Here is a 72,089-nt window from a genome sequence, read left to right on the forward strand (position 1 = left end):
CTTACAATATTATCCCAATTAATATATGTAGAAGGAATGTTGACAATAGAAAATCAGCATTTAGCAACAGAAATAATTATTTCAGGCAGAGATAATTAATGAGTGCTAAAGTGAGTGGGTAAAAGTATGATGAAAAGCAGAATATTTACATAAAATATCCTCTCTTAGATGCTATTGAATTTCAAAGGGAAGAACTGTAACTTGACAGCAGTGAAACCTGGCAGATGCCATCTTAACTAAGTGATCAAGGTTAGCATCACCAGTGATGGAACACATCAACTATATTCCTCCTGATAGAATGTACTGAGCAGGGCACGATGTCACTTCTGTGACATTCTTTCTTGCCAAAAATTCATAACCTGAATATAATCATGAGGAAACATCAGACAAACCTAAATTAGCAACATTTTACAAAATAACTGGCCAATACCCTTCAAAGAGTCAAAGAAAGGCAAAGAAAAACTACTGTTTCATTGTCATGAAAGACAAAAACTGAGGACCGGCCCAGATTAAAGACTAACAAAGCATGAAAACTAAATGCAGTCTAAGATCTGGGATTGAATCCTGAGCAAAAATAAGTAGTAGGACATGACAAAATTTGAATAAGGTCTGCAGATTACTTAGTAGTACTCTGTCAAGTTAATTTCCTGTTTTGAAAATGGTACTGTGGTTACACAAGATGTTAACATTTGTAGAAGCTGGGTGAAGAGTATATGTGAATTCTTCCATTTTTTTGAACTTTCTCATAAGTATGAAAGTATTTCAAAATGAATAGTTGAAAAAATTAAAAATAAATTCTAAAAAACATGGTTGAGAAAAATTCACTTATAATATTTGTTTGTGGACAGAGTAAAAAATACATATTAATTAAAAGAAATATCTTCACTCTTGAATTTAAGACTAGACAAGCAAGCTTTTTCTTTGATTAGTCATGTGTAGAATTATTCAGGCATTTCTTAAAATCACACTCTAAACTCTCAGCATATACTTTATTACCAAAAGTTGAAGTTCAGTATAGCAACTGTACATAAAAGTACTTAGATAATCTTGGTCTGTCCTTGTCAGACCTCTGCTGGGAACTGTTTCATTATGACAGCCGAGCACTAAATTCACTAATCTTCAGGTCAGCAATTCCTGGGTGTATTGAAGAGGAAAGTTTTCCATTTGGCAGATGAAAAATCAAGACCCCCAAATCCCTCTCCTTAGGAAGTAGAGCTTAGGAAAAGAGCCTAGTACTTTTTTGCTGTTTGCTCTGAAATATAGCACTTTAAATGCACTGAGTTCATTTCCAGTGGGGTTAGGGGTGACCCTATATAACTCAGAAGCAACCTGTAGGGGAAAAAAAAAAAAAAAGGCAAGTGCAGTCATGGGAAGCAGAAGATTTTACATGTCACATAGGAATATAAAATGTTATATTTAGTAGTTTCTTATATATACAAAAAAATTGAATAACTATGGGGGGGTAGACCCACAATTACCGCAGCCTCCACCAGATTATTTAGATAATTACCTAAAAGTTAACATATCTACTCCGTAAGATTTACTGGCCTTTTGTTCCTTTCATTTCAGAGAAATCAGCATTACTGGACCAGTTCTTGAGCACAAGTGCTGTCTGAAAATTTTCTGAGACCAATATAATGTGAACAAAAAATTAATCAATAGTTGATCTAAAAAAGAAATGGAAAATTTTATTCGAGCCAAACTGAGGATTATAACCAAGGAGACAGTCTTTCAGAAAGCTCTGAAGACTGTTCTGCCCATTAGAGATCAAAACACAGTTATATAAGTTTTTGAGACAAAGGGTTATATGTCAAATGACTATTGACAATTTACATAATCCAGATCTACACATACAAAGCAAGTAGTGGGTCATGCTCTTTTTTTGTTTTTTGTCTTTTTTAAAATTTATTTTTGGCTGCATTAGGTCTTTGTTGCTGCGCACAGGCTTTCTCTAGTTGTGGTGAGCAGGGGGCTACTCTTTGTTGTGGTACGTGGGCTTCTTATTGTGGTGGCTTCTCTTGTTGCGGGGCACAGGCTCTAGGCGCACAGGCTTCAGTAGTTGTGGCACGTGGGCTCAGTAGTTGTGGCTCATGGGCTCTAGTGCGCAGGCTCAGTACTTGTGGCGTGTGGGCTTAGTTGCTCTGCGGCACGTGGATCTTCCCAGACCAGGGCTTGAACCCATGTCCCCTTCATTGGCAGGCAGGTTCTTAACCACTTCGCCACCAGGGAAGTCCCATGCTCATTACAAGATTAAGAAGGAATGTTATTTCCTAAGGAGGGCTGGTTAATGCAGATCCACGATACACACTAAAGGGAAGGTAGGAGGCCCAAACGGCAAAGAAAAATTTTTATGTTTAAATTTTTCTTGTCTTGACATAAAATATGAATTTTATTTAATCAACAAGAAGAAAAAATGTTAGGATTTTTCTCCAATCTGCATGTGAGGTCCAGGTCTAGATGCCCTGGTTTTCTTGGCCCTCCTGACTTCAGGTTCCATGAATTCTGGGCCAATTGAACTTCTGTTCTCACCCTTGCCATCCCTCTCCTCTCTTCCCATCTTCATAGATGTTGCGTTTGGACAGAAAACAAGCTCTAGATATATTAATAACCTATGAGGTTTAGCTTTCTTTCCTTGTCCAAAAGGTTTTAATGTGGGGGATTTTTTGCTTTGTCAAACCCTGTATTTTCTCTCAAATTGCTGGGTTGGAGGTAGGTTGAGAAGGTGGATCCTTACACGTCTCTGTTCTCAGATAAGACTACTATTACACAGGAAACCAAGCACAATGACTGAAAGCTAGAGTCTCTCGTCTTGCACAAGGAAGTGCTTCCTCCATCCAACCTAGGGAAGCTTATTAAACCGGCTTCTTCTAATTTCATAGAGGGCTATAATAGAGACCATGGATATAATGAAGACTTAACATAATTTTGTCCATCTTGTAAGTATATTTCTCTCCATTTATGAAAGCTGCAGAGGATAAGGACTATGTCATTGTCATCATTCGTTATTTACTCCATTGACACCCATTCACACTAAGCCAGGCACTGGACTAGATATTGAGAACAGCAGAATAAGACGTAGTACCTGCCCTTAAAAGGTTCACAGTCTGGTAGAAAGAAAAACAACAAATTATACTATTTGTTTTTTAACTTGTATTATATATATATATATATATAATTTATAGAATTATTTTACATATAATATATTAAAACTATATTAAATTATATATATTATAGCATTGATTGTATGAAATGTTGCAGAAACCCAGAAAAAGGAACAGCTAATTCTACTGAAGAAAGAATTCAGGGAAGGTTTCACTGTGGAAGTGTTAGGTTTCCTGACCCTTGAAGGATCTGCTAAGTGAGAAAGGGAAGAAAAAAATAGGAAACGTGGGTATGAAAAGGCACTTGGCAGAATGGGGGAATAGGAGAAGTGTGGTCTCACAGTATGAAAGATGAAGCAGGAAAGTAGTGACCCAGGTGATTCTAAGGAAGAAGATGATGGTTGGATATGGTCAGCTGGCACATGGCAAAGGATAGAAAGCTAAAGTCTTCATTCCTCAGACTCCCTTGCAGCTAGAGTCTGGTTCTAATTCAATGCACTGGTTGTATATCAGAAGGACAAAAGTGATGAGGAAGCCACCTTTCTGCTGCTGGCTGGCTTTCACTTTGCTGGCAAGCAAGGTCATGGAGACACAGGGTTCTTCTACAGCTCCAGTGTTCAGCCTTGATTGTGGGAGTTAAGAGGCAGCTGCATCAGTGCTGGCAACAACTTCTGATGCTGGCTTCCCGACAGGTTGATCACAGCTATCTGGTAATTTTTTTTTTTTTTTTTTTTTGCGGTATGCGGGCCTCTCACTGTTGTGGCCTCCCCCGTTGCGGAGCACAGGCTCCGGACGCGCAGGCTCCGGACACGCAGGCTCAGCGGCCATGGCTCACGGGCCCAGCCGCTCCGCGGCATATGGGATCCTCCCAGACCGGGGCACGAACCCGTATCCCCTGCATCGGCAGGCGGACTCTCAACCACTTGCGCCACCAGGGAGGCCCTGGTAATTTCTTGAACTCAGCGTGGCTATCGTGGACTCCTCACTCCTCCAAAGTAGAAATTCCCCTGAGTGGTTAGTTCTGCAGGGTCTGACAGGCCCAGACTTGATCCTGCTCTTGCAAACTTTCAATGATTTGGGAAGCATCTAATTCCCCTAATTAGGTCTTTACAAACAGCAACATTAGTAGTACAATCTTCATTCACATACACTGTACTCATGATTTCCTTATCTTTGCTCTATTAGTTAGGGTTCAGTGCAAAAAAAGAGAAACTAATCTCTGTATTTTAACAAGGACTTAATTAGGGGAATGACAAAACAATTACCATTTCAGTTAAAAAGTCAAAGTGACTTTTAAAAATGTTCTTAGGGCTTCCCTGGTGGCGCAGTGGTTGAGAGTCCGCCTGCCCATGCAGGGGACACGGGTTCGTGCCCCGGTCTGGGAAGATCCCACATGCCGCGGAGCGGCTGGGCCTGTGAGCCATGGCTGCTGAGCTGGCGCGTCTGGAGCCTGTGCTCCACAACGGGAGGGGCCACAACAGTGAGCGGCCCGCGTACCGCAAAAAAATAAAAAAATTTAAAAAATAAAAATGTTCTTAGTCTAATATTAACGTACTAAAAATTCATGTATTGTGCTTTTTTCAAAACAAAATATTAACGCTCATTTTTCAATAATACATATTCGTTGTCTTATTTATGCTGTTTCCTGAGTGGAAGTCTAAAGAATCAACTCAATTTAAAACATTGACTGAAATTTTAAGTAAAATTAGGTTTACTGTATTTTATTTTATATTAAACATATCTATATTAAATTTTGTTTCTTTGTGATAACAGCATTAAGTCACTGACATTGTCAATTAACATATTTTAAAGTGCTTTTATAAAAATAATGCCCCAAAAGGCCTGGGCATTATTTGCTATACTTCCTTACAATTTTTTTCTTTTCAATTTAGTCACACATATATATTTAACATACAAGATGGACCCAGAGAAAGTGTTATTTAAAACAAAAACCTAAATGTATCAGTTTCCAGTTTGGTTAAGTCTGATCAATGGGAATACATTTCTATATACTATTCCATTCCACTTACTGGGATGGTAGATCCCAGGAAACTGACTTTTTCAAGTCCCCACCTAATCATCAGTCCTCAAGAGAGGGGAACCTGATCAGAGAACCCTTTGTTTAGCAGAACATGGTAATGAGTTTTTATATATTTATGCATCCCAAGGAATCCAGTAAAGAGTAAAGACCTAAAATTCTCTATATAGCAAGAAAAATTCTGAGTTTCAGCCCCAGGGAGAAGAATTGACAGAGTCCAGGGATAAACAGAAGTTTTGCGTTGGCAAAAGAAAGGGAGAGGGGTAATGTGCCTCATTTGGGTGAGAAATAAAAGTCAAGTGACAGGAATGAGATTGCAAATTCATAGGGAAATCAGAGCAAGAAGTGGCCAGGAGAAACTGCCCACTACCACCATCAAAGATATAAATGGGGTGATGAGAAGAGTGCTTGAGCTATTTTTATATAAATATTAAATGGAGGGAGGACCCAGAAACATGACATTTGGGTTACATGTGCAAACATTAGCCATCCTTAATGTTGCTGTACACTCTGGGGAGCAATGGTGCCTGGCGGGTGGTTAACAAGGGAGTGGAAGATGGTCTGGAGTGTAGAGAGGGTAGAGTTGGGGCAGAACGATTAGCAGGCTTTTGCAACAACGTTTCAGGTAGGAAGTGATAAAGACCTAATCAAAGCAATGGCAATAGGAATGATGAGGAAGGGAAGAATTCCAAACATCTCAGTTGCAGAGTCAACAGGATTGCTTACTGATTGGCATGGTTGAGATACCTCCAAGGTTTCTAGCATGAGTCATTAAGTGAACAGTGATGCAGTTAACAGAGTTTAAAAATACAGTAAAAGAGACAGGTTTTGTGGGGGTGGGAATGGTGATTTCTAGTTGGACATTCAGTGGAGATATCCAGAAGACAACTAGAAATAAACATTAATGCAGTATTTTGGAATGAAGCTGTAAACATGAATAAGAATCCCCAGAATGCATGGAGAAAAGGGAACATGAGAATGGAAACATGGTGGCCAGGAACATTGAAGAGCTAGGTAGAGAGGAGCCAAAGAGAAATCAGAAGGAACAACCTGATATCATGAATGCCAAAGGAGGAGAACAAATTAAGTTCATGGTCAATATTGTCAAATCCTTAATAAGATGCTACAATTTGACATGAATTATTAATGGATGGTGGAGGTAGAAACCAAATTGTTGTAGTCTAAGGAGTGAATGTCAGTGAGACGTGGGAGAGTAAATTAAAGCTTTTCTGAAGAAAAAGGTGGTAGGGCAGTAGCTAGAGAGGTAGTTATTTTCCACGAAGGGCTTTCATTCCCCATCATAGTCCTAACCTAGCATTTTGCATCTAGTAGGCACTCAACATCTATTAAATACAATAATATTTTCATTTATAAAGTAACTTTCCTATGAAGAGAATCCAGTGTTCTCCAAATAAAACAGTACAAAACAGATCTACCCTCATTTTGGACGGGGAGGACTGAAGGAAACAAACACATTTCATATGCTGTGTTATGTTTTGGTTTAATTGGTAAGAATCATCATTTTTTCTCACCCATCTCTGACTACACACACCCTGATTGTAGATTGTAGAAGGAAAAGGAACCAAATGACTTGCTGATCCAGTCCCCAGACTGCAGAACTGCATAGTCCAAAAATGAACTTTAGCTAGGTTACTTTATAAAAGACTAGGCATCAAGATGCCACTATTTGCCTTAATTACATATTTAATTGCTATTAGGTTACATATATATGGGAAATAAAGAATTTTTTAAAGATATATGCTCAGCATAACATTAAGTGAAAAAGGCATATTATGCAATATCTCAATTGGGGGAAAGGGGGAAATATATACACACAAAGTATGAATAAATACTAGAAAATAAACTTAACAGATCTTTGGACGGTAGCGTTAAGGATTTTTATTTCCTTCATCTTACTTTTCCATAAATTGCCAATTTTCCATTATTTAAAATCCTTTAAAATCTCCATCTAAAAACACTTACTAGCAATTTAAGCCCATTCTCTTTGATCTAGGTAGCTCTAAAATAACAATAGTTATAATAGTAATTCACCAGACTCCAAATACCCTGCAGTCTTCTTAATTCCAACTTCTTAGAATCTCTCTCCTTATTCATCGTATTAGTTGCTTGTACTTCCGAGTTCTCTGACTCGGATTCTAAAGGTGCGTTTCGAGAAGCAACATGGAAAATGGAATGGGGAATCCAAAGCTTCTTTCACATAAGCCCGACTACCCCCTACATTGTACGGGGAGATAATTTGGCTTAGGTCTCGTCTGTGCCATCTACCAACTGTGGAGCCTTAGATAAATCTGTTCATATCGCTACACCTCAGCTGTCTCGGCTTTCCCATCTTCAGAATGGGATTAGGAGAATTTACACGTGGGCAATAGATGATGCAGGGCTCACTGGCAAGAAAATAAGTGCCACAGTTAGAGACGTCTAGAATTCCATAGGTCTCAGGAAATCCTCTGTAAAAGGCTCACCCCAAACCTACTGACTCCGAGGGGCGTGGGGCCCCAGGAATCTGTATTTTAATAGCTTCCCAGGTGATTCAGATGCCCAGTCAGGTTTGAGAACCAAGGACTCTTTCCAGTCCTCCACTTCTCAACTTCCTTCTGGTCCCAGCGATTTCCAGTTCCTGCAACAAAAGGAGCCAAGAAAAGAGGGGAGAGAAAGCGCAGCCAAGACCCGCCGAGCCCGCCTAGTACCAGCCTCTCGCCAGCCTCCCCGCTCCGGCGCCAGCCGGTAGGTTACATAACAGCCCCGCGGCGCGCTCTCGCGATATTTCCGCCGCCCCCGCCTACCTCCACGTCAGAGAGAATCGGGCGGAGCGGCCAACATGGCGGAACGCAGGCGACACAAGAAGCGGATTCAGGTAGCAAACCCGATCCCTGGGATAGGGGACTCTCGGAAGTGGAAGACTCAGGGAAAGCTCCCGGGAAGGGCGGGCGAAATCGAGGACGAGGTGGGGTGGGGTTCCCCCGCGAGGTCGCCGGTTGCGGGCTGAGTCGTTGTGAGGGGCCTGAGGAAGGGCGGTGTTGGCGACGGCGGAGACTGAGGCGGAGGTGCTGGGGCAGCGGCGGAAGGCGGGAGGCGCGGCCGCCAGCCCAGGGTGGCGGTGGCGGCGGCGGCGGCGGCGGCAGCGGCGGCAGCGGCGGCGGCGTTGCCGGCCTGGGCCTGTGCTGGGAGGTCCGAGTCCTCCGAGCGCAGACACCGACCTTCCCCGGGCTCCTCCCCTCCCTTCTCCACGCCATCCTTTCGCCTCAGCTGTCCCGAAATTAAGGCCGCGATAATTAGGGTAGAAGGAGGCGGAGGACTGACCAAAAGCTGCCCGTTCTTTGTGCGCAGATAGAAGGACCGTAGGAGGGGGCAGTGATCGGGGTTTGGTCAGCTGCCCCAGGGGCCCAGGCGGCAATCTGCGTATCCAGATGTTTGTTTGCGTGCAGCCTCCTTTCTCCTCACAGTTATTAACTTAAGCGTCCAACGGAAGCTTTCCGGCTTTCTTTCAGCGACACAGTGTAAATAAACAAAACTCCCTTGGTACTGCAACGAGCGGGTCCCGCCCAGAAACCTTTCACATGCCAGTGTGTCATCCTCATAACCTACATAGCATCCCTCCCTCATTCCACATGCATGTCATCTGTGTATTTCTTCCTTGCAGTTTTCCCCCTGTTGTTCTTGCTCTTTGCCAAGAGGAGTAAATATGGGGAACATCTTAGACTCAGGATGTTTTGTTGTCTCCTTATTAGCTCCTGTGCTTAGAAACCTTCATATGTCATCATAAATTGATGGCGTGTTGTAAACTGTTAATATACTAATCACAAATTGTTACACTCGTCATTGTCTTTTTGTTCCTTACTATTTCATTGCTTAGATGACTTTCTGATGTTTTTTTCCCCCATTTTTATCACTTAACTGACTTACACCACAGGTGATTTGAGCTATGCAAGTTAAAATTCTTCTGAAAACTTTGAAGTACTAGGGGAAAAAAAGATGCCAGTGATCAGTAAATTTGGAATTTTAGAATTAGGCAGAAATAAGAAAGTAGTTTCAAAAAGAGTACAGAAGGGGACCAGAGACAATTGCCCCCCAAGTTCAGACAGGTCATAAAACCAAGGCTTAAGGTTATTATGGAAGAAGTTTCTAATTATACTGTTTCTAGTCTTTCAAAATTTAGTGTTATTGGTCAGGTATGGATACAAAATATACTTTTATTAGAATTTGTGTTGAAGTTATCAAATTAGGACTTACTGGACTTAGATTTACACACATGGTACATTTTATGGCCTTAAATAAACATTGTTTTTACAGTTTCAACTGTTCTTTAATATTGTTATAAAGGTGATCCTAATTCACTTTGAATAGCTGCTCTATTTCAATTATGATCTCATATTAAGCAGAAAGATAGATTTAAAAACCTGTATAGTAGTGGTAGTGACTGGGAGCTAAAACTTATGCCTGTTTGTACCCCAGTGTCAATAATTATTGGCCGTGTAACTTTGGTCAAGTTACTTAACTTTTTTCCTCTATTTCCAAATCCGTAAGAAGGAATATTTACCTTAAAAAATATCCTCATTGGGTTGTTGTGGAAAAAATAAGTTCGTGGATGACTTGTTATTAAAGGTTATAAAAGCTATTAAAAGAGTGCTTAGCACATAACTCCTTTTTCCCCTTCCCCAAGGATGAAGGCTTTAGGATAATTTGTTTTGGTTTTTGTCAAGCACTCTGATATGCTGAAGAAAGATTAACAGTTATCTATTCAGTAAATAAACCTTTGAGTTGTGAGTTCCATAAAGAATGGCTATTTACTTACTGTTGTTTAGTTGGGAATTAGATAAGTGTATGAGGATCTGATTGTTAAAAATCAAGTTAGTATACTGCTAAGTGAAAATAAATAACATTTTTCACCTCCTCCAAGTTTTCTACATACCTGTGCTATGTAAAATGTGGAGATCTTGGGAGTGCTACCTGGAGTACTACTGTGCAGTGTCAACAAATTAATAAAAGTGTACAATATCTTATAAAACTTCTTGGTTTTTTTCCCTCCAGAGAATCAGAAACTCTATAATATTGGCATTACTTTAGACAAAAAGATCAAACGTAATGACCAAATTCAGAGTTGAAGTTACAGAAAAAATTCTATTGTGAGACTCTGGGCAAAAAGATCTGTAATATTAACTCAGTTTCCTGTTGCTACTTGATGTTTCATGTTTAGAAACGATTTTATGTTTAGTAGATTTACTGACCATGAATTGTAATTTGTATATTGGGGGAAATGATTGATACAAACAAGTTCAGGGTTTTAAAAAGTAGTTAATTTGTATGCTTTTTCTTTTTTTTAAATTTATTTTATTTATTTTTGGCTGCATTGGGTCTTCGTTGCTGCGCGTGGGCTTTCTGTAGTGGTGAGTGGGGGCTACTCTTCATTGTGGTGCACGGGCTTCTCATTGTGGTGGCTTCTCGTTGCGGAGCATGGACCCTAGGTGTGCAGGCTTCAGTAGTTGTGGCTCACAGGCTCAGTAGTTGTGGCACGCAGGCTTAGTTGCTCCGCGGCATGTGGGATCTTCCCGGACCAGGGCTCGAACCCATGTCCCCTGCACCGGCAGGCGGATTCTCAACCACTGCACCGCCAGGGAAGCCCTGTATGCTTTTTCTAATGTAGCCTAATTTTAGATTCTGGTATTCCATCAAAGTTGGAAGCAAGAAGACTATTTTGTCACATTTCCTTCTTGGACTCACTTTACTGGTCACTGAAAACCAAAAGTGAGCTATGTGTTCACTGACGTTATTGAAAAGTTTTCATGATTGAGATTCTCAAGTGAGAGTGATCTCAATTCAAATTAATAAAACATTTGAAAGTAAATTATTGTAAGTTTTCTAAGAAATGCAATTATGTAAGTTTTTAAGAACATTACAATCAGGGCTTACAGGTTAACAAAGTGCTGCTTACTAGAAGGGTTAATTGAGAATCCTAGTACCATGAAATTTTAGAGTTGAAAACGATTTTCAAGTAGTAGGGGTTTTTGGAATCTTTTTGCACAAATGCAGCTTTTATGTAAAAGCAGAGGGGTGGGCCCAAAGCCCTATCTCCTCAGTACCCCACTACTTCACTACCATTATCCCTCATCCTTAAGCTACTTTTAGGACCTAGATCTAAAAGTATTACTAGGTATAAAACATATTGATCTAAACCATTAACATCATTTTACAGATGCACTGAGGTTCAGTGAGGATATGTGGCTTGACCCAGGGTCACTCATCAAGATAGTAAAACCAGATTTAGACCAAGTCTTCTAATTCCAGTTGAATGTTCATTCCACCGCACCATTGATAAAATAAAAAATAAAAATAAATTGTTTTGACATACTTTAATCTTGCAATCTTTATATTAAATTGTACAACAAAGACTTAACGAGACTTGTCCCTGCTAAAGAGACTCATCCCATTTAGTATTCTGCTTATGTGTAAAGTATCTAGTTGAGTTTTGGGACATTGAAATGGCTTATTCATTCCTAGAAATTTTATAATACCTGCATCTCAGTTAACTTTGTTGCACCCATCTGTCTCCCTGTCAGTAAAACCCTGACATATCATGAACCAATATGCTTAATTTCAGAAAAGGGAAAGTTTAGGATTATGCACTCTGACTCTGGGACTTTCTGAAGAAAAGAGATGGAACCCAGGAAGCCAGTCCTAGGTGAAAACTCCCCCCAGAGGCTTAATGAAGGGCTTACAGTGGCAGGGGGTGGGGGATTTTAGAAGGGCACTGCCAAAGTCAAGATACAGAGACTCTTGTAAAGCTCTATTAGTAACATACTGTGTGACTTTAAGCAAATGATTTATCTAAGATCTCATCCAGCTTTCAGATTTTAACCTGTTAACCTATTTGCATTTTCACGAATATTTTATACTGTTTGTATAAAGATACAAATGGACGGTGAACTAATCTTTTTCTTTTGCTTAATTCATTCAACAAGCTTATTTATTACCTAAGCTTATTTCTATTGAATATAGCAATTTTTAAAAATTCTAGTCGTTTTGGGGGTGGGAGGATGGGGAAAACAAATTCTAAGTCAAAAATTCTGTAAGATTGAAGTTCATGGCTTACTGACTCTTGATCTAATATTTTTTTCTCAAAAAGATTATCTTAAGTACCAAAAATAATATATAGTTAGAAATGGTAACCCCAGTTTCATTGTAGTATTTGAGTGTTGAAGTATTCTAAAATAAAAATAGTATTTGTTAAATAATTTAAAAAGAATGTTCTACCCAAACTTTCAATTTTTTGTAATTTTGGATTAAGAGTTGCAACACCCGGCATCTTGGTGTTTGGGTTGGCAGTCCAGTCTCAAAACGTACTGGCTCTTTGCTTCCTCATTCTAAGACATTTGAGCTCATTCATTGAGCTACAAAGTTCTCTTCATTCAAGGCTTGATGAGCTGGTTTCTCTTTATTAGTGGGTGATGCTATTCGCAGAAGGCCTTCACTTTTTGTCAGAAGGTTTCTAGAAAAGTTAGGAAAATATTCTGAAGATTTCTTCACATCAAAAGGGAACAAAGAGGGGAAGTACTTTAGACTAATGTATAAACAGGAAGAGGATAAGACTGTTTTAGCCTGCAGCAGGGGAGCAGTGAGAATGAAGATTCCATGGCAGGCTCTTCTATATTACTAGCTTCCCAAGGTCATATTCTCTTGGTGCTCTTCTGTAGCAGTCTTTCTTTCTGGCTTTAAAGCCCCAGCAGATGGCACAAATCCTAAACTGTTAGAGGCAGTCTACAGTATGTATAACTTATATGTGGTATAATGAATATTTCATAATATTTCACAAAGGATAATAGAAACTTTTTAAGGATTTGAACTTGAAGGAGGAGCAAGGAAGGAATCAGTTCTGTTGTACCAATATGTTGATAGAATTCACTACTTTTCTAGTCAGATGTTTAAGGGAAGTTAACTGATACTTTAAGAAAGTATCAATGAATAAGTAACTCTGTGTCTGGTTGGGAGAGATTATCCAAGTCCATGTTTTCTGGGTCTGTTCTCTTCATTCTTGCTTTGTAGTGCCTTTACCAAGGAGGGGAAGGGAATGCAAATAGAATACTTGAGTCTGTTTTTGCAGCTGTGGAAAAGAGTTTGGTGAACTTGAAGTTAATTGTTAAAATGAGGTTTTAAAATGTGGATTCACGTATTATCAGATTCCCTATTATATAATAATAGAACGGACTTTTCAGTTTCTTGGGTATTCTAATAGATTTTACATCTGATGCCTCTTATCAACAATCAGTAGATTAGTACCTGTATGCCTGTGTTCAGTAAATGGTTTGAGTGTTAGTATGAGTGTAGACTTGTCATGCCTAAAGTTGATGTGATTGTTTTTCCCCCAGAATCACTTTCCTCCCACATTTCTGTTAATTGAAAAACTCTCCTTTCAGTTGATCAAATTAGAAATCTGACATCTTTTACTAAGCCGTTTCATTCATCTTTTATCATTGAGTCCTATCTGTTCTACATTTGAAATGTTTCAAATGTCAAAATCCTTCCCATTCCTAGTCTAGTATCACATCACATCTTACTTGAATACTAAGTAGTTTTCCTGCCTTGTGCTTTTTTCCCCCAATTCATTCTATATACAGGCTCCAAAATAGTGTCTAAGTCATTTTTTTTTCTCATTTTGTCCTCCTTCTATTCAAAACCTAGTTTCTGTGACTTAAGGAGTAAATTTGAAATTTCTTAGACTGCCTTGAATACTGTATAGCCCTATTATACTTACTTAACCTCACAATTCTTCCTAACTTGTCTCTACTAGAGCCAAATTTTATGCTCATTTTTAGCCACAGTATGTTTATGCTATTCATTCAGCTTATCCCAAATTTGTTCATCTTTCAAAATCCAGGTCCCTCTTCCAAGAGGTCTTTCATAGCTATTCTCATCCACATTGATAATCTCACTCCTTTTGTACTCCTAAAATATTTTTTCTACCACTCATTTTGGAAAGTAACAGTTGTTGTTTTGGAAGGTTGTAACAAAGTATAGGTATCATGCCTTAACAAATTTTTGGTATTAACAGTAGCACCCAGAGTTATTATAGGGTAAACACTCAGTAAGTATGCACTTGAACAATGTATGTTTATTGAGACTTCTCCCCCACATACCATTTTTAATCAAGCATATCCCAGTAAGAAGTTATCAGTTAACTGGATAAATCTTTAAGTTGGCAACAGTTGTATCAACAGAGGGAAAAACTGAGCATATATGGGTGTGATTATAAAATAGAATTGGTTTCTATAAAGCCAATTATAGTATCTCATTATTTCCAACTATTTATATAGTATTACTTTTTTGGCTGTACGTGAATATATAGGATATTATTTACTAATAGATGAGGTTCCTAGAAATGCAGTGCGTTACACAGACATAATTAAATGCTATCGTTTAACATATACTAACATATATGTTAATAATTTTAGTGTGATTTCAAAAGCTGAAATATAGAATTTTTACTTTTTAGTTTGTCAGAAACTATATTTTGTGACTAGGACCCAGATTAAATAATTATGAACATTGTAGTTGTTACTGAACTTGGAGTGTTAAATTTTGAATTTATAGTTTTTTAAGATTCTATTTTTTTGTGATATGTGTTTTTATATATAAAACTAAAGGTCTTTTATTCACATAAATATTTGGTTTTTACTATAGTCTTCATTTGGATTGAATGGTTTGAGCTTTTTTTTTTCTTATTAAAAATTTTTATTGTATATTGGAGTATAGTTGATATACAGTGTTGTGCAGGCTTTTAATTTTTATTGTCACAAATAGTAACCCACAAATGGGGTAGTACGAGAGTATAAGAATCATGCATTGTTAATTGGCTGTTGGAAGTAGAGAAGTTGGGAAGTGCAAAGAAGGAAATATGAGAAGTAGCTGCCAGGTGACCCAGCAACCACGGCACAGATTTTCGCTACATCTCACAAATTACTCCTCTTCAGGATAAAATTAAAGCTGAAACTTTGATTTGTTAGTTGTTCCTTATTTTCAACAAACATAACTGAATGCAAACTAACTTGAAACTTTTGGGAAAACTGATGTAAAGATAGATGATTTAGAGAGTTTATTTTTCCTGTTTTGTGTTATTAGAATGTCTTGCCTAAAACATAACTGTCTTCAGCATTAATTTTTCTCGGCAGACTAGATTCTTGGCAGATAATTCTTTACTATTATTTGGCACTTTATTCATCTTAAGAAATAGACTTTCCTGAAATCATTCAGATTTAAATTGTATATTGCTAGAAATATTGCTTGAGTGCTGTATGTACTGTGCTTAAACATGTAATTAAAGACAGTACTTTTATTACGATAGCTTACAGCAATAAGACAACTAAAAGTATATATATATATATATATATATATAAGATATATGCAAACATAGACTGACCTAATTTTCTTCAGTATATGAGTGGGGAAGATAAGTATACAGGAACATAAGTTCAGAATGTAAGGAAATAAAAGCAAGATGGGGAATGATAAACAATGAAGCTGGTAGAAAGTTTGGAGGAGGGAATGGAAAAAAGAAAACAGGGAAGAATTAAAGCAGCCTTTCCAAAACTCTTTGTGCCCTTCCATTAATCAGTTCTTAAATGAGTTGTAATTTATTTCTCTATTGCATCTTTATTTTTGCTTTACCCCGTTCAGAAAGAAAAGAAGAAAGGCAAGGTGAGAAAAGATTCCCTGACAGTATCTAGAATCTGTAACCACAGGTGAAAGGGAAGGGAATACAAATCTTCAGCATCTCTGTTAGTAGTTTGTATCTGGGACCACACTGGGAGAGCTGTCTTTGGTTAATTTGAGAACTCCTCCTTCAATCTGTTGTCCATTGTTCAAGGTACATGGCTTTGGCTGTTATTTATGGCACCTGTTTCTACTTACTTTGACATTTGGGCACTCACTATTGACAACCTCTTAATGTTTTGAATTATTGCCATACGGCTTTTAAAAAGAGACCAGGCAAGAGTGAAGGTGAACTGGTACAAAATGATTACCGTACTGGAAAAACAACTCAAAATAAATGCTTTGTAGCTGAGGCCAAGAGACAGACAGGTTTGGGCCCTATCAACTTGTATTTGAAAAACGTGATTTTAAAAATCTCCATTTTGTCTTCTGTATACAATACCAGATCTGCTCCAGAAAAAGCTTGAAAGAAAGGGCTGTACTAAACTTAAAAAGATTTAAGTAACTGATTACATTAAATTAATATTCTTACTTTGCAGGAAGTTGGTGAACCATCTAAAGAAGAGAAGGCTGTAGCCAAGTTTCTTCGATTCAACTGTCCAACAAAGTCCACCAATATGATGGGTCACCGGGTTGATTATTTTATTGGTAGGATTACATCAATAAAATTATATTTGTGTACATATCTTATGAAGATACCTAATTTGGGGATAGATAGATATTTTAAAAAATGCTCTCCAAGCATGATTGGTGAAGCTAAGTGATGAGCATATGACAAATGATTATCCTGTTCTTTCCTTTCATGATTGAAAATGTCAATAAGTATAAAAGAAAGTGCTTTTTAATAACGTTTCTTGGAAATCTTTAAAATAGGATTTATTTTCAGTACTAACACTAACTTTTATTAAGATAGTACATGTACTTAACGATACTCTGTTTGTAAAACTCTGGAATAGAATTCAGTGTGATACAAGTGTGTCAGAACCAACTTAGCAGTGTTTGTTCTTCACATAATCTAAACAACTTCATAATGAGCTAATATTATCTGTAATATTGCCCCATAGCTTATAAATCAATAGTTGTTGAGTTTGCCTGTCTGATCAGTTAAGGTTGAATTACCTATTATTGGGAAGACATTTATTTATCTTCTCTTCAGTGTTATGATTAATGATTTTGATAGTCCTTAAAAGTTTATAAAAATAGACATGCTGTTTTTTTCACATCTCATATATTTAGCTTCTTCCAGTGACAGTAGATTGTTTCACAGAGCTTATTCCTCGGTGGGTTACAATAAAGCTTGGTGACAGAATTTCTGTTACTGTGGTAGTGGAAGAGTTTTGGTTTGTTTATCCCATATTATGATTATTTGATAAGAGTGTTATTTACATTTATTTTGAATTTTTTAAAGAACATTTTCTCATTAATTTATCTTGCTTTCGTTTATATTTTTGAATGTCATTTATTTCACAGCATTCTTTAAGAAAGATGCTTAATCAGTATGTTTCACAAATTGAGGTTTTGAGGAACTATTTGTCATGATTATGTTAGACTTAAATTTTCTGTTGAACTTGGTTTTATTTTCGGATGCCAGAATGTTGAAATTTGCCTTATAGAATATTGTTTAGATAGACACAAATTCTGCTGTATACTAAATTTAAAATAATAAATTTCTTCTTTAGCTTCAAAAGCAGTGGATTGCCTTTTGGATTCAAAGTGGGCGAAGGCCAAGAAAGGAGAGGAAGCTTTATTTACAACGAGGGAGTCTGTGGTTGACTACTGCAACAGGTAGTTTTTATTTCTTAGTGAAGGATAATATAAGTAGTAATTTAAAAATATTCTCCATGGTCCTGAAGCTCCTTCCCTATTTCATCATTAAGTATAATGCCGTTACAGCATAGCTCAAGTATAGCTTTTACATGTAACCTGGATTTCTTCAGTACCTCTGGAAATGCATTTATTTGGTGTTAGGCTATCATATTTTTATAACTTTTATTTGTGTTCTGTTACATTTGTACATTTGCCAGGCTGACTGAACTCAAGGATCAGCAATAAAAATCATATACCAGTGCCTGTCGTGAACAAAAAAGTTCTTTCTTTTCTAGAGCAAAAGTTGGGGAATCTTTTCCAAAACTTTGCCAGGGATTCCTAATAGACCTGTTGTCCCTGTTTTGTTTTGTTTTTGCAGCGCCTATTGAGCCATTAGCCAGGTACCCTTCCCTATTTTGTTTGTGATTGCTAATATATCCTTGTGAAATCAAGGCAGCTGAAACATCTGTCTTTCTTCTTTCCAAGATGAAGTATACACAATTCAGTAACATATCCATGTTTTTTATAATAAGTACTTCTTTGGGAAAAACTTTTCATGGTGAATGGTGTACAAAAATCACTTTTCTGGGGAATTCCCTGGTGGTCCAGTGGTTAGGACTCCTTGCTTCCACTGCAGGGAGCACAGGTTCAATCCCTGGTCAGGGAACTAAGATCCCACATGCTGCATGGTGCAGCCAAAAAAAAATCACTTTTCTCTTGGAAAGAAGTATGCTGGGTTTTTTTTTTTTTAAATTCCAATTTTTCCCTTGGTTTATTTACTACTTAAACATATTTATTAAGATGTTAGTAAATCAAATTTTGTTTTTGTGACACTAAATTTTATAATTGGTGGGAATTTGACATTTTAGATTATTTTATATGCTTAGCAGGGAGATACACATAGCATTTACTAATGTATTGCTTAATGGCATTTAAAGTATCAGCCACATGAGATCCCTCTTAAAAACCACTATTTTACAACCTGGTTTCTAAAGCTGTAAAGTTGAAGAATTATTAACTATTTCTTAAAATTCTTAGCTGCCAGGGACTTGCCTGGCGGTCCAGTGGTTAAGACTGCGCTTGCACTGCCATGGGCCCAGGTTTGATCCCTGGTTGGGGAACTAAGATCCCACAAGCCACACTGCACAGCCAAAAAAAAAAACTCTTAGCTGCCAAAATCTAGAGTCACTAATGGACCTTTCAGAAACTATGGAAATTTCATTGTCGGGGCAGGGACTAGCTAACAGTGGTGTAGTCGGTATTTTCCTTTACAGCCGTCTGTGTATTAGAACGCCAAAGTGCAAATTTCCCTGCCTGCCTCAAAACAGACTTATTTTTTATATATATAGTGTAAAAATTAAAAGATGCTATAAATGCAGAAACAGAGAAGTTAAATCACTTACCCAAGGTCACACAGCTAGTAAGTGGCTGAGCCAGAATTCTAAATCCAACAATCTGACTTCATAATCCATGCTCTTAACCACTGCACTATACTGTCTCCTCCAAAATGATGATGCATTTAATGAAGCAAAAATTAAGATGAAGAATTAACCTGTCAATACTATTTGAATATTAAATCTGAGCCCAAATCTCTGAGGAGAGCAGCCAGTATTAATACACTTCACTTGGCCTTTTAGGAGACTTGATACTTCGTTATATGAAAAGCCAAAAAAACCTGAGTACAGAGATTGTCCTAGCGATACACTCACTTTTTGTTGTATATGCTATTCCCATTCATATCAAGCTTTTTGTGTCCTTTTTGCACTAAGATAGAGAAGCATAACTACCTAAAGTTTTCAAAGCCACTTCTAATAATAACCATGACCTCATGATGGCCAGTCCTCATGGGTTCCTGCCTGACTACAGGCAAAACCACAAAGGGACACTTGTCCTGTCTCATTTTCTGAAGTCTTGAGGGAGTCTAAGGAAAAACAAAAGAAGACAGGAGACTGTAGGATGTGCCTCTTTATGGCCTATTTCAAGTACAGACTCTTCAACCTTTTATCTAGCATCATCCTAACCCTCCTAGTGACTTTGCATCTCCAACCCCCAGTCCAGTAGTGTCCTTCTAACTCTCATTCATACACCATACTCATTCTCTCTTCTGGTCTTTCTTTGATAATAACCTGCCATTTTCCACAAACAGTTCTTCCTCTGTCCTCCCTGCCTCTCAATATAAATATCTCTCAAATTCCATCTTTACCATTTAGTATTCCCCAGATCCTCTAGCCCACATTAATGTTCTACAGAATTTATAAAGGTAATAGCATACAGTTTAGTCCTTAACTATTTAAATAGAGTTGTTGCATGTGTGTTAGTTTTTCTGAATTTCTTGCCTGCTAAATCTGAAGGCAGTTGGAGGACTGTTTTATACTTTATTGTAACTCCACAGCAATTAGCACAATGTGGGCATTCACCATTGTCAGATAAGTGAAAGTCCTAAACATATGTCTGGCATTTAATAAACATTTATTAAACCTGGTAAAAAAAATTAAGAGGTGAAGAAAAATAATAAGCAATTTAATAACTTTTTACAAGCTGCTTTTAATCCATTCATTTATTCTAGAAATACTTATCAAATATCTATTATAGGCCAGGCCTCAGGAATACAGAGATAACTGTGACTTGCTTCCTGCCTCCAAAGCACATATTTTCATCTGTTAGAGAAGATTTGTGACTAATTACAATACAGTGTGTTCTGTAAGAAAGACAGAAATGGGGAAACTTCAAGAATGGCCTCTCAGGGAAAATGTTTTAATCAAATTTTGAAACAGAAATAGGTGATTACCCAGTAAACAATAGGAGAGTGAACATTTGATCCTGGCAGAGGGCACAGAACATACTGAGATAGGAAAGTATGAGTAGTCTGTGAAAATGTCAGAGTTTATGTAGATGATCTGTACTGTACAGTGTGTTTAAAGCTAAATAAATGGAGGCACTGATTTTATGACAATAGTAAATGCCATCTCATTTTTTGAGGCATAGAGTGAATTGAAGTAGGCATTCTCTAAGGAACTGTCAAGGAATAAGTGAATGATTCTACTTATTAATGAATGGAATGAGGGTATGATGTAACTATTTATAAAACCAAATGTGTTTGTGTTTTCCATAACTATCAATATTAAATGAAATTCAAGATTTTGCTACAGCAGTAGTAATGGCTAACATTGAGAACCTGCATGCCAGGCACCACACTAAACAATCTACATGCTTCTCATTTATACCCCATTTTAGAAATACACTAAAATTAAGTAACTTACCCAGTACTACATAGCTCGTTAAGTGGTAGAGGTGATATTTGAACCTATCTACCTGAATGTGAACTTCTCAAGACCAATTTGATTGGTTAATAGTCTTCTTTTCTCTCAAGGGGTTGGGGCAGCTGTACAGGAGGAGTAACAGAAGCAGGTGTTCCTGCTGATTCTGTGCTCTTCTGTATCTGGTCGTCAAGGGAAGGATTTTTTTTTTCTCCTAAAGTTCTATGGTTTATATTTTTTAATTGTTTATTTCTTTATTAAGAACATTTTTTTCACTAAAGTAAATTTGAGAAAATTTTGAAAATGATACAGAAGAAAATCCAAATTACTAATAATGTTGCCTCATGGATAATTATATTACCATTTGAGACTGTATACTCAAGTACCTGTGTGTGTGTGTGCACATGTACTCTTAATATATGGAGAGCTATAATATGAACTGTAGTATGAAATGCTGTTTTTCAATTAACATACAATGAATAAGATGTATTTTTGTTTTCATATTAACACATTATTGACTGGGGTGGGGAGTTTTGGAGAAACTAATGCCTGTGGTGTTAATACATCTGCAGTCAGTAATGTGTGAAGTTGTGATGAATGATCCTGATAGAAAATCTGGAAATCATCTAAGTGCAAAAATAAAGAGATTAGAATATTTTCATTATAAATTTTTGTAAGAAGTTCTGAAGTAGTAAAAATTAAAGATCCCCCTTCATATTCAAATACCCACCACTACTCTTTAAGTCTCACTTTCTACTCATAAGTAGTTAATTATTAAGGGTCTCATTTCAGACTTTTGCTTGTTTATGTATATATGTATATGTGTAGCAGATATTAATGATGGATTCTTTGGGGGCGTTTCAGACAGTGGCATAATTTTATATGCCTTATAGATCTTCTGAACAAGTAAAAATCCAAATGAGGAGACCTAGAAGTTAGCTTTGTGGAGATGTTCATGGGGTGGACCTAATTGAGCAGCAGAAAGAAGCCCAGCCAAGCAGGTCAAAACACAGGTGGGCACAAGATAATGATCAAAAATAAGTGGTCTTTAGGCAAGAAGGAAGCATCTAGTTAGCAAGTGGTATGATGTGCTGGAGTAGGCACCAGTGAAGGTATTGAATAGAAAGGTGGATAGTTACCATTAACAGGCACAGATGGTGGCAGTGAGACCTAGCTTCTAGTTGTGTTTTGGTAGTTGTATTTTATCAAGGCAGGAATAAAGAAATCCGGAACTCTGAAACTGGAACATAAGATTTGAAAAGATGGCTTTTAGATGACAAAGGTAAGGGTAAACTAGTTTCTTGAGTAGGATTAGAAATGATTGAGGCAGCCAAGGTTGACTTAATTTAGGGTCAGCTGCGCTTCTAAATTCACCAGATAAAGAAGTGAATAAAGCAAGGATATTACTCTAAAGAAGTTTACAGTCTAGTGAAGGAGGCAAACAAGCATGTTATAAATTGTATATTAAACTAAAAGAATAAATGCTGTGGATAGGATAACAGGAAACAGGAAGAAGGATGGGGGATAGATTTATAATTTTAAACAGGGTAGGCTTAGTAGAGAGGGTAACATTTGAGGGAAGACTTGAAAGAAGTGAGGAAGTAGACCAAAAGGACATGCTTATTTGGGGGAAGAGCATTCTAGGTAAAGGGAATAGCCAGTGGAAATGCCCTGAAGTAGGAATATTAACAAACAAACAAACAAACAAAAAAAACCCTGCTAAATAGAATAAAGGTCAGTTTATTGAGAGAAATTAGTGAAGCAAGGAACACATGGTGTTGTTTTGCTACATATATTATACAGTTTTCAACTTGATACTGTGTTGTTTTCAGAGTCCAGAAATCTCACCTTAGCATATTTAATTATTCATTAGTTAATTGGAGATATTTCATTATAGTGACAGGCTGAATAGTGAAGTACATGGAGAGAAGAAAAATACATCAAGAAGGACAGCTGAAGACACGATTTGGATCAGTCAGATCATAGGCACTTTTTTTTTTTTTTTTTTTTTTTTTGCAGTGCGTGGGCCTCTCACTGTTGTGGCCTCTCCCGTTGTGGAGCACAGGCTCCGGACGCGCAGGCTCAGTGTCCATGGCTCACGGGCCCAGCCGCTCTGCGGCATGTGGGATCTTCCCGGACTGGGGCACGAACCCACGTCCCCTGCATCGGCAGGCGGACTCTCAACCACTGCGCCACAAGGGAAGCCTGGGCACATTTTTAATCTGCTAACATTTCTTAAACTGTTATATTTATTTTCCCCATATATTTATGTACCACTTATGTCTGCTCTTGAATTTGAGACTTAACTTTAAATAAAGCAGTCTTGATTACTCCTAATGAACCTAGAGAAAAGCTTAAGGATAATTCCAAACCTATAATCTCATTAAATTATACAGTTAAAAAATGAAAATTAGGTTGACAACTTTCATGTAATCAAATTGGCTGCACAGGTTTTCAGTTAGACATTTTTGATTGTTCTTCAGTGGGCTTACTAGTTGTAATTTCTTTTGTGAGTTGCCAGTGTATGTCTTCCTTTACTCATTTTATTCAGGTCTTGATACTTTTGCTTTTTAGTCTCTATCTATATAATTTACAGAGAATGTAATGTCATATCTTTGCTTCCAAAGGCTTTTAAAGAAACAGTTTTTTCATCGGGCACTAAAAGTAATGAAAATGAAGTATGAGAAAGACATAAAAAAAGAAAAAGAGAAAGGAAAACCTGAAAGTGGAAAAGAAGAAGATAAAAAGAGCAAGAAAGAAAATCTAAAGGATGAAAAGACAAAAAAGGAAAAAGAAAAAAAGAAAGATGGTGATAAGGAAGAATCCAAAAAGGTGATTTCAACTAAAATTAAGTAAAAATCAAGAAATTATTACTTGCACGTTAGCACTACTGGTGTATCAGCCCTTTAAAATATTGCGCAACAACCACTTAAACCACATTAGGGTTCTTACAAATACCCTGGTTGAGAATTTTGATTTCTGTGTCTCATATAGTGAAACTTTTGACTATATGGATGTTACATTGCTTTTTGCTTGTTTGATAATGTGTTTTCTTCTATTCAACTTGCTTTTTAATAGGAGGAAACTCCTGGAACTCCCAAAAAGAAGGAAACTAAGAAAAAATTCAAGCTTGAGCCGCATGATGATCAAGTTTTTCTGGATGGAAATGAGGTGAGAGTATGTAGCTTATAAGTAGAAATCCAATTTTCCATAGGAGTTTTTAGAATTATCTTTGATGCCTTCACTAAGAAAAGAAGTAATTCAGATAAATTTAACCATGTAGATACAAAATCTACTTTTTAAAAGTGAATGTCTCTGAATTTAGATTCATAAAAAATTTTTGAAATCAATCCGAGTCGGGTTCAGCTGTCTATGATAGATAGGAAACATGAAATAACAGTGGCTTAAAACAAATGAGATACTTGTTTCTCTCTCATTAATGAAATCAGAGGGTAAGCAGATACGGCAGCCCCATGGTGGATCTGAACTTTTCCGCCTGTGTGAGGCAGTTAGTAAAGATTACCTCATGGTGCAAAATGACTGCCAGCCTTATATCTGCATCCAGAGGAGGGAAGGAGAATGAGGGACATGCTTCCTTTTTAAGGATACTTTCCAGGAAGCTGGCGATTTTATTTCTGCATGGATTCCATTGGCCAGAACCTACTCATATGGTCATGCCTACCTGCAGTAAAGTCTTAGAAATATGCTTTTTATACTGGGTGGTCATTTGCCCAGTAAAATATAAGATTTCCATTAGAATCAAAGGAAAAAAAGTACAGTGGTTAAGGAGGGACACCTACAGGTTTCTGTCTCTTATAGTTAGACACACGACTATAAGGGTCTAAAATTTTCAACATTACTTGATGCTTTACTCAAGGAGATCATTTTTATTTATTTAATTTAGTGGCTTATTTGTATGGTTGTAGCCTTCCATGAAGACCACTTAATTTAGTCATTTAACCAATACAGAAACATTTACTTATATACTGGCCATTGAGTTGTTGTGAATTTCTTGCTATACCTAATACAAAAGTAGTATAAATAGAAAGCAGTGGTTCCTGGAGCTGTGAGCTTGAAAATCTGGGAAGGCTTTTCACAAAACATGTGTACTAGGCTTATTCCAGGCATACTCGCATGAAGATCTCTAGGGTGGAATCTATAGTAAGTGAGTGTGTATATGGATGTGTGTGTGTGTTTTGTATAATGTATCCCTGGGTGATTCTGATATGAACCCCTGCTTAAGAACCAATGTAATAGAAGACCACAGGTCTTTCTTAATGTGAAAGTGCAAATACCTTCAGTTAAACATCAGGCATTGGCTATATGCAAAGTCGTTTTTATAGGTGTTGGGAATAACATGATAAATAGGATAAAATTATCTTCTTGGAAGCTCTTATAGTCTAGCAAGCATACAGGTGTTTAAACATGGTATGGGCATACCTCATTTTATTGTATTTCTGTTTATTGTGCTTCAGAGATAAAGTTTTTTTGTTTGTTTGTTTGTTTGTTTTCAGCAAATTGAAGGTTTACAGCAACCCTGCATTAAGTCTATCAACTCCGTTTTTCCAACAGCATTTGATCACTTTATGTCTGTCCCGTTTTGGTATTTTTCACAATATTTCAAACCCTCCTCCAGCAAAAAAATTAAGACTCACCAAAGGCTCAGGTGATGGTTAGCATTTTTTAGCAATAAAGTATTTTTTACTTAGGGTATGTACATTGTTTTCTTAGACTTAATGCTATTGCACACTTAGTAGACTATAATATAGTGTAAACATAACTTTTACATGCACTGGGAAACCCCAAAAAAATGCATGATTGCGGTGATCTGGACCTGAACTGGAAATAACTCTGAGGTACACTGTGTATATTATACAGTACAGTATAATATAGTACATGCCTAAACTGTATTACAGCATGGTGAGTATTATGATGGGAGAATACCAATTAGGGATAGGTAATTTAATCAAGAGAGGATAAGAAGGGTCTGGAGATTCTGGACACTTGACCTGAGCCTTGAAGGATGACTGGTAGATTGCCAGGTACACTGCAAAGGAGTTATAGACCTGTTAGACAAAGGAAGCTTTTTCCTGAGCAAAAGCATGGGTACTTGCATTCCCAAAAAGGCTAAGATTTTATTCTGTAGAAAGAAGCAGGCCTTGAAACTTTTAAAGATGGGAAACGTCTTTAAAAACTTGTTTCTTTAGAATGCTAAATGGCAGAAGTGATGTCTGTGGATCCGATTTCCAGGATAAAAGCGCAGCATTAAAAAAGAGGAATGTTAGAAATAGAAGCAAATCAAAAAGCAGTAACCAAGAGCGCTAGTCAAAATAGAACCAGGAAATGGAAGAGTACTGTTATTTATAGAAACTGAGAGATAAAACTAAGAGTTTTATGGATGGTGAACAGAGTTCTGATTATTCTAAATGAAGTAAATTTCTGTTTTATAAAGTAAGCTTTAAAGCAGTGGTTCCCAGCTTTGTGGCTACAGACCCTCCGTGGGGAGCTGGCAATGAAATTATTGCAGGGAGTCGTAGAATCTTTATGTTCACTGAGCAAGATCTTTAATAATGGTTCTTTGCTTCTCATCAGTTGGGTGGAATTGAGAGCTGCTGGATCTTTAATAGGGCCTGACTGGAATCTATCATAACTGTGCTCTTAGACTGGTTGGTTCTACTCTACTCATGCCAGTACAAAAAGGCTGTACAATTGCTGGTCCTTAGTTTGAATAAGTAATGGTTTGCACACAGGAGTAAACTGTTAAAAGCATGCAAGTACATAGAAATGTACTTAACTGCGTTATGTAATTTATAGTTTTTAAAATAATTTTTTAACTGAATGGATACCAAAAGAAACACTGCTACTAAAGGAACAGTCTTTGGAATTTGTTTAACTTTAAAAGTAGTTCTTATATGTTAAGAGGTTGGAAGTAACTGTTGTTGTAATGTAGCCTTAGAACTTTAAGCACTGAGGTTTCTTGATTCTTCTAGGTATTTGTGTGGATCTATGACCCAGTTCACTTTAAAACATTTGTCATGGGATTAATCCTTGGTAAGTACAATCTCTAAAATTTAGAAAGGAATATAAACAATGCAAAAGCCAGAAAGAAAATATTTAACATAAAATAGTTATTTTTTTAAAGTACACTTTAAATAAAGCCAGAAGATAAATGATAAACTGAGGAGAATATTTGCACTACATCTTTAAGAGATTAACAACCTGCTAGAAAAATGGTAAAGGTAACTCACAGATAAAGAAATACAGTGACCGGACTTCCCTGGTGGCGCAGTGGTTAAGAATCTGCCTGCCAGTGCAGGGCACATGGGTTCGAGCCCTGGTCCGGGAAGATCCCACATGCCACGGAGCAACTAAGCCTGTGTGCCACAACTGCTGAGCCTGTTCTCTGGAGCCTGTGAGCCACAACTACCGAGCCCACGCGCCTAGAGCCCGTGCTCCACAATAAGAGAAGCCACCACAATGAGAAGCCCACGCACCGCAACGAAGAGTAGCCCCTGCTCACCACAAGTAGAGAAAGCCCGCATGCAGCAACGAAGACCCTACGCAGCCAAAAATGAAATATAAATAAATAAATTTATTTAAAAAAAGAAAGAAATACAGTGACCAATAATTGTGAGTGATACTTAATCACACTCATATTAAATACAAATTAAAGTAACTGATTATCAAGAGAATTATAAAGTTTAATAGTACCTACTCTTAGTGAAGGTCCAACACTTAAGAAAAACCAGTACTCTCCAATAATTGATGATATGTCCATTATTTTATTTTTTATGGAGGGCAGTTTGGCAATATCTTCCAAATTTTAAATGTATACACACTGACTCAACTATTCTACTTCAAGGAATTTATGTCATGGTTGCTCCTAATACACTTGGACAAAGTGTCTATTCAGAAATATGCATTGACACTTTATTCTAATCCAAATCCCTCAGACTATATTTAGGAGAGCCATTAGCAAATATCTTTCAAGGTTTGTTTTTTTGAATTTTTGAATTTTATTTTATTTATTTTTTTATACAGCAGGTTATTAGTCATCAATTTTATACACATCATTGTGTACATGTCAATCCCAATCGCCCAATTCAGCACACCACCATCCCCACTCCCCCACGGCTTTCCCCTCTTGGTGTCCATACGTTTGTTCTCTACATCTGTGTCTCAATTTCTGCCCTGCAAACCGGTTCATCTGTACCATTTTTCTAGGTTCCACGTACATGTGTTAATATATGATATTTGTTTTTCTGACTTACTTCACTCTGTATGACAGTCTCTAGATCCATCCACATCTCAACAAATGACTCAATTTCGTTCCTTTTTATGGCTGTATATATGTATATATGTACCACAACTTCTTTATCCATTTGTCTGTCGATGGGCATTTAGGTTGCTTCCATGACCTGGCTATTGCAAATAGTGCTGCAGTGAACATTGGGGTGCATGTATCTTTTTGAATTATGGTTTTCTCTGGGTATATGCCCAGTAGTGGGATTGCTGGATCATACAGTAATTCTATTTTTAGTTTTTTAAGGAACCTCCATACTGTTCTCCATAGTGGCAGTATCAGTTTACATTTCAGCCAACAGTGCAAGAGGGTTCCCTTTTCTCCACACCCTCTCCAGCATTTGTTGTTTGTAGATTTTCTGATGATGCCCATTCTAACTGGTGTGAGGTGATACCTCATTGTAGTTTTGATTTGCATTTCTCTAATAATTAGTGATGGTGAGCAGCTTTTCGTGTGCTTCTTGGCCATCTGTATGTCTTCTTTGGAGAAATGTCTATTTAGGTCTTCTGCCCTTTTTTGGATTGGGTTGTTTGTTTCTTTAATATTGAGCTGCATGAGCTGTTTATATAGTTTGGAGGTTAATCCTTTGTCCGTTGATTCGTTTGCAAATATTTTCTCCCATTCTTAGGGTTGCCTTTTCGTCTTGCTTATGGTTTCCTTTGCTGTGCAAAAGCTTTGAAGTTTCATTAGGTCCCATTTGTTTATTTTTGTTTTTATTTCCATTACTCTAGTAGGAGGTGAATCAAAAAAGATCTTGCTGTGATTCGTGTCCAAGAGTGTTCTTCCTATGTTTTCCTCTAAGAGTTTTATAGTGTCTGGTCTTACATTTAGGTCTCGAATCTATTTTGAGTTTATTTTTGTGCATGGTGTTAGGGAGTGTTCTAATTTCATTCTTTTACATGTAGCTATCCAGTTTTCCCAGCACCACTTATTGAAGAAACTGTCTTTTCTCCATTGTATATCCTTGCCTCGTTTCTCATAGATTAGTTGACCATAGGTGCATGGGTTTTTCTCTGGGCTTTCTATCTTGTTCCATTGATCTATGTTTCTGTTTTTGTGCCAGTACCATATTGTGTTGATTACTGTAGCTTGGTAGTATAGTTTGAAGTCAGGGAGTCTGATTCCTCCAGCTCCGTTTTTTTCCCTCAAGGCTGCTTTGGCTATTCAGGGTCTTTTGTGTCTCCAAACAAACTTTAAGATTTTTTGTTCTAGTTCCGTAAAAAATGCCATTGGTAGTTTGATAGGGGTTGCATTGAATCTGTAGATTGCTTTGGGTAATAGAGTCATTTTCACAATGTTGATTCTTCCAATCCAAGAACATGGTATATCTCTCCATCTATTTGTATCATTGTTAATTTCTTTCATCAGTGTCTTATAATTTTCTGCATACAGGTCTTTTGTCTCCTTAGGTAGGTTTATTCCTAGATATTTTATTCTTTTTGTTGCACTGGTAAATGGGAGTGTTTCCTTAATTTCTCTTTCAGATTTTTCATCATTAGTGTATAGGAATGCAAGAGATTTCTGGGCATTTAATTTTATATCCTGCTACTTTACCACATTCATTGATTAGCTCTAGTAGTTTTCTGGTGGCATTTTTAGGATTCTCTATGTATAGTATCATGTCGTCTGCAAACATCTTTCAAGTTTTAAATGCCTTTACCCTTTGACCTAATAGTTACACTTCAAGGAATTTATCCTGTGCTGTAATCACAGTTGCACACATGTACATGTACATTGGTATTTGTTGCCCTCTTGTCTATAATAGGATAAAACTGGAAACAGATCAAGTCCCTCAGTAGGAGGATGGTGAAATAAATTACAGTACAACTGCATGCCAGAATATCATGCAGCTTTTAAAGAATTAGATAAGACTAAATCTTACTAGTACTCACGAAAAGATATCTAGAATAGATTAAATGAACACTGTAAAAGAGTAAGAGTATTATAAGCTCATTTTTGTAAAAAAAAAAAAATTCTGTGTAGCTAGTTTTAATTGTATATAGGCAGTCTCTGGGAGTACAAATAAATCATAGTAATTAACCTCTGGGGAATGGACCAAGAATTGGATGAAGACTTCACATTATGCCTTTTGGTTTTTTATTGTTTTTTCTTTTACTGTTTGGGGGTTTTGTTTGTTTATTATTTTGGGGTTTTTTTGCTTCTTATCATAGGTATGTGTTATTCCTGTAAATTTAGTGGGGGGGAGGGGAGGGTATAGGAGTAGAGGGAGGGAATGATTTAACAAGTAGAAAAAAATAGCAGTTAAACAAGTTTGATCAATATGATCATAGGATCCCATTCAAAATAATAAATCCAGTCCTTAGCTTATAAATGAAATAGCTAGAATTTGAATTTGAATCCTGATCTCTTTTGCTATAAATACCTAAAAACCAGGTCTTTCTTTTGATTGTTCCATGTGGTCCCACTGTACTTAGAAAAAAACTGGAGATGCTTGTATACAGCTTCCCTAACTAACAGAAACGATCTGTATCAGAATTTCCTGGTGAGCTTTTCATTTGGTAGATGTCAGAGCTTCACCCCAGAACCAATCTCCAGGGAGGGATCTTTGGAATCATTTTTGGTTAGTTCTGTTGTTTGGTTGCTGTTTCTTTAAGCTTCCCTATTTGATAGACAGATATGTTATAGTCAGAAATAAGGTTGACAGCAGCAGGAGTTGATCATTTAAGGAGCTAACAGTCTCACATTTTTAGACAATACTTTTTTCTAATTATATATAATTTATACTAGAAAAATCCTAATTTAAAAATAGTAGTTAAACTATGAAATGGTTGATAATCCACAATTTTTTACCTATAAAACTGGCAATTTTGTATGTTTCAATATGGTTATGTTTTATTTCTCCCCCTAGGAGTATATTCACTGTTATGGCAACTAAGCCATTTAAAATTTTAATCTAAAGGTTGTGTATGTAACTTTTTCATTTCTTGTTCCAGTGATTGCAGTGATAGCAGCCACCCTCTTCCCTCTTTGGCCAGCAGAAATGAGAGTAGGTGTTTATTACCTCAGTGTGGGTGCAGGCTGTTTTGTAGCCAGCATTCTTCTCCTTGCTGTTGGTAAGTATTGTTATTAGTAAGACTGACCTCGGTAAGAGGTAGATATTGAGCAGTTTGGACTGTAATCTGGAGCTTCAGTAAAGCTTAACAGCAAAATTAATGTAAGTGAATCAAGAAATATGTGGGCCTACTTTTTGGGTCATATCCCAAAACTGACTCAGGCTTGAAGTAGTGTATGTGCTTGATTAGATTTGGTCTGTTGTGATGAAAGGATTTAATATGTCTCAGTCTGCAAATAGTTATGCTTTAAGATTTAACTACCACAAGGACTTCAATATTTTTACAGTGGTTGATCATTTATTAGACATAATACTTTCAGTAAACACTTTTTTTTACCTAAGGCAAATGAAACTTATTTTAAACATTTACATTTTATACAGTAAATGATTGTAAACAATTGATAGGCCATGTTTAGTAAAAATCAGTTTGTACCATGTACCAAGATAAATTCTTGATGCATTAACAGGTTGTAAAATGCTTTTTAAAAATCAACAAGAAAATGTAAATAATGTTATTTTATGTTTCTGGATGATTGGGGTCTTTCATAGCTAAAATAACAATATAAAAAAAACCCAATTCAAAAGAGGAAATTCAAAACAATTGATTAATAAATATATGAAAAATACTCATCACCAGTTATTAAATGATAAAATTAAGATAATGTGGTATTTTTTGCTTATATAATTAGGAACTTTTTTTTGTTTTGTTTGAAATGGAAATAGTGCCAAGGAGGGTTTGACTATAAGGAAGTATACCTAAATGTAAATGGTGGTGGTAGTTTTGAATGATTTTAATGTTCTTTACACTTGTCTGTATTTTATTTTTTTTATTTTTTATTTTTTATTTTTTTACAGTACGCGGGCCTCTCACTGTTGTGGCCTCTGCCGTTGCGGAGCACAGGCTCCGGACGCCCAGGCTCAGCGGCCATGGCTCACGGGCCCAGCCGCTCCACGGCATGTGGGATCTTCCCGGACTGGGGCATGAACCCGTGTCCCCTGCATTGGCAGGCGGACTCTCAACCACTGCGCCACCAGGGAAGCCCCTTGTCTGTATTTTTTACAATGAACATGTTACTAAGAGAAAAAACAAGTATTACTTTGCTTAAAATTCTAGTCTTTGAAGATTTTCCTGTATAGGGTAAACTGGTCTAATTTAGTTTTTCATTTTGGGAAAGAAATAGGAATTTTTTTATGCTTGTCTAAAAACTCTTTAGTGATTTTTTTTTTAACCTTATATATAATTCTTTGAACCATCGAGAGCTTATGTTGGTATATGGTACTAAGTTCTGATTGTTTTCCTCAAATGACAAATGAGCTTTTCCACCAGGACATATAGGAGTACTTCTTTATAGAAATGTTTTTAAATATCCACATTAATGATTTAATATCTGTTTTTAGAGGACATGATTTGGCCAAGATTATCTGAGGAGGGTGTGTGTTACTTTGAGATTCTATGATATATAATGTAATAGATTCTTATGTTTATAAAGCATTATAGCTATAGCCCTAAGCAGTTTCCCTCTGCACATCCCTTCACCCTGGGCATCAAAGTGTCCTGAGTTGGTGCCACCACCCTTGGACCCAGGAATTCATTGAGTATTTTCATTCAATTCATCTTGTTTATGGGCCTCCATTTTTTTCTGGAATCTCTGACTGTGTGTGAAGGCTTTTTCATCCACCTTTCAGTTTTTCCTTCCTCTAGCTTAGTCACCTTGAAAATAGCCCCTGAAGTTTCTGCATGTAACAGCACACTTGTAGGCCAAGAAATAATATCTAAGAGTGTGAAGCAGGTAATTCGTGGTAGTGTACTACCTGCATCAAGAATGAGAAGCCATAAACTTTTATCTGCCATTAAATATACTAATCAAGTTGGTGTCTTCTGGTTCCCAAATCTCTGAAAATTTAGAAGCTCTTTGAAATTTTTCAGCAAAGGTTTAACTCCACTGAATAGAATTAACCCACTTGGTTATCTTTTATTTAAACCAATATTCGCAGTAATTTATGGTTATCTTGTTTTGCTTTTTAAAGTATTGTTTCTTCAGTAATGTTTTCTATAATTTTTCATTTTAAATACACTGGATTTAAGTAGCATTGTGCATTAAATAGTCTTGTGAATCAAATCAGAAAATAAACCCAACGTTTTCATTGCTTCTCTTAGAAAATGTTGCTTCTCTTGGAAAATTCCAAATATACTTTCAAATGGTTTTGATCTTTACCCCACTTATAAATTGGAGATTTTTTAAATATTATGTCATGAAGTATTATATATTGGTCAAAATTATATTTGGTGCTACTTTGAATACATATTCTTAGTATTGCCATTTAAAATAAGATCTTTGCCGATTTTCTAAATATGTCACTTTTAGTATAGAAGTGGTATGACAATACATATCACAGCGGTTTTCTCATGATTCCTCTCCTTTTGCCCGTGATAATCTACTGCCACATAGAGAAAAACTGTAAAAAATGTTAGAATTCTGCTATACCCAGTTTATATATGGCATTAGAATTTAGATTTTATTTGCCATTTCGATATTGCTCTTTCTTGGATTTGAGGCAAGATTTCATATTATGAACTGTCTGTTTTAACAACCCTTCAAAGCCTATCATAACATCATAATTCTATTTGGAGGGAAAAATATGCAGCCTCCTTAAGAGATGTTCATTATTTTTTTCAGTGGGGTTTATTCACTGATTATTCCATAATTTCAAAGTATATTTGCCTTTTCTGGTTGTACCACAAAAGATACTGATGTATACACACACAGTCTTTCAGAATATTTATGTTCTTTTGTGAAAATAGAAATTACTGCTTTATAAAAGTCAAGGCAGCTATAACCATTTTATTTGTCCAAAGCAATATAATGGAAGAAACATAGATGAGCTTTTCTCAGGTCTTATTTGAAAACAATGATATAATTATCAGTAAGGAAAACAAAAACTAAAATAAAACCAAAAAGCCTGTCATAATTGATTAGTCCATAACATTCACATAATCATGACCTTAAAAAAAAGAAAAAGAAAAACCAGGCAAATCACTCACTCAGCTCTTCAATATGTTTGGTAAATTAAGAGAAAACTATATGAAATATTGGGGTTTGTGTTTCTGATAGCTCATTACTATAAACTTTAAAATTCTCAATTTCTTCCATTATCTAAACTGCAGTTTTGTCATATATTGCTCTAAAAGAGTAACTTCAAACCTATTTGTTGAAGCAATCTGGCTTTCATTAGCATTGTATGTTTCCTAATATTGGGAGAAGGTTGGTCCTTAAAATAAACAGAAATTATATACTTATTTAAGAAACTCGTAACTTTTAGTAAAACATTATCTTATTGTTCAAAAGTATTTTTTCTTAGAAGACTTATCCTTTAGGCAGGGTAGGCACATGCCTTGAACTCATGATACATTTAGGGGCCCACGGAAATTGTTTCATTTCTTTTAAAATCAAAAGTAATAATATATACACATGTATACCATAGTGAACCTGTGCAGGATTATATTTTTATTTGTACCAGTATGGTCGGGAAAGCAGAATTTTTAATATTTTTTAATGAAGGAATTGCCTTACAAAGGCAAAAGTGTCTGGGGTCTAGGGAAGTCATGGTGCAGGCCTGCTTTCTCCTTTTTAAGGCTGCTTAAGGTATCCTTCATCCTGCATTTATTTCCTTTTTCTTCTACCGTGATCTCATGTGTACTTCAGGGTCCAACTGGCAGCTGTGCTTACTGAACTATAACATAGCAAAGTGCATAAATCATAAGTATATCCATGAAATAGCACCCGAATTAAAAAATTATAAAAGCAATTTTTTGAATGGCATTGTAGCGTTATGCCCTCAAGTTCAGAGAAGAATGCTCTGTGCCTAGAATACTGTTGATAGCTGCTAAACTAGGATTTAATTGTTTATACTTAAGGTGCATGTAATATGCAAATAATAAAACTCTGAATGTTTTCCCACTTTTTCATGAACAAATATTCCATGCTTTCTGAGTCAATGCTTGAATTATTCAATTAGAGAAATTTTTCTCCCACAGCTCGTTGCATTCTATTTCTCATCATTTGGCTCATAACTGGAGGAAGGCACCATTTTTGGTTCTTGCCAAATCTGACTGCTGACGTGGGCTTCATTGACTCCTTCAGGCCTCTGTACACACATGAATATAAAGGACCAAAAGCAGACTTAAAGAAAGATGAGAAGTCTGAAACCAAAAAGCAGCAGAAGTCCGACAGTGAGGAAAAGTCAGACAGTGAGAAAAAGGAAGATGAGGACGGAAAAGCAGGACCAGGAAATCATGGAACAGAAGGCTCAGGTGGAGAACGGCATTCAGACACAGACAGTGACAGGCGAGAAGATGACCGGTCCCAACACAGTAGTGGAAATGGGAATGATTTTGAAATGATCACAAAAGAGGAACTGGAACAGCAAACAGATGGAGATTGTGAAGAAGAGGAAGAAGAAGACAATGATGGAGAAACAACTAAATCTTCACATGAAAAATCATAATCTGGCTAATTTGGGGACTAAATAAGTGCAAGAGGTTGGATTTTCTAGGTTGGCTGATCATCATAATGTACACATGACATTTGTAGCATTCTTTAAATCCATTTACTGAAGTGGATTTGACATCCAAGCAGTTATATTCAGCCCCACATTTCATGTAATACTATTATTGGTACAGTCTAAAGCCATTTGTAAGTTTTATCTATTTGATAATTTTACAGTAAATAGGTCTCATTTATTTTGATAGTTACCAAAGGTGCACTTTCCACAGTGACATTTACATTAATGACATTTTTTGATAGTTGTATGGCTTTTTACTGTTAGACTAATCAAAATAACTAAAAGGGATAAAAACAAACACCAACATTTCAGATTATGCATAGTTCTGTAGCCATTTCACAGTTTCTTTAAGGTGAAATGCTTAAATTACTGTTCTTGATAGTTTAGCTTTTGTTGATTATAAAATTATACCAGAAAATTTCCAAGATTCTGAGTTAGCAAGGTTCAAAAGCATTTTGTGGAAACAAGCCAACTAGTAATAATGCAGCAACACTTAGTTTAACGACAAATTCTCCTTTTCCAACTTAGGAAATCCAAACTGATTTGTATGACTGATTCAGAGTAAGATGGCCATCTCCAACAGAGGAAGCAAGCAGCATTGGCTGGAAGGTGATGGCTCTTCTTCCCATTTCCTTGTCATAAAGTAAAATGTATTCTGTACATAATTTACAAATAAACATTTTATTTTAATTGACTTCTTATTTAGACATTTTCTCAACACTTAAATTTGTAAAATTAAGACCATTTAAGCATATGTTTTTAGAGAAACGGAAGTTTCAATAACCCACAAAACATCTGTGATCTTTCTGCAGCAGCTTCAGTTTTGTGCCAACATTCCATGTATTTGAATATGAATTAAAACGATCCTTATTAAATAAGAGCAGACTTAAAGTAGCTGTTTGTACGCCTTAATGTTCATTTTGATTTATCTTAAATCTCTACATTCAGAAATGGGGTGCTGTATTATCAGACCAGGAGGACTGCTATGAAAGATAATTTACTGTTCTAAAATATCAATTTAAAATAACATGAAAGCAAACATAAGAGAACCATTGGACTCTAATTGCTTTAAACTAGTTTTGCAGTTTGATTTCATGTCTTGAAAACCTTAGTTACAAAAAAAATCTTTAGGAAAAATCATGTGTTTACTTCTGAGCATAATCATTCCTTGGAGTTATATTCTTATAAAATGATAATGAATATTAAATTATTTTCCTTCAGTCACAGTGAGAGCATTTTGCTTTGTAGTTGAAATAGGTGGTGTGTATAGGTCTTCATTTTTCTTTAGGCAGTTTCCCACCTAAGTGTTAGACTAAAGATGTTAAATTTTTCTAACTGTGAAAAAGTACACTTTCTGTATACTGACACATTTTGTTAAACATGGCTTGTTTGCTTCTTTATAGTATTCCTTGTTAAGTGGACAGAAATGTGGCTGTTTGATGTTAATGCAACTCTATCAAGGCTGCAGTCAGTCAGTTTAAGTTTCCTCCTAGCAAGTGTTCATTGATTTAAGTGCCTGGGTGTTTTCCCCTCACATTTTCAGAGCTCTTCTGCTTTATTTCCCCAAAAGGGATGCATAATTATAACTTCTGAGCTTCTTAATCACCAGTAGCATTAATACCTATTTGGGGATATGATAATGGTACCAAAAGTGTTTTTCAGAAATAAAAATGATTTAACCTTTACTGTTCTGATAATGCCCAGGCACTCAATATTTATCCTTAAGCTCTTTATAATATATGTACTGTGTCTAACCTTTAAGACATTTGGAGCATGGCAGGAAAGTCCTTCTTATCGATATGTATGGATTCTTAAAGAATGTTAGTACAAATTTTTATAAATATTTGGTGGTCCCTGGGGGAAAATGTCATTCTTACTATGGTTAGAAAGCAAGTTAGAAATTTCAGCTCTTTTACTATTCAAGGTTGTATACTTTAAACAAAAAATCAAAAGACTGCCACTTACATTTCTCAGAATAATAGATGGCTGTCTTTGTTGACTAACATTATTCTTATGCCAGAGCATGGAAAATTGTTTACATTAGTCATTGGAATCGTGATTTAAAAAACAAAAAACAAAAAACTTCAAGTTTGCTATGCTACTGTAAATAGAAGCATGAAGCTTTTGGATAATGTAGGATTTATTGTGGAGTGGGTATAAATTGACTTAACTAATAAGCAAGATTGAATTAACAAACTGAGTCCAGATAATGCATTTGTGATTGTAAAGTCAATGTATTAAATAGGTTGTTTTTCCTTTTCCCTCCCACTGATTTCTTTAATTTTCAAACTATATGGCCTTCTAGATGACTTTCATTGAAATAATTTGGATTTAGCCAAATACTATCAAAAAGTAATAAATTTTAATATATCACATTAAAATTATGCAGTGGTGATGGGTTTTAATGTTTTCCCCCCTTCTGGTTTTACATTATGAGTACCAGTTAGCTGCTAACTATAGAAAAATCATCTTGTATCTTTTGTAAATTGAATTTTCTTTTTTGAATCTTTATGAGGAATTGGAAAACAATAAGTACAGTTGATCATCATTATTCATGTAGTTAGGTTCTGTAAAGTCACCACCAACACAGAATTAACAAATACTGAATCATTGCTCCTCGGGGAAATACTGGGGTTATTGTGTGAGCTTCTGGCCACATTTTCACTAGCTAATCCATACATAAATTTGTTTTAGGTGTCTTTCTGTTTTGTTGAGTTAACTAACATTGAACTCATGGTCAACAGCACCATAACTTCAGGCCCAACCCAAGCTTATCTAACACACGTGCTTTCTCCATATGGTCTATTACAGCCTTCTAGTACTTAGGAACACTAGACAGCATTTCAGCACTACATTTGGAGACCACTTTAAACAATAACATCACCAGTAAAACACAAAAATGCAAAAAACAATGCACTAAATAGAGAAAAGGATGCTTGTTTAAGAGAGCTGAACCAAGGACACAGCATGTCAACTTGTCACCCTCAACTGGGAACATATGCATTGGACAAGTCAAATTTTTCACCTCTCTATGCATGATTGTGAAAGCACCACAAAAGTTTTAAACCACAGGCAAATTTACAAATACAGAATCCACAAAAAAGGAACAGCTGTACTTAATTGTATTATAAAGCTGTGGACATATCTGTCTGATCTACAGAATAGGATTTATTGCTGAATCATGCTCCAGTATTTCCATAACATTTTAAATATCCATTCTGTCTGAAAGTAAATGCTTAGTTCCTAATTTTATGTAGTAGTTTCCTTTTACTCTTTGTTTTAGCAGTATTTCAGTTCTTTGTCCATTTGTTCAGTAATACCAAACACAACGTGCCAGAATTTTAGGTGTAGCCATGAATTTTTTAAAAAGTTTTGCGGGGCTTCCCTGGTGGTTCAGTGGTTGAGAGTCCGCCTGCCAATGCAGGGGACACGGGTTCGTGACCCGGTTCTGGAAGATCCCACATGCCGCGGAGCGGCTGGGCCCGTGAGTCATGGCTGCTGAGCCTGCACGTCCGGAGCCTGTGCTCCGCAACGGGAGAGACCACAACAGTGAGGGGCCCACGTACCACAAAAAAAAAAAAAGTTTGGCCCTCTTGGACCATCAGATAGTGTGAAAAGTGCTATGGTAGGGATTTGCCAAATGTGCTGGATATCTCTACCTCTCCAGTTCCACTCTGCTCTCTGCCCTCAAGAGACTTATGAGTACACCACAGCAGTGGGCTGCTTCGCCTCCTGGCTTCTGGGTGGGTGTGGCTAAGGAGTGTCCTAGCTGGAGATCTGAGGATGGTCAGGGTAACCTCTTCTTTCTGCTCTCCCACTATGGGCTCCCTCAATAGTCAAAGGTTACCACTTCCTCTAAACTTCTCTTCACTCCTTTCCTTCGAGTTGCCACTTCCTGTTCTCTTCCCTTCTGGCCAAGGGGTGATGTCAGCTCTGCTGATACTAGCCTGGAGTTGTTGAAGCTATTGTCCCTCCTCTTGTGGCTCCCCTACACCCCACATCTTTGTTAGTATCTCCTCAGAGTGTCTTAATTTAAGAACCATCTGCTTCCTATTGGGAACCAAGACCAGTAAACCAGAGAAATTCCTAGAGAACAATTCTGATGAAGAGTTTACCTCTTTGACAGGTCCTTGTCCCCAAACATTATTAGAAAGTATCTCACAACCTTACAGAGCATGCCCTAAGAATTTCGTTTTGTTTTTATTTTTGTTTTCTGGGGGGGAGGGGTTGAATTTTATTTTATTTATTTCTTATACAACAGGTTCTTATTAGTTATCTATTTTATACATATTAGTGTCAACCTCCCAATTCATCCCACCACCACCACCCCTGCCCCCGCTTTACCCCCTTGGTGACCATACGTTTGTTCTCTACATTTGTATCCTATTTCTGCCTTGCAAACCAGTTCATCTGTACCATTTTTCTAGATTCCACATATATGAGTTAATATACAATATTTGTTTTTCTCTTTCTGACTTACTTCACTCTGTATGACAATCTCTAGGTCCATCCACGTCTCTACAAATGACCCAATTTTGTTCCTTTTTATGGCTGAGTAATATTCCATTGTATATATGTACCACATCTTCTTTACCCATTCATCTGTCAGTGGGCATTTAGGTTGTTTCCATGACCTTGGTATTGTAAGTAGTGCTGCAATGAACATTGGGGTGCATGTCTCTTTTTGAATTATGGTTCTCTTGGATAAATGCCCAGTAGTGGGATTGCTGGATCATATGGTAATTCCATTTTTAGTTTTTTAAGGAACCTCCATACTGTTCTCCATAGTGGCTGTATCAATTTACATTCCCACCAACAGTGCAAGAGGGTTCCCTTTTCTCCACACGCTCTCCAGCATTTGTTGTTTGTAGATTTTCTGCCCGACAAGTTTTGATAACCAAAATCCTATTCTGGTAGATACCTATGCAGATAACCACACAAAGAAACAAATTTGTCTTCTTTAGCAAGCTCCTAAGCCAATGTCTCCAGCATTTAGTTATAAGTTTTTGAGTAGGTCCAAATGCATTTACTCCACTCTTCTAGCCCAGAGACCCTCTGAAACTAAAGTAAATCACACATAGGTCTGTAGTTTTTGGGTTGTCCAAAAGGCTCCTCATCTCTATTTCAGCATGGCATTAGAAAGAGTCAAGTGGGCTAAGGTTCTCTGGAGTCAAATCATCACACTTTGGTCTCATCTTGTTTTAAGTGAATACCTAGATCACTTCAACTTTTTGTGCCATGGATCCTTTCTCTGAATAATGTTTTTAAGTGCAGGAAATAAAATGCATAGCATTACAAAACCAATTATGTTGAAGTGTAAGTTATCAAAATATGTATGTGTGTGGTACAGTAATATATGTTCATTTAATAACCAGATCTAGCAGAGTTTAATAACTGCTATGACATTGAAGTAGCATGAACAATATATTGAGATCTCTGCAACTGTAATGTGATATGAAAAGACCTGATTTCTGTTAGTGGCGAAGTCACGTTACTGCCTAAAACAACTCTGCATTGTTGTATGCGTTTATAATCAAAGGAAATACTAAATTTCAGTTACGGTCTAGTGAAAAAAAAATAATTTTTTTCCCATCCAAGTTCACATATCCTCTGAATTTTATCAAATCCCTTAGAGGTCTGTGGACTCCAAGGTAAGACCCCTTTACCTAGCTAATCAGATACACCAATATCAAGTGAGACTATAACATATTCAAAGGCCAATGATACTTAATTTAGCATAATTTAGTATTTAATGTGATTCACAGCTCATGTCTACTTCATTAACACACATTTAGCAAGTTCCATGGTGGGACAGCCTTTGGGACCAGCCAGATGCTGTGCTGTTGCCGTGATCATACCTGTGCACTGCTTCACGTGTAGCAAGATCGCCAGCAACAAGTGGGAGGCCTGCCTGGGGCTGCTGCAAGCCCAGTACACCCAGGAGGACTCCCTGCAGTGCTGCATGCCACTGGCCCACGTGGACCTGCCTGAGAAGCTGCTCAATTATGCACCCCTGCAGAAGTGATGGCTCTGGAGCCCAGTCATGGTTTGCCTAAAATCTCTTCCTTTGAGGAACACTCCTTCCTCTTCTGTAGTCTCCTCATTCCATTCTAGGGTGACTGGCCCCATGGAAGAGCACATGACCCAACCCAGACCAATCCAAGTCCTCTCTTCAGGATCTAGAGTTCTAAGGACCAAGTGGGCCTGGAGACACCAATGGCTGTGTTTCCTTCAGGTGGACCAAGCCTGCCTAGAAAGAAAACCAACGTGAAAAAAGCAGAACCAGGAAAGAAGACAATGCCATCTTGGAACTCCTAGATCTAGCCTTGCCTGGATTTTTCAGTTACATGAGTGAACAAATTCCTCATTTTTGCTTAAACTATTTTGTGAGGCTTCTGTCCCTTGGAACTGAAAGATGACCGACTTACACGGGATAATAAGAATGAACAGTGACCCTGAAGTACCTTTGGAGGGAATTAAAGTGGGGAAGTGCCACAATCAAATTTGCATCTTAGACTATACTAACCACATGGAAATGGGCTCATGAGGGGCAAGTCTAGAGGGAAGGAGAAGATGTGGCTCTTGGAGCGACCATCAGATTCTCTGAATATTTCTAATAGTTCTTAAATTTACGTGTTCTAACCAAAACTTCCCTCTTGTTTTAAAATAGAGATTATTTTCTTATTACAGAAAACTCAGAAAATACTTAAAAGCAAAAATAAGGAAACAGAAAACCCCCAAATCTACCCTGCAGGGACAACCACTGTTAAAACTTAACGTTTATACTTCTAAACTCTTAGCTGTGTAACCGTGTGTTTACTGAGGTGGGAAAATGTATTAAATAAGTGCAAGTACCTTGCACTTAGAATATGCAAAAATTGCTGATCTGGAAAAAGAACATGTGCGAAACAACAGACTTAACATTTTTTCCAGAAGAACAAATCATTGACCAGCTTATGATTTTAAAGTGTATTTCTGTTCATCAACTTCAAGATTCAAATTGTGAACTTAATGTTAACCTGAGACTAAGTATATGCCAAATGCATGTTACAAAGATTTCACATTAGGATGTGTTTGATGATCAACATAAGAGGGATTTAGATGAGGAGGATTTAATGGTTAACTTACCCATATCTTTACCTCTTACAATTATAGCAGTTTGTACTGAAAAGAAAAAGTAAAGATTACTAACAAATTAGTCTACAACTGAAGAAAATAGCAATGAGTATGTAGAAACTGGTCTGCATTTATTGAATATATAGTCTATACAATATCTGTCAGACTTCACGACTAGAAAGAGCTGTTAGATGCTGCACAAGTAAGACAGATCACATCTCCATCCCTGCTCTCTAGTTGCATATGCTCTGCAAGGTTTACAAGACTGAAACTCTTAATAACTTTGTTCTCACTGTTTAGTAGAACCCTCAGAGTTCCCCACTTCTCAAACTCCTATACATTTGCTTCTACCTCACCTTCCAGCCTGCCTCCAATTCAGTCTCTTTCCTAAAGACAGATTGTAAATTTTATTTCTTAAAAACAGCATATGCAAGGACTCTGAAGATGTCTAGTGATTCCCTCAGGCTCCAACCAAAGTGACTTATTAAATAACAGTACTGGAAGGCGGCACGGAATGTTTGTTTTAAAGTTTCCATCAATGCCAAGGCACAATTATAAACAGTTTCCCTATAGCAAGGGGATCGATTCTTGGGAAATAAGCTCAAATTTTCAGCCCCATTGCCTACTCACATTCTTTTTTTTTTTTTTTTCTGGCCATGCCGCTTGGCTTGCGAGCTCTTAGTTCCCCTACCAGGCAGTGAAAGTGCTGAGTCCTAACCACTGGACCGCCAGGGAATTCCCCCAACTCACAGTCTTTATTCCACGCTATACAGATTAAGAGAAGTAGACTGCTTTTCCACGAGGCAATTACAGTTTTCTGCAGCACTCAGGAAGTTGGTCATCTGAAGAATCTTGAAACTGGGAGACCCGATCCACCTTCCCTTCTTCGTTCGGCCAACTGAACTCCTACTATGTACCAAACAAGGAAGATACAACATAAGGAACCTGTAGTCCCTGCCCCCAAGCAGCTCACAGTCCAGGAAGGAGCATGCAGCAAGCCTCTGCCCATACAAGAGCAAATACGGTGCAGAAGGAGATCAATCCTCTACCCTAAGAGCACAATCTCTGCCACCTGAAAGTTTCCAGCCTTGTGGGGGAAGATAAGGCAAATACAGAGTCAAACCCTATGTGCCATGGAGACAAAACATTGGTGCTGCAGGGCTTAGATCATGAAGGAAAGACTGGGGAGGTAAAAAAGGAAGACGATTGGGGTAGCACTTCTGTGACAAGCAAGGGTTTTACCGTTGCAATCACTCATTCCCTGTGCTTCCTTTTTACCATCAACAGATGTTTTCCAGAATTGGGAATATTGCCCTCCAGGAGTTTACAAATTCAAGTGAAAAATAAACCGCGAACTGTTGGAGTAGAAAGGAAAGGAACAAAAGAATAACTCCTTGGGCCTCTGTGATGGAGGCTTCTAGTACACAGCCTTAACATCTGGGACAATGTCAAACAAGCATTCCACTTATCTCTTAAGTATCTTGTGCTTATCATAGTTAAACCTGCTTAAAATAAAATCCACCAGGATGCTCATTTTGTTTACCCTATGCTGCACTACAAAGAGGAAGCAACCCAAGACATTGTTCTGTGCTGCTGAGAACAATTCCATTTCCTTCCTGTTGGCTGATTTTATTTTTCTTGATACAACATGTAATTATGGGAATGCTTTTCAAACAGATTTGTACTATAAAATTCAGTCTCTCCTGCAGCAACATAAGATCCTCCTGCAGATCAAGGCAGCCAAGAATGGTGCATTTAGAGAAGGGGGTTTGCTTTAATGTTGTGTGTGACCAACTTCCTGTTGCCTTTTAATGTTCTCTTGCTGGAACAGCTCAACTGGATAATTAAGAAATGCACACATGCACAGGAAATCTTTTGAAATAAAATTTTGAAATAAACTAACATATCTGAAGAAAAGTATACAAATCATAAGTGTATGGCTCAGTGAATTGTCACAGTGAACACACCCACGTGACATCAGTCAGACCAAGAAGTAGAACACCAGCACCCAGAAACCCCCGTGCCGCCCCCAGCCACCTGACTCTTCCCTTCCCCACCATGCTCACTTCTGCCTGTTTTTAACATCATATAAAATGGAACTATCTTATGTACTCTTTTATGCTGGACTTTTCAACGTTGGGAGATCCATATTGTATGTAGCAACAGTTCCGTCACTTTGCACAGATGATTAATCACATCCTGGATGGGAGAGAGAACCACACAGATGAGTGGAGGTTTCCCTCAGACTGGGACTCCAAGTGCTATGCCATTGCCTCGTCTCCCCAGTCTAACACTGGATGAACAGAGCCACCACTATCCACTGAGGGTGGATTCCTGGCTGGGAGAGCAGTTTCCTGAGAACTCTCTGACCATTAAACCTTAGTCCCTATTAAGAATTCTTCTGTTCCCTTCACTGTGAGTTCAACTAGTATTTGCTGAGCGCCCCCCATGTGTAAAACCCTGTGCTGTGTGAATGCTGCAGGGATAACAGTCCCAAGAAGGAGCAATGAGACAGTACACCAATAACTGTCATTCAAGGGCGCAATCTGATTAGAGGTGATAAGAGAAATACAAGGTACTTTGGGAGTTTTAAAGTCGGAGGAGATCACACTCAGGGATCAGAAAAAGACTTTGCAATAGTGTTCAAGACTTGGAGGCCCAATGGGATCAATAGGACGATCTGTGGAAAGACTCCAGGCCAAGGCTATCTGCTGAGTAAAAACAAAAAACAAAGACAGAGGGCTTCCCTGGTGGCGCAGTGGTTGAGAGTCCGCCTGCCGATGCAGGGGACACGGGTTCGTGCCCCGGTCCGGGAGGATCCCACGTGCCATGGAGCGGCTGGGCCCGTGAGTCATGGCCGCTGAGCCTGTGCGTCCGGAGCCTGTGCTCCGCAAGGGGAGGGGCCACAACAGTGAGAGGCCCGCGTAACAAAAAAAAAACAAAGACAGATAAGGATCACTTTGTGGAGAGTAGTAAGTGACCCAGTTGTCTTAATCATAGGGAATATTGGGAATTGAGGGGTTTTTAAAAGTATAGTTGATTTACAATGTTGTGTTCATTACTGCTGTACAGCAAAGTGATTCAGTTATACATATATATACACATTCTTTTACATTATGGTTTATTGAATATAGTTCTCTGTGCTATATGGTAGGACCTTGTTGTTTATCAGGAATTGAGTCTTGAAAGCCAGAAGGAAATCATTTTGCAGGAGGCCTTAGATGTCAAGGTAAGGAAGAAATTTATTCCAGTGGCTTTTTCCACTGGCTTCTGCCCTTTAGCCTACAAGGGTGCTCAGACCTCCCTTTTCTAACAACTTCTGTACACTTTTCTTCTAAGTATTTTTATTCCTCCCTTCACTCCTCGTCTTTTTTTTTTGGCGGTACACGGGCCTCTCACTGTCGTGGCCTCTCCCGTTGTGGAGCACAGGCTCGGGACGCGCAGGCTCAGCGGCCATGGCTCACGGGCCCAGTCGCTCCGTGGCATGTGGGATCTTCCCGGACCGGGGCATGAACCCATGTCCCCTGCATCGGCAGTCGGACTCAACCTCTGCGCCACCAGGGAAGACCTCCTCGTCCTTTTTAAGAGTCTTATTCTCCACTTCAGTTTAACCCACTGCCAGCTGGTTTCTATACCGAACATTCTTCCAAAATTACTATTGCTGAGATTTCTGTATCTCCATCCGTACAGGGCTGCACCCCTTACTGGCTTCAAGTCACAATTGGCCCAACTGGAAATCCAGTCATCCACAGTCCCCATATATAATCAGCCACCAAATTCTGTCCATTCTATTTCAAAAGTGCCCCTTTACTTACTGAAATATTTAAAAGACCTCTTGACTGCCATTCTGCTTACTGATTAGCATCGAAGATCTGGACTGGGTTTGACTGCTGGAGCCACAGCCTAGAGAGACAGAAAGGGAAAAGGGAATCCTATGTGGGAGCTCACCAGCTTCTGTACTTCAGGGTCTTCAAGAGCATCTTCTTTTTCTTCTCTTTTTAAAGTTTAATTTTGTATTATATTCACCTGGTTCAAAAATCATAAGTTATAAAGGGTATACAAAATGTCTCTCTTGGGCTTCCCTGGTGGTGCAGTGGTTAAGAGTCCGCCTGCCGATGCAGGGGACACAGGTTCCTGCCCCGGTCCGGGAAGATCCCACATGCCGTGGAGCGGCTGGGCCCGTGAGCCATGGCCGCTGAGCCTGCGCGTCCCGAGCCTGTGCTCCACAACGGGAAAGGCCACAGCACTGGGAGGCCCGCGTACCACAAAAAAAAAAAAAAAAAAAAACTCTCTCTTAACTTTGCATCTGCCCAGTTTATCCTCCCACTCCACCCCCTCCCCTATAGATATCCTTCCAGAGTTTCTTTATGCATATATAATAAAGTATGAATAAAAGTTCTTATTTTCACTCCCTCCCACCCTTTGTTTCTACCCTAAAGGCACACACTATATCCTCTCTTCGGTATCTTACTTTTTGCCACTTAACAAACATGTGCTGGTAAAACTTTCCATATCATTGAATAGTAGAGAGCTGCCTTATATTTTTAATTTTTATTTTATATAGGAGTATAGTTGATTTACGTTATATTAGCTTCAGGTGTACAGCAAAGTGATTCAGTTATACATATATATGTATCTATTCTTTTTCAGAGTCTTTTCCCATATAGGTTATTACACAGTATTGAGCAGAGTTCCCTGTGCTATACAGTAGGTCCTGGTTGGCTATCTATTTTATGTATAGTAGTGTGTGTATGTGTGAATCCCAATCTCCCAATTTATCCCTCCCTCAACCTTTCCCCTTTGGTAACCATAAGTTTGTTTTCTAAGTCTGTGAGTCTGTTTCTGTTTTGTAAATAAGTTCATTTGTATCAATTTTTTTAGAATCCCTATATAAGTGATATCATATATTTGTCTTTCTCTGTCTGAATTCCTTCACTTAGTATGATAATCTCCAGGTCCATCCATGTTGCTACAAATTGCATTATTTCATTCTTTTTAATGGCTAATATTCCATTGTATATATGTACCACATCTTTATCCATTCATCTGTCAGTGGACATTTAGGTTCTTTCCACGTCTTGGCTGCCACTCCCTTCTGGCTTGTAGAGTTTCTGCTGAGAGATCAGCTGTTATCCTGATGGGGATTCCCTTGTGTGTTATTTGTTTTTTTTTTGCCTTGCTGCTTTTAATATGATTTCTTTGTGTTTAATTTTTGACAGTTTGATTAATATGTGTCTTGGCGTATTTCTCCTTGGATTTATTCTGTATGGGACTCTCTGTGCCTCCTGGACTTGATTAACTATTTCCTTTCCCATATTAGGGAAGTTTTCAACTATAATCTCTTCAAATATTTTCTCAGTCCCTTTCTTTTTCTCTTCTTCTTCTGGAACCCCTATAATTCGAATGTTGGTGCATTTAATGTTGTCCCAGAGGTCTCTGAGACTGTCCTCTGTTCCTTTCATTCTTTTTTCTTTATTTTGCTGTACAGCAGTTATTTCCACTATTTTATCTTCCACCTCACTTATCCGTTCTTCTGCCTCAGTTATTCTGCTATTGATCCCATCGAGAGTATTTTTTATTTCATTTATTGTGTTTTTAATCGATGCTTGATTCATCTTTAGTTCTTCTAGGTCCTTGTTAACTGTTTCTTGCATTTTGTCTATTCTATTTCCAAGATTTTGGATCTTGGAAATAGAATCTTGGATCATCTTTACCATCATTATTCTGAATTCTTTTTCAGGTAGACTGCCTATTACCTCTTCATTTGTTAGGTCTGGTGGGTTTTTATCTTGCTCCTTCTCCTGCTGTGTGTTTTTCTGTCTTCTCATTTTGCTTATGTTACTGTGTTTGGGGTCTCCTTTTTGCAGGCTGAAGGTTCGTAGTTCCCGTTGTTTTTGGTGTCTGTCCCCAGTGGCTAAGGTTGGTTTAGTGGGTTGTGTAGGCTTCCTGGTGGAGGGGACTAGTGCCTGTGTTCTGGTGGATGAGGCTGGATCTTGTCTTTCTGGTGGGCAGGTCCACGTCTGGTGGTGTGTTTTGGGGTGTCTGCGGACTTTTTATGATTTTCGGCCACCTCTCTGTTAATGGGTGGCATTGTGTTCCTGTCTTGCTAGTTGTTTGGCATAGGGTGTCCAGCACTGTAGCTTGCTGGTCGTTGAGTGAAGCTGGGTGCTGGTGTTGAGATGGATATCTCTGGAAGATTTTCGCCGTTTGATATTATGTGGAGCTGGGAGGTCTCTTGTGTACCAGTGTCCTGAAGTTGGCTCTCCCACCTCAGAGGCACAGCACTGACTCCTGGCTCCTCAATTTGGGATGATTTGTTGACTATTCATGTATTCCACAGATTCAGGGTACATCAAGTTGATTGTGGAGCTTTAATCCGCTGCTTCTGAGGCTGCTGGGAGAGGTTTCCCTTTCTCTTCTTTGTTCTCATAGCTCCTGGGTCTCAGCTTTGGGTTTGGCCCCGCCTCTGCGTGTAGGTCGCCGGAGGGCGTCTGTTTTTCGCTCAGACAGGACAGGGTTAAAGGAGCAGCCTCTTCGGGGACTCTGGCTCACTCAGGCTGGGCGGGAGGGAGGGGCACGGAGTGCGGGGCGAGCCTGCAGCGGCAGAGGTCGGCGTGACGTTGCACCAGCCTGAGGCGCGCCGTGCGTTCTCCCAGGGAAGCTGCCCCTGGATCCCGGGACCCCGGCAGTGGCGGGCTGCACAGGCTCCCGGAAGGGCGGTGTGGACAGTGACCTGTGCTCGCACACAGGCTTCTTGGCGGCGGCAGCAGCAGCCCCAGCGTCCCACGCCCGTCTCTGGGCTCCGCGCTTTCAGCCGCGACTCGCGCCCGTCTGTGGAGCCCCTTTAAGCAGCGCTCTTAATCCCCTCTCCTCGCGCACCAGGAAACCAAGAGGGAAGAAAAGGTCTCTTGCCTCTTCGGCAGCTCCAGAGTTTTGCCGGACTCCCTCCCGGCTAGCTGTGGCACATTAGCCCCCTTCAGGCTGAGTTCTCGCCGCCAGCCCCAGTCCTCTCCCTGCGCTCTGACCGAAGCCCGAGCCTCAGCTTCCAGCGCCGCCCGCCCCGGCGGGTGAGCAGACAAGCCTCTCGGGCTGGTGAGTGCCGCTCGGCACCGCTCCTCTGTGCGGGAATCTCTCCGCTTTGCCCTACTCAGGTATGTGGGGAGTTTCTTGCCTTTTGGGAGGTCTGGGGTCTTCTGCCAGCGTTCAGTAGGTGTTCTGTAGGAGTTGTTCCACGTGTAGCTGTATTTCTGGTGTATCCGTGGGGAGGAAGGTGATCTCTGCGTCTTACTCTTCCGCCATCTTACCCGGAAGTGACTCATTGTAATTTTGATTTGCATTTCTCTAATAATTCGTGATATTGAGCATCTTTTCATGTGCCTGTTGGCCATCTGTATGTCATCTTTGGGGAAATGTTTATTTAGGTGTTCTGCCCATTTTCCTATTGGGTTGTTTTTTTTTATTGTTGAGTTGTATGAGCTATTTGTATATTTTGGAAATTAAGCCCTGTCGGTTGCATCATTTGCAAATATTTTCTCCCATTCTGTAAGTTGTCTTTTCATTTTGTTTATGGTTGCCTTTGCTGTATAAAAGCTTGTAAGTGTGATTAGGTCCCATTTGTTTATTTTTGCTTTCATTTTTATTGCCTTCGGAGACTGACCTAAGAAAACATCGGTATGATTTATGTCAGAGAATGTTTTGCCTATGTTCTCTTCTAGGAGTTTTATGGTGTCATGTCTTACGTTTAAGTCTTTAAGCCATTTTGAGTTCATTTTTGCATATGGTGTGAGGGTGTGTTCTAACCTCATTGATTTACTGCAGCTGTCCAACGTTCCCAACACCTCTTGCTGAAGAGATGTCTTTTCTCCATTGTATATTCTTTAGGTGCTTCATTTTTTGAGTACAGCAGGTTTGAGAGCAATTTGCTAGAAATACTAACCAGTTCTTATCTTTTCTCTATTACAAATCAGCTATAAGAATAACTGAAATGTAAACACACATAAAAGATGATTACTCCACATGAGAAAACAGGATGCTGCCACTTTTCAGAATAAATGCCTACTGGGGGTAGAGTGGCAAAAGTGTAGAAAAATCTGTTTGGGGGTTAACAGCAGGAAATCAGCAGACCTACAAAACTGATAGTGGTCAGAAACTTGGGAGTTTGGAGGACTGGGATGGAATGGCTGATTCAGGTGTAGCAAAAGGAAAATGTCACCATTGGCTAAAGGCAAATGCAGAAGTGGATCTGGTGTCCTCCAAAAGTGCAGAGCTGAGCTCTAGACATTAACTCTCTCTCACTTCCTAGACTGATGACTTGAAGTGATTGACTTGAAATATAATAAGCAGAAGCAAACTACAAATAGAAGAAATTTTTCTAAACCTGATAAAGAGTACCTACAAAAATCTATTACAAACATCACATTTAAAGATGAATTACTGAAAATTTTGCCACTAAGACTGGGAATGAAACAAGAGGGCCTCCTATTCAATATCATACTAGAAGTACCAGCTGATGCAATAAGGAAAGAAAAAGGAACAAAGGGTATAAGAATTGGAAAGAAAGAAATTTTATGACATGCTTATATACAAAGAAAATATAAAAGAATTTACAGACAAGCCACTGGAACTAGGAAAGCTACTGGATAAAGGTTAACAGAGATTAAAAACTCAATGGAATTTCTATATACAAACAACAAACAAGTAGAAATTGATTTAAATGATACCATTTACAATAGCATCAAAAAATGTAAATTACCTAGGATTAAATCTAACAAAATGTGCACAGAATGTTATTGTGCTGATATAACACTTCTCTACACTGAAAACTGAAAATATTAAGATTAACTAAGGCATATTAAGAAGACACAAATAAATGGATTAATATATAACATGTTCCTGAATTATGACAATATTATAAAGATTTCAGTTCTCCTCAAATTGATTTATGTGTTAAATTAAGTTCTAATCAGTATCCCAATAGGGATTTTTAAAATAGAAATTGACAGGCTGATTCTAAAATGTAGATGGAAATATAAGGGCCAAAAATAGCCATGACATCCTTGAAAAAGATTAATACTCACATGTTTATATTCACTTGATTTACAATAAAGATGATACTCCAGTCTGGTGGGGAGTGAATGTGAGTCAACTGGATATCTATATGGAAAAAAATATATTGACCTCCTACATCATGTCATACACAAAAATGAATTCCAGATGACTAAAGGTCTAAATATGAAAAGTAGAATAATAAAGGTTTATGAAGAAAGGAAAGGAGTATATCTTCATGACCTTGGGTATGTAAAAATTTCTTAAACAGGTCACCAAAAGCATGCAGACCATAAAGGGATAAAAATGATAAATTTAACTACAGTAAAAGTAAAAACTTCTGTTTATCAAAACTACTATTAAGAAGGTGAAAAAATAAGACACAGAGTAAGTGAAGATATATATAGTACTTATATCTGACTTGTATCCAGAATATATAAGGAACTCTTATGAATCAGTAAGAAAAAAGCAGATAACCCAAATAAAAAGTAAGCAAAAGATTTGAGCAAGCATTTCTCAAGTAAGCATCTGAAATGTTTCTCAAATAAACATGTGCAAACATGCTCAATATCAGTAGTCATCAAATTAAAACCACAGTGTGACACCACTACATAACCACTAGAATGGCTAAAATAAAAGACAGAAAATTCAAGTGTTGGTGAAGATGTGAAGCAAATGGAATTTTCATGCCTTGTCAGCAGGAGAATAAATAGATATAATAATTTCAGAAAGCTGTTTGACAATATCTTCTAAAGCTGAACACATGCCAACTCTATGACCTAACCATTCCACTCCTAGGAATATACCAAACAGAAATGCATCAAAAGATGTTTACAAATTTTTTTTAAGATGAATCCAAGCAGCATTATTTGTGATAGCTAAAAACTGGAACCAATACAAATGCCCATCAACAGTGGATGGATTGGATATACACATTGTGAGATATTCACACAATGGAATACTGTGCAGTAGTGAGACTGAATGAACTAAAACTACAGGCAACAATATGGATAAATCTCATGAACATAATGGTTGAGCAAAAGAAACCAGACACAAAAGAGTACATATTATACAATTCCATTCATATAAGTATCCAAAACAAGCAACACTAAGGTACACTCTTGGAGGTCAAAATAGTGGTACCCTTGATGAGGGGACAGTGACTGAAAGGGCAGGGGGCTCAAGGAGGTATTCTTTGGTGCTGGTGGTGTTCTGTTTTTCGATCTGTGTTCTGGTTACCCTAGTGTAATCAGTTTCTGAAAATTCATTGAGCTGTACATTTATGATATGTGCACTTTTCTATATGTAGATTATACTTCAATAAAAAGTAAAGCAAAAACAAAAATTGTGGAGTGTTAGAGAATATGAGAAAATAAGTCTTTTTTAAAAATTGAAGTGTAGTTGATTTACAATGTTGTGTTAATTTCTGCCGTACAGCAAAGTGATTGAGTTTTATATATATATATATTCTTTTCCATTATGGTTTACCATAGGATGCTAAATATATTTCTCTGTGTTATGCAGTAGGATCTTGTTGCTTATCCATCTCTAGCTACATCCATGTTGCTGCAAATGGCATTATTTTGTTCTTTTTTATGTCTGAGTTGTATTCCATTGTATATATGTACCACATCTTCTTTATCCATTCATCTGTTGATGGACATTTAGGTTTTTTCCATGTCTTGGCTATTGTGAATAGTGCTGCAGTGAACATAGGGGTGCATGTATCTGAGAAAAGAAGTCTTTAGTCAAAGGTTCTATGGGCTATTTACTTTGATATCTTTTATGTACTTTGAGATAATTGAGAAAAGAATGGACTGCTCCTTCCTTGAAGGTACTGGGCTCTAGATCATGCATCAGGCACTGGTAGAAGAAGACATATGCCTCCTTATCCTTAAAGGTACTCTTGCTTATGGCTTAGACCAGTGTGCTACTCAAAGTGTGGTCTGAGGAGTGGTGCTGGGCTGTAACGGTTTTATTACTAGATTACAAAAACAAAGAAAGCTTGTGCAAGAATGTAGTCAACATACTGCTTACTTCATCAAGAAAGTCTTTATCTGAAGAAAAGTCAGGTACTAAACAATGTGCTTAGTGATACAGTTGATTTATATTCTGTTGCAAACCTCATCTGATTGCAGACCAATAGCAGCAACAACAAAAAAGCCATAATATTATTTGAAAGTACACTGTGTTAAGTTAAAGATCTGTATTGTAAGCTTTAGGGCATCCACCAAAAAAAATTTTTAATGCATGATTAATAAGTCTAGTGAAGATTAAATAAAAACATAATAAATACTCAATTGATCAAATTAAAAAGCAGGGAAAGAAGGGGAAATGAATTAAGAACAGATCAGACAAACAGAAAGCAACTAGAAAGATGGTAGGTTTAAGGCTAACACTAAGAGTAAGTGGTCTAAGTAACCCCCCAAGTAAAAGGCAGAGGTTGCCAGATTGGATAAAAATAAAGTAATAGATAGGCTAAAAAGAAATGGATGGAAAAAGATATACCATGTGAGTGAAAATCAAAAGAAAGCTGTAGTGGCTTTATTATAACAAAGTGGACAACAATAAAGAGGGACATTACATGATGATAAAGGCATTAATTCATCAAGAAAACATAATCCCAAATGTGTATTCACCTAAGAACACCATTTCAAAATACAAGAAGCAAAAACTATTAGAACTGATAGGAGAAATACACTGTTCTACAAACACAATTAGAGACTTTAACACTATTGTCTCAGGACAAGTAGACAGAAAAATCAAAAAGGATATAAAACTGAATTACACTATCAACCTTTTTGACCTAATTTCCATTTATAGAACATGCTACCCAATCACATCAGAGTACATATTCTTTTCAAGTGCACATGAAACATTCATCAAGATACACCATATCCTAGGCCATAAAAAATGTTCTAAAAATTGAAATTGTACAAAATTTTCTGATCACAACAGTTAAAACATAAATATAAAATAGAAGGTATCTGATAAATCCCCAAATGTTTGGAAATTAAACAACATGCTTCTAAATAACCCATGGGCCTAAGAGGGTGGCAAATAGACAATCAGAAAATATTTTGAATCAAATGAAAATAAAGACAAAACATACGGGAATTTTGGGCATATAGCCAAAGCAGTGCTTAGAGAGAAATTTATAGTACTAAATGTTTACATTAGAAAAAGAGAAGGTTTTCAAATTAAGAACCTAAGCTTCTACCTTAAGAAACTAGAAACAAACAAATAAACTAATTCCAAATCAAGCAGAAAGAAACCATAAATAGAAAAAGTGATATCAATGAAAAGGACAGAGCAAAATCAATGAAACCAAAGTTCTCTGAAAATATTTTAAAAGGGTATACTTCTAGCCAAACTCATCAAGAAAAAGAAAAAAGACACAAATTACAAATATGAAAAACTACAGACCTTAAACAGATAGTAATTTTTTAGTTGTTTTATATAATAAATTGGATAAATTAGATGAAATGGACAGATTCCTTGAAAGATGCAAATGACCAAAGCCCACTCAAAAAGAAATAGGTAGGGAGGAGTCAAGAAGGCGGTGTGGGAAGACGTGGAGTTAGCATCTCCCCACAACTAGGGTACCTGCCGCCTGTTGGTGGGGAACTCTGACCACCAAGGATCGGTGCCCCTGAGGGAGGGGAGATCAGAAGAGGCAGGTGGGAGGGACTCTCCAGGAAGAGAGGAAAGGAGTGGAGGGTGATCGCCTGGCCCACTTGGGCCGGGGAGCCTGCTGAGCTCCCAAGCCGGTTCCCCCCACTCCAAAGCTCCATCCATGCTGTGTGGGTACTTGGGGGCATAGGAGGGAGGCCAGGGGGATCAGAAGAGGCAGGTGGGAGGAGCCCTTGGGGAGGAGTGGGAGAGGAGTGGAGAGTGATTGCCCCACCCACTCGGCCTGGGGAGCCTGCTGAGCTCCCAAGCTGGTCCCCTGCCCTCCAAGGTGCCCCCTCCCACCCCACCCCACCCCAACCCACATTGGTCCTGGGGGCATAGGAGGGAGGCCAGGAAGATCAGGAGAGGCAGGAGGGAGGGGCCCTCCTAGACCCCAGGCCTGAGGAGCAGGAGAGGAGGGTGTTTGCCCCACCCACTCAAGCCCAGGAAGACTGCTGGCCTCCCTGGTGAGGTCGCCTGCCCTCTGAGACCAGGGGTGGGGGGCACGCCTGGGCCCCTTCTGTTCCTTGAGCCTAAGCCCCAGCCCCCACAGCTCCCAGGGCCTTTTCCAGCCCTGTGGGTCCTGAGCACTGGCCCTGCCCACTGCCCAAAGCTCACCCTTGCTTAGGCCCTGCTCTCCACAGCCAAGGCCTTCCCCCCCACCACCCCGTTTGCTTTTCCTTCCTCTTTTTTACTACTGTGGCACCAATGTACCTTCCAGTTGTTGATTCACCTATATTTTTATTTTTACAGTCTTTCTAACATATCTGTTAGTTTCCTAGTCTAATTTTATTTTTTATTTTGTTTTTTTTGCCACCCCACGTGGCTTGTGGGATCTTGATTTGCAGTCCTGGGGTCACGTGGAAGCTCCTGCAGTGGGAGCTCTGAGTCTGAACAACTGGACTAACAGAGAACCTCAGACCCCAGGGAATATTCATCAGAGTGAGGTCTCACAGAGTTCCTCATCTCAGCACCAAGACCCAGCTCTACCCAATAGTGTACAAACTCCAGTGTTGGAAGCCTCAGGCCAAAAAACCAGTAAAACAGGAACACATTCCCACTCATTAAAAAAAAAAAAGAGAGACAGCAAAAAGTATGTCACAGATGAAGGAGCAAGGTAAAAACCTACAAGACCAAATAAACGAAGAGGAAATAGGCAATCTTCCTGAAAAAGAATTCAGAGTAATGATAGTAAAGATGATCCAGAATCTCGGAAATAGAATGGAGGCACAGACTGAGGAAATAAAAGAAATGTTTAACAAAGATCTAGAAGAACTAAAGAACAAACAAACAGAAATGAACAACATAATAACTGAAATGAAAAATACACTAGAAGGAATCAATAACAGAATAATGGAGGCAGAAGAACGAATAAGTGAGCTGGAAGACAAAATCGTGGAAATAACTGCCAAGAAGCAGAATAAAGAAAAAAGAATGAAAAGAAGACAATCTCAGAGACATCTGGGACAACACTAAATGCACCAACATTCAAATTATAGGGATCCCAGAAGAAGAAGAGAACAAGAAAGGGTCTGAGAAAATATTTGAAGAGATTATGGTGGCAAACTTCCCTCACATGGGAAAGGAAATTGTCACCCAAGTCCAGGAAGCACAGAGTCCCATACAGGATAAATCCTAGGAAAAACACACCAAGACACATATTAATCAAACTAACAAAAATTAAATTCAAAGAAAAAATATTAAAAGCAGCAAGGGAAAAACAAAAAATAACATGCAAAGGAATCCCCATAAGGTTATCAGCTGACTTTTCAGTGGAAACTCTGCAGGCCAGAAGGCAGTGGCAGTATATAGTTAAAGTGATGAAAGAGAAAAACCTACAACCAAGATTACTCTACCCAGCAAGGATCTCATTCAGATTCAATGGAGAAATCAAAAGCTTTTCAGACAAACAAAAGCTAAGAGAATTCAGCACCACCAAACCAGCTTTAAAACAAATGCTAAAGAAACTTCTCTAAGCGGGGAAACACAAGAGAAGAAAAAGACACACAAACACAAACACAAAACAATTAAGAAGATGGTAATAGGAACATACATATCAATAATAACCTTGAATGTAAATGGATTAAATGCCCCAACCAAAAGACACAGACTGGCTAAATGGATACAAAAACAAGACCTATATATATGCTGTCTACAAGAGAGCCACTTCAGACCTAGGGACACATACAGACTGAAAGTGAAGGGATGGAAAAAGATATTCCATGTAAATGGAAATCAAAAGAAAGCCAGGTAGCAATACTCATATCAGATAAAATAGACTTTAAAGTAAGGACTGTTTCAAGAGATAAGGAAGGACACTACATAATGATCAAAGAATCAATCCAAGAAGAAGATATAACAATTATAAATGTTTATGCACCCAACATAGGAGCACCTCAATACATAAGGCAAATGCTAACAACCATGAAAGGCAAAATTGACAATAACACAATAATAGTAGGAGACTTTAAAACACCCCTCTTACACCAATGGGCAGATCATCCAAACAGAAAATAAATAAGGAAACACAAGCTTTAAATGACACAATAGGTCAGATAGATCTAACTGATATTTATAGAACATTCCACCCAAAAGTGGCAGAATACACTTTCTTCTCAATTGCACATGGAACATTCTCCAGGATAGATCACATCTTGGGTCACAAATCAAGCCTCTGAAAACTTAAGAAAATTGAAATCATACGAGCATCTTTTCTGACCACAACACTATGAGATTGGAAATCAATTACAGGAAAAAAACTGTAAAAAACAAAAATGTATGGAGGCTAAACAGTGCACTGCTAAATAAACAAGAAATTACTGAAGAAATCAAAGGAGAAATTTAAAAATGCATAGAAACAAATGACAATGAAAATACGATGACCCAAAACCTATGGGACGCAACAAAAGCAGTTCTAAGAGGGAATTTTATAACAATTCAATCTCGCCTCAAGAAACAAGAAAAATCTCAAATAAACCATCTAACCCAACACTTAAAACAACTAGAGAAAGAAGAACAAAACCCAAAGTCAGTAGAAGGAAAGAAATCATAAAGATCAGAGCAGAAATAAATGAAATAGAAACAAAGAAAACAATACCAAAGATCAATAAAACTAAAAGGTGGTTCTTTGAGAAGATAAACAAAATTGATAAACCCTTAGCCAGACTTATCAAGAAAAAAAGGGAGAGGGTGCAAATCAATAAAATTAGAAATGAAAAAGAAATAACAAGTGACACTGCAGAAATACAAAGGATTATAAGAGACTAGTACAAACAACTATATGACAATAAAATGGACAACCACGAAGAAATGAACAAATTCTTGGAAAAGTACAATTTTCCAAGACTGAACCAGGAAGAAGTAGAAAATATAAACAGACCTATCACAAGTAATGAAATTGACACCGTATTTTAAAATCTTCCAATAAACAAAAATCCAGGACTAGATGGCTTCACAGGCAAATTCTATCAAACATTTAGAGAAGAGCTAACACCAATCCTTCTCAAACTCTTCCAAAAAATTGCAGAGGGAGAAACACTCCCAAATTCATCCTACATAGCCACCATCACCCTGATACCAAAACCAGAAAAAGATATCACAAAAAAAATTATAGACCAATATCACTGATGAACATAGATGCAAAAATCCTCAACAAAATACTAGCAAACAGAATCCAACAGCACATTAAAAGGATCATACACCATGATCAAGTGGGGTTTATCCCAGGGATGCAAGCATTCTTCAGTACACACAAATCAATAAATGTGATACACCACATTAACAAATCAAGGAATAAAAACCATACGATCATCTCAATAGATGCAGAAAAAGCTTTTGACAAAATCCAACACCCATTTATGATAAAAAACTCTCCAGAAAACGGGCATAGAAACGAAATTGAGCTATTTGTAAGAAACAAAATTGAGCTATTTGTAATGAGGTGGATAGACCTAGAGTCTGTCATACAGAGTGAAGTAAGTCAGAAAGAGAAAGACAAATACCATATGCTAACACATATATATGGAATTTAAGAAAAAAAAATGTCATGAAGAACCTAGGGGTAAAACAGGAATAAAGACACAGACCTACTTGAGAATGGACTTGAGGATATGGGGAGGGGGAAGGGTAAGCTGTGACAAAGCGAGAGAGAGGCATGGACATATATACACTACCAAACGTAAGGTAGATAGCTAGTGGGAAGCAGCCGCATAGCACAGGGAGATCAGCTCGGTGCTTTGTGACCGCCTGGAGGGGTGGGATAGGGAGGGTGGGAGGGAGGGAGATGCAAGAGGGAAGGGATATGGGAACAGATGTATATTTATAACTGATTCACTTTGTTATAAAGCAGAAACTAAAAAAAAAAAAGAAAATGGGCATAGAGGGAACCTACCTCAACATAAGAAAGGCCATATATGACAAAGCCACAGCAAGCATCATACTCAATGGTGAAAAACTGAAAGCATTTCCACTAGGATCAGGAACAAGACAAGGATGTCCACTCTCACCTCTCTTATTCAACATAGTTTTGGAAGTTTAAGCCACAGCAATCAGAGAAGAAAAAGACATGAAAGGAATACAAATTGGAAAAGAAGTAAAACTGTCACTATTTACCAATGACATGATACTATACATAGAAAATCCTAAAGATGCCACCAGAAAACTACTAGAACTAATCAATGAATTTCGTTAGGTTGCAGGATACAAAATTAATGCACAGAAATCTCTGGCATGCCTATACACCAACAACGAAAAATCAGAAAAAGAAATTAAGGAAACACTCCCATTTACCATTGCAACAAAAAGAATAAAATACCTAGGAATCAACCTGCCTAAGGAGGTGAAAGACTTGTACTCAGAAAACTATAAAACACTGATGAAAGAAATCAAAGATGACATAAACAGATGGAGAAATATACCATGTTCTTGGATTGGAAGAATCAATATTGTGAAAAATGACTACACTACCCAAAGCAATCTACAGATTCAATGCAATCCCTATCAAACTATCAATGGCTTTCTTCACAGAATTAGGACAAAAAATCTTACAATTCATATGGAAACACAGAAGACCACGAATAGCCAAAGCAATCTTGAGAAAGAAAAATGGAGTTGGAGGAATCAAATTGACTTCAAATTATACTGCAAAGCTACAGTAATCAAGACAGTATGGTACTGGCACAAAAACAGAAATATAGATTAATGATACAGGATAGAATGCCGAGAGGTAAATCCATGTACATATGGGCACCTAATTTATGACAAAGGAGGCAAGAACATACAAAGGAGAAAAGACAGCCTCTTCAGTAAGCGGTGCTGGGAAAACTGGACAGCTACATGCAAAAGAATGAAATTAGAACACTACCTAACACCATACACAAAAATAAACTCTAAATGGATTAAAGACTTAAATGTAAGACCAGACACTATAAAACTTTTAGAGGAAAACATAGGAAAAACACTCTTTGACATAAACCACAGCAAGATCTTTTTTGCCCCACCTCCTACAGTAACAGAAATAAAAACAAAGATAAACAAATGGGACTTAATTAAACTTAAAAGCTTTTGCACAGCAGAGGAAACCATAAACAAGACAAAAAGGCAACCCTCGGAATGGGAGAAAATATTTGCAAATGAAACAATGGACACAGGATTAATCTCCAAAATATACGAACAGCTCATGGAGTTCAATATCAAAAAAACAAACAATCCAGTTAAAAAATGAGCAGAAGACCTAAATAGACATTTCACCAAGGAAGACATACAGATGGCCAAGAGACACATGAAAAGATGCTCAACGTCACTAATTATTAGAGAAATGCAAATCAAAACTACAATGAGGTATCACCTCACACCAGTCAGAATGGCCATTATCAAAAAAGCTAGAAACAATAAATGCTGGAAAGGGTGTGGTGAAAAGCGAACCCTCCCACACTGTTGGTGGGAATGTAAATTGATACAACCACTATGGAAAACAGTATGGACGTTCCTTAAAAAACTAAAAATAGAACTACTATATGACCCAGCAATCCCACTCCTGGGCATATACCCTGAGAAAAGCATAATTCAAAAAGAGATATCCACCACAATGTTCATTGCAGCTATTTACAATAGCCAGGACATGGAACCAACCTAAATGTCCATCAACAGATGAATGGATAAAGAAGATGTGGCACATATATACATTGGAATATTACTCAGCCATAAAAAGAAACGAAATTGAGTTATTTGTACTGAGGTGGATGGACCTAGAGTGTGTCATACAGAGTGAAGTAAGTCAGAAAGAGAAAAACAAATACTGTATGCTAACGCATATATATGGAATTTAACAACAACAACAAAATGGTATTGATGAACCTAGTTGCAGGGCAGGAATAAAGAGGTAGGCACAGAGAATGGACATGATGACATGGGGTGGGAGGGCAAAGGTGGGGCGAAGCGAGAGTAGCATTGACATATATACACTACCGAATGTAAAATAGTTGGCTGGTAGGAAGCAGCAGCATAGCTAGCACAGGGAGATCGGCTCAGTGCTTTTCGATGACCTAGAGGGGTGGGATAGTGAGGATGGGAGGGAGGCTCAAGAAGGAGGGGATATGGGGACATGTGTATGCATATGGCTGATTCACTTTGTTGTGCAACAGAAACTAAACGGTATTTTGAAGCAATTATACTCCAATAAAGATCTATTTTAAAAAAAGAAGAAATAGATAACCTGAATACTGTTATATCCATTTTTTATAACTAAATTTGTATTTTAAAACCTTCTCACAAGAAAATTCCAGGTTCAGATGGTTTCATTGGTAAAGTTGAAAATGTTATCTACATAATGATTCCATTTATGTGATATTCTCAAAATGCAAAACTACAGAAATGGAGAATGGTTTAATGGTTACCAGGAGACAGGGATGGTGGTTGAATATAAAAGGGTAGCACAAGGGAGTTCTTTTGTGGTGATGAAACAGTTTTACATCTTTATTGTGGTGGTGGTTACATGAATCTATGCATAAGATAAAATACATAGAACTATACACACAAACAAAAATGAATGTATGTTAAAATGGTGAAAACGGGGCTTCCCTGGTGGCACAGTGGTTGAGAGTCCGCCTGCCGAAGCAGGGGACACGGATTCGTGTCCCGGTCGGGAAGATCCCACATGCCGCGGAGCGGCTGGGCCCGTGAGCCATGGCCGCTGAGCCTGCGCGTCCGGAGCCTGTGCTCCACAACAGGAGAGGCCACAACAGTGAGAGGCCCGTGTACGGCAAAAAAAAAAAAAAAAAAAAAAAAAAAAGGTGAAAATGAAACCTTATCTGTATTTTAACAGATACAGATAATTGGTAAATTAATAGAATTGTACCAATGTTACTTTCTTGGATTTGATACTGCTCTACAGTTATACCACTGGGAGAAACTGGAAGAAGAGTACAAAGGACTCTATGTATGTTTTTGCAACTTCCCATGAGACTATACTTATTTTAAAATAATTTTTTAAAAAATTAACTGAGCACTAGCGAGCTGTGGAACAACCTCATCTTTTAAGATGCTAAGTGAGTAGATCTTAAAAGCTCTTATCACAAGAAAAAAATGTGGCTATGTATGATGATGGACATTAACTAGACTTATTGTAGTGATCATTTCACAATATATACAAATATCAAATCATTATTTTGTACACCTGAAACTAATGTAATGATACGTGTCAAATATACCTTAATTAAAAAAAGATACAATGCTAGTGAAAAGACAGTAGGGCAACATCTTTAAAATACTGAAATAAAACACTGTCAACTTAGAATTCTACTACCCCAGTGAAAATATTTTTCAAAAACTAAGACAAAATACACTTTTTCAAACATACAAAACGTTGAAAGGATTCATAACCTATAAACCCACATTGCAAGAAATGTAAAAGGAAGTTATTCACATGGGATGAAAAGATGCCAGGTGGAAGTATGGATCTACACAAAGGAATGATGAGCTCGGAAAATGGCAGCAATTCTCAACGTATGGTCCAGGGGAACTCCTGGTTGTCCCCTTCCAGGAGATCTGCAAAGTCAAATTATTTTCATAATAATGCTAAGTAAGAAGTTATTGCCTTTTCATTCCCATTCTCTCACAGTGTATAGTGGAGTTTTCCAGTGTGATATGGCAACAGAATAAATGCAGAGGCAGATATAAGAACCAACCTTTCTTCTATTAACCCAGACATTCAAGAGGTTTGTTTACAATGTAAAATAGTCACTCCTCACAAATTTTTTGTTTTGAAAAATACATTTTTCATGATAACATTTTATGTTAACCTGTAATCTCTTTCATCGTTATTTTAAAATTAATTAATAACTATTTTAAAAATTTTTGTTTTTTAAATTTCTAATGCAGTAAAATATTGACAGAAATAATCCACAAAAAAAGCTTTTTAGCATCCTGAATAATTGTGAAAAGAGTATTTAAGGACTCTAGAAACCAATAGGTGTGAGAGCTGCTGTTCCAGAGCAGCTTAGCATTTAAAGGCCTTGGACAAACATGACTGAAAATAAAGAGGGTTTGATGACACACAGAATCATGTGGGTTTTAAAAAAAAAAAGAAGGATAAAGGAAGGGCTTTAGAAATGGAGGCAGACAGAATAGGACCAGAAAATCCAAGCTGGAGATTTACACAAAATGGAGGAGGGTCAAAAGCCCTGAGGACATTGTCTCTGGGGTGTAAATCATTTACCTGCTTGGCATGGACCAGTGGTAGCCAGCAAACAAAACTGCCAGGCACCTTCAGCAATTAGTTGTTTGAGACACATGTATGAGTGCAGATTGTGGCTGCATTTAATAACAATGCCATTTAAATTGCATCTGGCACATAGGGACACTGCCCAGGTCCCGGTGGCATCATTGTTCACGGATACCTTTCTGCCATCATCAGTCCTTTTACTTATGAAGAAATTGCAAACTTGCAGAAGGAAGAATGAGGGACTTTGGATTCAGGGAGCCCTGGACTCAAAACCCTGTCTAATCCTGCCTTCATCTAGAAATTGCTGTGTGTTCTTAACCATTTCAAGCTTGACCTGCTGAAAATGTGTGCCTTGGAAACAAAGCAGAATTCCGTGACGCTGGCCCTGGCTCCGATGCGTGGCTTCTCTGGCTGCAGCTCACTGCTTGAGCCTTATCCTCCAGCTTTTCCAGTAAGTCTCAGAGCCACTCAGACTTTAACAATCACTTCATCTTCTTTTATAAATGAGGGTTCCAACCTTTTATGACCTCCTTAACACTTGTTGCTGTCCATCTGTTGTTACTGCTGTAATAGCCATCCTAGCCTGGGTTGGTTTCCATTGTTTGCAGCTAAAACAACTGTGGATAATCTCAAAATGAATTAAATCGTAAATACTTCATGGAAAGCCCTCACTACATAACACTTCATCTTCCAAGTTGAGGGACTACTTTTGACTTGTGTGAGGACAGAGCAGGAGGAAGAAGTCAATACTGTATAACCATGGAAGGCAAGTAGCATTGGCCCATGAGCCCATAGGGAACTCTCCACACTTTCGGAATGGATAGTTCCTAAAAATATTTAGGCCCAACTTCCAAGTGGCAACTCTCGCACAGGCTCTTTCTGGCTCCTGGAGTCCACATATGAATCAGGCCACAAATTCCAGGGAGTTAAGTACATCCCAGGAGCAGACTTCAACCAATGACTGCTGGGAGCAGGTAGATAAATATTCCAGCTCCCTCCTCCTTCAGGCAGGACAGTATTTTTAAAGATCTTATCTCTCATTTTTAAAATCAAGATATAAATTACACATCATAAAACTCATACTTCTTTTAAATATTTATTTATTTATTTTTGCATGCATTGGGTCTTTGTTGCTGAGCGTGGGCTTTTCTCTAGTTGCAGCGAGCGGGGCCTACTCTTCGTTGTGGTGCGTGGGCTTCTCATTGTGGCGGCTTCTCTTGTTGCAGAACAGGGGCTCTAGGCACGCGGGTTTCAGTAGTTGTGGCACGCAGGCTCAGTAGTTGTGGCTTGCTGTCTTAGTTGCTCTGCGGCATGTGGGATCTTCAGGGACCAGGGCTCTAACCTGTGTCTCCTGCATTGGCAGGCAGATTCTTAACCACTGCGCCACCAGGGAAGTCCCAAAACTCATACTTTAAAGTGTACAATTTAGTAGTTTTTAATATAATCATACAGTTGTGCAACCATTACTCCTATTTAATTCCAGAACATTTTCATCACTCCAGAAAGAAACTCAGTACCCGGTAGCACTCACTCCTCATCCCATCCTCTCTCCAGCCCCTAGCAATCACTAATCTACTTTTGATCTCTATGGATTTGTCTTTTGGGGAATTTCATATAAATGGAATCATACAGTATGAAGCCTTTTGCGCCTGGCTTCTTTCACTTAACGTTTTTTCAAGATTCATTCATGTTGAGCACATACTAGTATTTCATTCTTTTTATTGCTCAATAATATTCCATTTTATGAATATACCACATTTTGTTTATCCATTTATCAATTGATGGACATTTGGGTTGTTTTCACTTTTGGCTATTATGAATAATGCTGCTATAAGCATTCATGTTTTTGTGTGGACATATATTTTTTATTCTCTTGGGTAAATACCTAGGAGTGGAATGGCTGGGTCATATGATAACTCTCTGTTTAACTTTTTGAGAAACTGGTAAACTGTTTTCCAAAGCAGCTGCACTAAAGTTTTCACCAGCAACGTATGAGGATTCCAATTTCTCTATATCCTAACACTTGTTATTGCCATATTTTTTTTTTTTGCGTTATGCGGGGCTCTCACTGTTGTGGCCTCTCCCATTGCGGAGCACAGGCTCCGGACGCGCAGGCTCAGCGGCCATGGCTCACGGGCCCAGCCGCTCCGTGGCATGTGGGATCTTCCCGGACCGGGGCACGAACCCGTGTCCCCTGCATCGGCAGGCGGACTCTCAACCACTGCGCCACCAGGGAAGCCCCTGCCATATTTTTTAAGATTAAACTTTTTAAAATAAATTTTATTTATTTATTTATTTATTTATTTATTTATTTATTTATGGCTGTGTTGGGTCTTCATTGCTGCGTGCAGGCTTTCTCTATTTGCAGCGAGCGGGGACTACTCTTCGTAGTGATGCACAAGCTTCCCATTGCAGTGGCTTCTCTTGTTGCAGAGCACAGCTCTAGGTGCACGGGCTTCAGTAGTTGTGGCTCACAGGCTCTAGACCACAGGCTCAGTAGTTGTGGCACACGGGTTTAGTTGCTCCATAGCATGTGGGATCTTCCCGGACCAGGACTCGAACCCGTGTCCCCTGCATTGGCAGGCAGATTCTTTTTAAATTTTTATTTATTTATTTATTTATGGCTGCATTGCGTCTTCGTTGCTGCGTGCGGGCTTTCTCTAGTTGCGGTGAGCGGGGGCTACTCTTCATTGTGATGCGCGGGCTTCTCATTGCGGTGGCTTCTCTTGTTGAAAAGCACGGGCTCTAGGCACACGGGCTTCAGTAGTTGTGGTTCGCGGGCCCTAGAGCACAGGCTCAATAGTTGTGGCGCATGGGCTTCGTTGTTCCAAGGCATGTGGGATCTTCCCGGACCAGGGATCAAACCTCTGTCCCCTGCATTGGCAGGCAGATTCTTATCCACTGCGCCACCAGGGAAGCCCTGGCAGGCAAATTCTTAACCACTGCGCCACCAGGGAGGTACTTGCCATGTTTTTTATCATTAGCCATCCTAGTGGGTGTGAAGTGGTATCTCATTGCTGTTTTGATTTGCATTTCCTTAATGACTAATGATGTTGCTATGGACTGAATGTTTGTGTTCCCCAGAATCCATATATTGAAGCCTTAATATGATGGTATTTGGAGGTGGGGACTTTGGGAGGTAATTAGGTCATGAGGATGGGGTCCCATGGTGGGATTAATGTCCTTATTAGAAGAGGAAGAGAGCTAGCCCCCTCTCTCTCCTCCATATGAGATACAAGAAGACAGTCATCTGTAAACCAGGAAGAGGGTCGTCTCCAAGAACCTGATCATGCCGGTACCCTGATCTTGGGCTTCTAGCCTCTAGACCTGTGAAAAATAAATGTCTGTTATTTAAGCCACCCAGTCTATAGTATTCTGTCATAGCAGCTGGAACAGACTAAGACAGATGTTAAACATCTTTTCTTGTACTTTACTGGCCATTTGCATGTATTTTTTGGAGAAATATCTATCCTTGCCCATTTTTAAATTGGGGTGTCCTTTTACTGTTGAGTTGTATCTGGCAGGATAATTTTGAGTTCTACACTGTCTGCAGAGTTCTTTCTCCATTTGGTCACACTGGTAACTTGCCTGATAACACATCCTTTATTGACACCTTCCCTTCTGTATTAGTCTGCTAGGACTGCCATAATAAAGTTCCACAGACTGGGTGGATTGAACAACAGAAATGTATTGTCTCACAGTTCTGGAGGCTAGAAGTCCAAGATCAAAATGTCAGCAGTGTTGGTTCCTTCTGAAGGCTGTAGGAAAAAAAAAAAATCTGTTCCATCCCTTTAACCCATATTCTGGTGGTTTGCATGAAATTTTTGGTGTTCCTTGGCTTGTAGAAGCATTACCCCAGTCTCTGCTTTCATGTTCACATGGTGTTCTACCTGTGTGTGTGTCTGTGTCCAAATTTCCCCTTTTGATAAGGACATCAGTTATATTGGATTAGGGCCCACTCTACCTCATATGACCTCATCCTAACTTAACTAATTACATGTGCAATATCCTATTCCCAAATAAGGTCACATTTTGAGGTACGGGGTGGGAGGTGGGTAGGACTTCAACATATGAATTTTGGGGAAATACAATTCAACTCATAACACCTTCCTTGTCTTTCCTACTCCCCAGCTGGTGTTTCCTGAGATCACTGCCCAATGAACTACATACACTCAAGTCCTTATCTCAGGGCCTGCTTCCAGGGGAGCCAAAGCCAAGACAGAAAACCAATCAGGGCCTTAGTAGGCTTAAAGGCAAATATCACTCCCAGGTCCAACAGGGTGGAAACTTCGAATGATACTCTCCCTTTCAAAAAGGACCAAGGGTTTGGACTGGAAATGTGAACTCATTGCCTACTTTTCCTAAAAACTTAATATAACTTGTTAACCCTGGGGGTGGCAGTCTTTTTCAGTCAAACTTTTGTAGTTTATTTGGTGACATTTTCAACTCATAAAAATAATTCAAGTGATGTAGGTAGATTAGAAGGAAAGGAATTGGGTATGGATGCTGCCTAAAATTCTGGATAAAAATTGGGCACGTCACTGTTCACTTCCCCTAAGGCCCACCACACATGCTTCTGATCAACTGGAGTTTTGGATTTTCCCTAAACACACCAAGCGTTCATATATTCTTCTGCCTTTGCCTGGACTGTTTCCTCTGTCCCACCAATGACTCATAAGTTCTCACAGTTCATTTAAGTTCCAGCTCAAATGTCACTTCTTATTTGAAGTCATTCCCAACTTAGTCTAACCAGAGTGAATTCCAGGACCTGTGTGGCAGCTATTAGTGCAGACTGGCTGAAACTGGAGCTCCTGGCACCATCTTGCTAACATATGGAGCCTGAAAATGATGCCAGTGTGGAGAGGAGCAGACAAGAGAGATAGAGACAAGCCAAGTCCTGGGGACATCACTGAATTCCTGGATCAAACTATGCCAAACCCTGCCAGTCCTTTGACATTTCAGTGTCATGTGCCAAAGTATTTCACCTTCTTGCTTAACTCAACTTGAGTTGGTTATTGATTTTTTTAAATGAATGCAGAGATTTAAGACTGAATTATCCATGAGATATGACTTCCAAGACATGGGCAGGACAGCTGTGGGGACTCTCAGCCCTTTGCTTCACTTCAGCAGGGGTCCTAGAATGACGCAACACCTAACTCCTGTGTCAAGTCTCTTCCGGGTGGAACATTTTGTTAATTAAGTCACATAATTTGGAAGTCCCTTTTATGTTATAACCTCACAAACAATATTACCTGCTGTTTTAACCAAGGCATTTGAGGAATCTAACATTTTCACAGTCTCTTGCACTTAGTGGATATTCAATTAAAATCTCTAGATATGATTTTTCTACTTCTTAGAATCTAGAATTGAAGAACTGGAGGAGATTTTAAAGGGACACAGTCTGCTTCTCTCATTTTACACATGAAGAAACATTTGCACAGACAGGTTAAATGGATTTCCCAAAGGTCGTGCTACTAGCTAATGGGGGAGCCAGAGGGGTAGTACCCAGGTTACGCAACTCCCATTCTAATGCTTTTTTCACTATACTTCTACCCAAAGCATCTAGCACAGTCCTGAGCACATAGGAAGTACCTAATTAATAAGGAAATGACTGATCATCCACAGGGCCTGCTGCTCAACTCAGGTGGAGGTCTGAGAGCACCAGCTATGAGACTTCTCCAAAATGACAGGATCAATATCTGAAGAGCTGCCTAGCTGCAGGATTCCTTAGCGTAGCTGGCCTGCATTAGCCACCTTAGTGCGGTTTTGGATAGTAGCTCAGATCTCAAGTAAATTGGTTTCTTACAAGCCAGAGAGATGATTCCTCCAGGGTTGCTGCCAGCAAAAGCAAGTATCCTGGAGGTGGCTTGGGTTGAACCGGTGTTGTCCCAAGCTGATGTCTTTAATTGCTGCAGAAAATTCAAACAGCTGGGTCTCTCATTCTGAAATAGTAACTTCCTGTCTGTGGGGGAAAAAACACATGGTCACCTCTAAGACTTTGGATGTTCAGATGGAAGACAAGCTGGCTTACGACACGTCCCACAGGGAAGGATTTGGGGGGTTTTTGTTATTTTTTTTGCGGTACGCGGGCCTCTCACTGTTGTGGCCTCTCCCGTTGTGGAGCACAGGCTCTGGACGCGCAGGCTCAGCGGCCATGGCTCACGGGCCCAGCCGCTCCGCGGCATATGGGATCTTCCCAGACCTGGGCACGAACCCGTGTCCCCTGCATCGGCAGGTGGACTCTCAACCACTGCGCCACCAGGGAAGCCTGGATTTGTTGTTTTTAAGTCACCCTCTCCTCCAAGCAATAGGAGATCACAACCCTCTTGATTAAACAGTCCTAGCTCACAAAACTACAGCATCCACTTCAGTAACCAAAAGCTCAGAACCAGATTAGACTTGTGACATGACAAATAGCCCCACTACAAAAGCCTTTGTGCTTGGTCCTTCTGTGACCCTGACATGCTCCCTGCACCCGTCACCCGTGCTCAGGGAATACCCACGCTCTATACCCATCCCTTCCTTGCTATGCAACTGTCACCCTTCCTGCCATAGTTCCTGCCCCTGTCGTCACCCTCCTGATGTCACGTCGTCTTGCCCTGGCTGCCCTCTGTCTGGCTCCAGCTGTCACTGCTTCACCCCTCGGAGCCTCCTCCTCTCTGGTTCAGTCAACTGTCACCAACAGACTCTGTTTCGTAAGCCATCTCCTTCTTTTTACAGGAAGGGGACACCAGGCACCTGGTAGGTTGGACTGGAAGGTGAGGTGAGCGACGCTGGCAGGGACGCATCCAACACTCTACCAGTGTCCACCCAGGTGTCGTGTGCATGATGAATTCCTTGCTCATCAGGTACCCTCAGAAGGCTACCCAGTCACATGAGGATCTTAATCTCTGGTCCACCTTCAGCCCTACTAGCCAATCATCTATCCATCCATCCATCCATCTGTCCATCGTTCAGTAAATATAAATCGCTGATAAATACCAATGAGACAGGCAATTCCAAGAACTGTGGGTACAGCGAGTACAAGACAGACAAGGCTCCCAGGCCCTTAGAAGCCTATTTTTCAGTGAGGTGAAATAGTAAACAAGCATACAAACAGTAATTGTAGAAAGCAATGTGTTCTTGAAGAAATTGAGATCGCACAGACAGCAGGAGGAGGGCGAGGCCAGAACTTCACATCAGGCTTCCGGAAGGTCCCTTGGAGGAAGTGACATTTAAATAGACACCTAATCGGGTCCAGTCACGCAAAGATCCTGGGAAATGGCTCCAGAGAGGGGACCAGCAGTGCCAAGGCCTGCAGGCAGGAAGGAACTCGGCTCAGAATGCGGCACCGTGAGGGAGGTGAGCATGGAATGGGTGAGGCCAGGTGCAGACGAGCCTGTGCGCTGGTGGCAAGCCCTCACCCTCACCCCAGCAGCTCTGTGGAGAGTGGACTGCAGTCAGGAGGCTGTAGCACAGGAGAGGAGGGTGGTGTGCATTAGGGGGCAGCGTGGAGACGGGAAACAGGGCAGATCAGAATATGTTTTTAATGTAGAGACAACAGGATGGCCTTAGGGACATATTCTAAACAGGTCACAGTTCTGGAGGTTGGAAGTCTGACATGGGCCATGGGGGCTAAAATCAGGGAGTCAGCAGGGCTGTTTTCTGGAGGTTCTGGGGGAGCATCTGTTTCTT

The 72,089-nt window shown here is 38.6% G+C and overlaps 2 protein-coding genes across 2 annotated transcripts; both read left to right on the forward strand.

Moving 5' to 3' along the window:
- The first annotated feature begins 7,959 nt into the window (after positions 1 to 7,959).
- SEC62 (SEC62 homolog, preprotein translocation factor) lies at positions 7,960 to 36,557 on the forward strand. The gene is made up of 8 exons (XM_060099111.1): positions 7,960 to 8,014; positions 16,401 to 16,509; positions 17,541 to 17,646; positions 23,552 to 23,756; positions 24,003 to 24,095; positions 26,915 to 26,975; positions 31,182 to 31,301; positions 35,337 to 36,557. The coding sequence occupies exons 1-8, from the start codon at positions 7,979 to 7,981 to the stop codon at positions 35,804 to 35,806; spliced, it is 1,200 nt and encodes a 399-aa protein (XP_059955094.1). The 5' UTR covers positions 7,960 to 7,978; the 3' UTR covers positions 35,807 to 36,557.
- Positions 36,558 to 41,666: 5,109 nt separating this feature from the next.
- LOC132490494 (DNA-directed RNA polymerases I, II, and III subunit RPABC5-like) lies at positions 41,667 to 41,888 on the forward strand. The gene has a single exon (XM_060098836.1). It carries the CDS (start codon positions 41,667 to 41,669, stop codon positions 41,886 to 41,888), a length of 222 nt encoding a protein of 73 aa, XP_059954819.1.
- The last annotated feature ends 30,201 nt before the right edge of the window (positions 41,889 to 72,089 follow it).

This window comes from Mesoplodon densirostris, chromosome 5 (assembly GCF_025265405.1).
Source record: "Mesoplodon densirostris isolate mMesDen1 chromosome 5, mMesDen1 primary haplotype, whole genome shotgun sequence".
In the NCBI taxonomy this organism is placed as follows: Eukaryota; Metazoa; Chordata; class Mammalia; order Artiodactyla; family Ziphiidae; genus Mesoplodon; species Mesoplodon densirostris.

What these genes read in the sequence shown, in the direction of transcription:
- SEC62 (XM_060099111.1), top strand. Translation starts at nt 7,979, where the DNA reads ATGGCGGAACGCAGGCGACACAAGAAGCGGATTCAG. An exon ending in GACACAAGAAGCGGATTCAG is followed by an intron (nt 8,015 to 16,400) that starts GTAGCAAACCCG and finishes CTTACTTTGCAG; the next exon opens with GAAGTTGGTGAACCATCTAA. An exon ending in CATTCTTCTCCTTGCTGTTG is followed by an intron (nt 31,302 to 35,336) that starts GTAAGTATTGTT and finishes TTTCTCCCACAG; the next exon opens with CTCGTTGCATTCTATTTCTC.
- LOC132490494 (XM_060098836.1), top strand. Translation starts at nt 41,667, where the DNA reads ATGGTGGGACAGCCTTTGGGACCAGCCAGATGCTGTGCTGTTGCCGTG.